This window comes from Crinia signifera, chromosome 2 (assembly GCF_055691185.1).
Source record: "Crinia signifera chromosome 2, ASM5569118v1, whole genome shotgun sequence".
NCBI lineage: Eukaryota > Metazoa > Chordata > Amphibia > Anura > Myobatrachidae > Crinia > Crinia signifera.
The window spans coordinates 26,267,373-26,326,889 of NC_139218.1; the positions used below are offsets into that span (position 1 = coordinate 26,267,373).

The window sequence follows — 59,517 nt, forward strand, 5'->3', positions numbered from 1 at the left end:
CATTACGCCAAAGAGTACTGCCCCTTACACATTATGCCACATAGTAAAGCCCCCATCGCAGCCTTTTACCATTTCCTGTGTCCGTCAAGCAGCCTCTCGCCTCTCTCTGTTGCCAGCAGCAGCAAATCTGGCTTTGGTGTCTGACCCGAAAGGCATCCATGCAGGACCTGAAAGTGGAAAAGCGCCACCTTCATTTCAAATCTGATGGAGTCTACAAGCCAGTTGGACCAGATGCCAATCAGGAATGGCGGCCGGCTGCTCCTAATTGGTGAAGGTCTGTGAGGTCCAACTTTCTCCATGGATGCTGGCACCAAAATCTCTGATGGGAAGCCCGAAGTGCCAATAGCTCTTCCAGCGGGCGACGGAGAGGGGTTTAATGCTCAAAGTGCCAGTATGTCATACAGTTGTATACTGGCACAATTCAATATACATACAACTAGGTACATGAGAGCTCATTCACCAATTTTTTTTACATTTTCACCAATTTATTTGTACATAGCGGCATTGATCAAGAGGTACTCAAGGTTTCGGTCGACTTGGGGACCGTTCTCAGGGCAAGCCAAGTGCCCGGAACGTTACGTTTCTGTATATGTCCATTATATCAGTGATAGTAACAGCCTGACTTCTGGGTAATTCTACCCTCCCTGTGATACTGTATGTTTTTTTTAATCTATCTGCAGGGTGACGAGGACACTTCTGCCACCGTCCCCTTTAAAGAGGCTTTTACCATAAATGGAGGCTAATTTGAAAAATGTACAGAAGATTTCATTATGTTTCAATTTAATAGCAAATTAGTTTAATTAGCATAATAGATCAATCTTTAAAATTGCTTTGCCTAATGGAGTACTTAGGAGATATTGGCATTTCTATGCTTTTAATTGCGCTAGTAAATGATATATATAAATAGTTTGTGGTATATGGGAGACATTAGCTGGAGGCATACTGTATGTACAAAGGAGCGAAGACGCAGGAGAAATTTACTAAGATGGGAATTTTATTTCACATGGGATGTTGCTATGGGCAACCAATCAGATCCTGGCTAGAGACTGCTAAATAAATAAGAAGTAGATTCTGATTGGTTGCCCATAGCAACATCACATGTGAAGTAGAACTCCCATCGGTGGGAGCAGCAGTGTCAAATTTGGTGTTTAAACAATGCTTATGCTGGGTACACACTGGCTGATATATCAGGTGTTCAGTTGTACGGCTGATATATTATGGGCTCATCGGCGGGTGTTTACCAGCAATATATCTGTAAACGACGTCATTCACAGACATATTGCGTTGGCCCTGCTGCACAGCTGATGCCCACTTTATCTGAAGTTATATTGGCGCATCGTGCTGTGTGTATGGGCGTTCTGCCGACCACCCACACACTTGCTGCAATTTATCGTCACTGGCTGACATCACAACGTAGTGGGCACAAATTGTGATGTCAGAAGATATTTAGTTTTAGGTTTCAAGAATTCAAATGAACCAATACCAACAGAGGTCACACTCTTTGTACCAGTGCTAATGGTGGATGTTTAGTCTATGGTGGAAATTACAATTAAGCATGAGTTTCTGCCGGTTTGCGCACATTGTGGGAGGAAAACCTCTAAGTGGTAGAAGCTAAAACGAGTGATTCTTCCCAGACAACCTGTCTTATCTTAGCTTGAGTGGTTCCAAAGGCTAATTGAATCCAGGGCCATCTTGACTGGGGCCCCTACCCACCCATTAACAGGAATTAATGAAAACAAAAAATCATCTTACCCTTCCTGCAGTCCTGCATATCTCTCCACATGCTTCCATACAGTGAATAGCTATCATCACTCTGATTGACTGGTAAATAGCTCTAGCCATCCTGTGACGCCAGTAGAAAATGCTCCCTGGCAGATCTGATTGGGTGTACTGACTACACCTGTGCACAAGCTCAGTGGTCTGGAATATGTGACAGTTAGTAATAACTACACCCTGTTTACCAGCTAGGTTAGTGGGGGTTAAACCTGTCCTCAAGGTCTACTAACAGTTCATGTTTCTCAGGCAACCTGTGGATCTATAGTAGGAATGAATGCAGCATGTTTGAAAATGTGACAGTTAGTAATGACAGCTGTGCACCAGCTAGGTGGTCTGGAAAATGTGGACCGTTGGTAGATCTCGAGGACCGGTTTGGCCACCCCTGAGCTAGGAGGTCTGGAAAACATGAGCTGTTGGTACAAAAGATCTCGAGGACCCGTTTGGCCACCCCTGAGCTATTTGGTCTGGAAAACATGAGCTGTTGGTAGAGTAGATCTCGATGACCCGTTTGGCCACCCTTGAGCTAGGTGGTCTGGAAAACATGAGCTGTTGGTACAATAGATCTCGAGGACCCGTTTGGCCACCCTTGAGCTAGGTGGTCTGGAAAACATGAGCTGTTGGTAGATCTCGAGGACCGGTTTGGCCACCCCTGACCAAGGTGGTCTGGAAAACATGAGCTGTTGGTAGATCTCGAGGACCTGTTTGGCCGCCCCTGAGCTAAGTGGTCTGGAAACATGAGCTGTTGGTAGATCTGGAGGGCTAGTTTAGCCACCCTTGGTTGAGATGGTTCCTGTTGACTCTCTCTTGGACCTCCTGTGGTGTGCCCGGCACTTCTTGCTGGCTTTTTCATATCTCCGATGAAACAACACATTGAATTATATTTGCCATAAAGAGTTCATTCATGCCCCAGTTTGCCAGTAGCCAATACAACAGATAGCACAAAAATAAACATAACAGGATGGAAAAATATAGGTCAAAATGGCAACATCAATAAAACGCCTGCTTTTATTTTTCTGACATGTAAAGCCTAAGATTAGTTTGATCCTATCTTGTGATTATAATAAGCTGAATGGATTTGAATGCTTTCCCTCCCACTTATCGCTGGGGAATTGCCGGTGTAATAAAATGGCTCTTTTTTCCCCCGAGATATTAAATTCTCTTCTTTTTTGCCATTCCTTTTACGCTAGCAGGAAATTGTAAATGTGATATTTTGTTGCAAGATAATCAAGTTCTCTTTTAGAAGGCGGAAGGTTGAATAGTAGCCGCGGCGATGGAGCGGGGCTTCAGAGGCCCGTGATTAAAGGACAATCTGTGACCCTTTCTGTACATTTATAATAGTCTATTTAAAATAAGCAACACACTATGTCAAGTGTTTTTAAAAACTCATTGGGGTGCCTGTTGTTACATGAAATATAATAGGTGGTTCTACGATAATCAGGTAGGAGTCTGACATGGAATCATTCATTTAGCAATATCATGCTGAAGCCACATCAATGGGCTCGAAGTAAAAGAACCATTGTCAACAGGAGGGACTAAAGGCCTTGTATCAGGAGGGACCAAAGGCTCACTTACACTTGAACAATTTTGGACGATTCGGGCCGATTTCGACCATTCGGGACGATATATCATCTGAAAAGTGCCTCATCGTTTGTGTTTTCCATCTGATCCGATGCGCGGTCCCATGATAGTCGGATAGGAGCCTGTAGGTTGGTCGGACTGCACCTGTGATATATCGGAAACGGATGGAATCAGATGGAAAATGGAGTGCTTTTTGCGCATGCGATATATCGTATGCAATATAACGCAGAAGGTTTGACTGACATTTCCAGTCCCTCTAACCCATCCCATCAGATATATCTTCTGGTACAACTGTATACCATAAGATATATCTCATGCGATTTATCAATCGCATGAGATATATATTATGCAAAAAAATGACACTGAAGTACAAAATTAGAGGCAATCACTCCCGGGAAGGACCAGGGGGAGTTCAAGGGAAATTGCATCCACTTTCAGCATCAGATATATCGTTGTAGTGTTCCGGCGGCCTTAAAGGTTATATCTCCTTTTGGAGTGGTCTTGGATTGTGTTGGGGAATTAGTGTCCAATGGACAACAGCTAGCAAATCATTAAACCACATACAATTTAGGCTAAACCATGTGGCAAATTTATGTTAAACATCTGGTTTTATCCCTCACAGCCCATAACAGTCCAGTTTCAAGAAAACACACACACATATATCTCTTATATATTTGGCTACATGTGTCAATCATCCTGAGAGTGTGTGTATAACGCTGGACAGGGTCACACATGAAACTCCACCCCCACCCAGCCTTATACACACACACCACACATAATACACACACACACGTAGCCCAGGGTTGCCGACTTTTAAATGCTCCTCTCCGGGAGACTTTCTTTACCCGATGGGGGGGGGGGCTTGACTGTGACGTCATTAAGCCCCACCCCCATTACGGGAAATAGGAGAAATGACTGATCTCCATGGAGGGGGCGGGGCTGAAATGACATGATTGTGCCATTTCAGCTCCGCCCCCTCCTCTGAGACCCGCGGATTGCGGCATTTAAATGCCGCGATTCCGGGGGCTCAGGGGGGTTTTCGGGAGACTCCCGGGAATTCCGGGAGGGTCGGCAACCCTGATGTAGCCTAATATATGAGATAATACACACATATTGGCCCCTGCCTGCCTGCCTGCACTACACCCCCCGCAATACCACACACCTATAATACTCACAGACACATGTAGCTCAGCCAGCGTCGATGGGGGCGGAAGGGAGTGCAGTGAATAAATTAAGTCTGCGCAGCTGCAGATCTGTGGTGCTGACATAGCAGCCTCTGGCAGCCAGGGGGAGCAGCTCTGCCTCCTCTCAGGCTGACCTCGAGTCGCAGACAGAGTCACATGGTCACAACCTGAGAGGAGAGAAGCATGATGCAGCTGTGACTCGGCAGAGCTGCCTCCTCCTTTATAGTAAAGCTCTGGGCTGGCTGTAGCTCCTCTCAGGCATTTCCAATCTGCCGCTGGCTGGGTGAAGCAAGACTGCCCTGTGAGTGTCAGGCGCCACAGGTATGTCACATGTGGGAGGGGATTGCCAGCAAGTCTGGGGAAGGAGGGGGAGAGGAGGAGGTTGTCTATAATAACTTAGGGGGGGGGGGTGCACAAGGCAGCAGCAACCCGCTCCCCCCCCCCCTAGCCTGCACACCCCACTGTCCTGCACACCCCCCCTGGCACACACACACACCACCCCCCCCTCTGCCTGTACACAGCAGCAACCCGCTCCCCCCCCCCCCCGGCCTGCACACCCACCCCTGGCACACACACACCCCCGCCTGCGCACAGCAGCAAGGTCACCGGGCAGACACACACAGTTGTACTCATTACTCACTGACACACTTCGCAGGTCACCAGGCAAACACACAGGTGTACTCATTACTCACTGTCACTTCCCAGGTCACCGTGCAGACACACAGGTGTACTCATTACTCACTGACACACTTCCCAGGTCAACACGCAGACACACAGGTGTACTCATTACTCACTGACACACTTCTCAGGTCAATACGCAGACACACCACCAAGATCCCTAAGCCAACACACCCCTTCCCGCCAACACCATCCGCCCCACCCAAAATTAAACACATTCATCCACAAATAACAAACATAATTCACATTAAAATATATTTATAATTTTAATGGGGAGTAGCCCCTTACGACGGTGTGAAGAGCGCCCGTAGGGCGCGATGAAACACCTAGAGTATATATATATATATATATATATATATAGTGTACACTATTGAGTGCCACCGTCAGCTACTCTACTGTACATAGGATCTTCCATGCAGGCAGTTACCAGGAAGGCACCAGTTTGCAGAAAGGCGGTGGATGACAGCTCAGGATCGATGTGCTGCTACCAGGGCCGCCGTCAGGGGGGTGCCCTGGGTACAGCTGTCCCGTTCCCCGGCCTCTGTAAGGGCCTGGGCAGCTGCCCACAGTCCCCCCCACACCCGCACAGTCTCCCCCCATGCCGGCACCGGCACGAGGCATGCACAATACACAGTGCAGCCTGCAGAGCGCCAAGCCTAGAACACAGAGCGGTTCGGCACTCTGCAGACTGCAGTGTGCGCTCCGGACCGTGGAGGCTGAAGGATCCGGAGGACGTTGCTGCGGATGATGGTAAGTAATCATAATGGGGACGGGGTAGGGGGACGCAGGGTGCGGGCAGGCGGAGCATGCGCACGGGGGGGGGGGGGGGGGCAGTGAAGATATGGCGCTGTGCTGCTGGGGGCCCGGACTGTAGGTCAGCACCAGGCCACAACATTTCTAGTGGCGGCCCTGGCTGCTACCACCATATCACTATATATAATCCGGCCCTGGGGAGAGCCACATATCCCAAATACAAACTCAATGGGACAAAGAAAGTTATTGCAATACACTTAGTACAACTTCCCGTATGTCACTAAGTGAAACTTATTTGAACATGAACATTTTCTATATAAATATTTAGTGCATTTCTGAAGATACACATTCACCGGCAGTCTCAGTAAGCCAACCGTGCCTATGGCTATCCATTGTAGCGGAGAGACAAAAAAAAATCGGCTTTATTTATTAGTTTTGTTTAAAGTATTGGAAATCTTCCTCGGGGATATTTTCAGATTAGGATTTAAAACGTCTTCCTCCCTCCATATCTCTTCTGGCAGGGTACAGATGCTTCTAAGAGCTTTACAACTGTGCGCTATTACAATGGAGGTAACTTGTGCATGGATGCCTGTAAGACCCCTTTGTGCTGAATTCTCATCCGCGCTCCTTGTACTGTTCTAGAAATCCCTCTCTCTGCTCCTTTACTTTTCCCTTACATAGAGAATAAAGCCCGACTAAAGCACAGCTGCAGAATCAGGTCACGGAGCCCCAATCATCCGCACATACCCCACGGAGCATAATAAAGTACAGAACCCAGCGTTTCTGCTGCCGAGACCGGGCTCATGCGCTTAGTGCCAAGAACGGATAACAGCAACAAATTAGAGCAATGTGCGGCAAATTGGCATATTGTGTATGGTTTCTGCAAGGAACATTGGACCTTATTCTGGTTGACTCGCAAAGCTGCGAATTTTGTAGCTTTGCGATTCCACCAAACGCCGGCCCGCACGGCCGCCCGCCCCCCCCGCGCATGCCGAGTTTCCCTGCACGCATCAAATGATTTCTACAGCAGGAGGGTGGGGCTTACTGGAGCAGACACCGGCCTGGAGCAGGGCCCCCTGCAGCTCAACTCAACATCAGTGTCTCCTGGCTTTGCCCCAAGCAAATGCAGCGCCACTTACAGCGCACAACAGTTCTGGGTGTTATGCTCCCCTGGAGCGTGGCAGTGAAGGAAAAGGGGGTGGGCTAAACTGTGAAGGCAAGTGCAACTCACACACGATAACTGCAAGCGTGAGTGGCAGATATTGGGGTGTACCTGTGCACATCAGGCACACCTTGTGCGCACACCTATTGTCAAAACATATGCGAAGCACCTCGTTTTTGCTCTGTGGTTGATTACGGCATTCATTATTATAATTATGCTGATTAGCAGTGCTTGGTTTTCACGTGGAACTACAAGTCTCAGCATGAGAACACCTCTGGTTATATTTGTAATTAAGGTGTCCAGTCTATGGCCCCCCCCCTGTACTTTCTACTTATCACTCTAAGGTTTGCTACCTCTCTCCCTTGGTACTTTTAGATGTGAGTTGACCTTTATCCTGTATAGTCTCAGTATATAGCAGTACAGCCGGCGTGTTACCTATGTCGTATAGCCCAACTTAATAAGGTAACAGCAAAGCACGTTCCTCTCAGCTCCAAGCAGATTGCACAGTTCAGCAAGGACGGGTTCCGGAGCTGCTTCACTTGCTCAATCATCATCTTCTGATTCCCTGCGACATTTTAGGAATTGCCCATAATGCTAATTGCGTCGCTGTCTGTGACATTTCGCGAAAATGTTAACCGCCTATTTATAGCACTTTAACTTGCAAGGTTAAAGACATTTAGCATATGGATTGTTCTGTACACAAACCCATTTCCCTCTATTGGGACTAGATAATATCAAGTTTCAAAAAGTGATAAAGTGGAGAGTAATAAACTACCAGCCAATGAGCTCCTGCCTGTCATTTTTCAAACCCAGCCTGTAACAAGACAGGTAGGAGCTGATTGGCTGGCTGTTTATCACTCTTCACTTTATCACTTTTTGAAGCTCGATACATCTGGCCCTTGGTGTGGTTGTCTCCTGTATACAAAAGGCGGCAGCCATTGTGATTTTTGGGCCGATTCAGACCTTCTTGCTGGGCTGCGTGTGTTCGGGGCCCAGGTTATTTATCATCGGAGGATTTCTCCTCCTCTGCGCGGTGATTGCAGCTGCTGTGTGACCCAGGAGTCAGTCGGCGGCTGCTTGTATTGCCGCAAAATCCGGGCGGGCTCCGATGCCATGCGCCCGCTCTGAGAAAGCAGGGTGATGCCTGCATTCCGAAGGGCCCTCCCTGCATTTCTATGGAGATCTGAGCAAGTGCAGTAGACTGTCACAGTGCCTGCGAAAAACAGGAAGGAAGCAGCGGACACTGCAGACAGGCCCCGCCTCTCTTAAACCGCCCCACCAGGTTGTCAACAACAGTATTTAGCATAGAGCAGCAGTGACAGAGACTCTGGGCACTAGGTGATGCACAGGTCTCCAGGAAAATGGCGTGGTGGCCATTTTACCTACTGTAACTGCTTAAAATACCAGAAAAATGTCTGCTACGCCATTTTCCAAGATACCGGCGTACCACTTAGTGCTCAGAGTCACTGCCGCTGCTTGGGGACTGCAGAGGGGGTATTGACAAAATAACAGTCTGGGCAGAGTCCTGATCTTGTCTCCCCATATTGTAATACTGTAAAAAGCCGTACTGGCTTGTTTAAGTGAGTGTGGTCCATTTGGTCCACAGTATTTAGGTCGACGGTCAAAAGGTTGACCACTATTAGTCAACAGTCAATAGATTGACACATGAAAATGGTTGACATTGTCAAAAAGGTCGATACAAGCAAGTGTATATGTGTATGGCCGACACAGGAAAGGGTCAACATGAATTTTTTGTCCATGACTTTTTGGTGTCTATGTTGGCATTGGTCATGAGTTTTTCATGATTTTTTGGTGCCTATGTTGACATACTGTATGTCGACATAGACAACGTCTAAGTGTACCGCGCCCTGCATGATTATATCCTTCCTCTATGCTCAATGGGACGGTTTAAAAAAAAAATCATGAAAAACTCATGCCGACATTTTCGATGTAGACCTTTTTTGTGTTGACATATTGGCTGTCGACCAATAGTAGTTGACCTAGACACTGTCAACCTAATGACTGCATACTGTTTAAGTCATGAACTGATTACCTGAGAAAACGATGGATATTCTGCAGTTGCGGAGCTGTTGCCTGACTCGCCTCATATTTAGCGAGGGGTAGTGAAGCCACAAAAACGTGATCTTTGTTACGGGCCCACTAATAATTTAAATCTGCCAAGCTCTTCTCTGGAGAGACTTGGCGTCATTGGAGCGCAAAGATTTTCCCTTAATTTCCCAAAGGGTTCAGATTTGATTTGTGTTGGTGAAAACTCCGCTTGAACATCCTATTAAGCGACGCGGTGCATTGCAAATTACCATTAACATTCTTTCCTATAATATCACATCATTTAATATCCTCCTATAGTTGGCAAATTTGGTGCATTACTTTCAGAACATTTATGCAAAACATATCAACTCCCATCTCCCATGTTTCGCTGCGAATATGTAATGATCCAAAACACACATTTGCATGCACAATTTGCCTAGTTAACTAAATTGCTCTGCAAAAAATAACTTGTACTGCTCTGCACCGAAGGACGGGGTATCAACAAAACGATTATATAACCCATTTACAGGGAAATGACGGTGCGGAATCGAAATTGAACTGCAGACAAATAAAGTTGTTTTTTTTTTTTTTTTAAATGTTGTTTCAGGATTAATAATTTATGTTAGTTGGTGGCTGTAACACAGACTGGCTTAATCATCATCATCAACAAAAAACAACAGCAATAATTCTACTGCTAGACTGAAAAATCTACTACTGATAATTAAAAAAAGGTTTTGTAGTAAAAAATGTTTACACAACTTTGGAGAAATTTAGTTGAAGTCGACTTTGGCCAATTTGCTTTAAAAAAAAAAAAAAACACGAATTTTGAATTTACTAAATATTCACACTGACGTTGTGTTTCAAGTGTGACTTCGTTCTCCAAATCACAACAAATCACTATCGGTACAAACATTGCTCAAATAACACTGGTTATCAGTGGAAAAAACCGCATATTTATAAAGAGTTGTCTTTTCACAATCGGACCGGCTCACAACAAAATCGCCCGTCAATGCACAAAATCTATGCACTGTTTTTTATGAACGTGTTGAAATGTGTGAAGCATTTTTTGCCTACAACTCATCCAAAGCCGCACCGAAATCGCGTAAAGGGCCTAATTCGGCATGGATCACTAATCAGCAAATTCGCAAATCAAGTGATGATTGAATGACTATATTAATTTAATAAAAATGACCTACATGCTGATTGCCAGGTGTTTTATGCTCATTACCAGGGGTTACATACTGGCTTGTTGTCAGATGTTTCATGCTTGTTGCTAGGGACTTACTTGCTCGTTGCCAGGGAGTTACATGCTCGTGGCCACGGGTTTCTTGCTCATTGCCAGGGGGTTACATGCTCGTTGCCAGGGTTTAGGTGCTTACCGCGCGCCAGTTCTCCCTGAATCCGGCACTTCCAGGTTAGCTATGCACCCGCTGCACTCCCCTGACAGACGCTAATGGTTCAGAAGAAGGGTGGTGTCACCGAGTGGGTGACACCAAAGTTCCGGCTCCTTCACAGTAACAGGAGCCAATTGCTGCACTGTAACATTACGTGCAGCACCTGGCTTCTGTCACTGTGTAGGAGCCGGCACTTATAGCCAAAGCACACCCCAGGGGGTAGCCAGCACCACCCGGACTGCCATAGTGACTAAAAATATTCTCAGTGCCACAATGGGTGTCATACAGGCAAGTGACGCCTGTATATACGTCAGTATATATGAGAAATAAAAAATTATTCTCATTTACTTGTTGCAAAATGTAAATTGTGACGAGTGGCGTAACTATATTGTATGCGCTCCCCCGTTAATATTTTAGCAGCGCCCCCCATGTCCCATGGCCACCAATGTACGTCCCCCATGCCAATGTGCCCCCCCCCCCCGTGCCTTACCTCTCCAGGGACCCGCAGAACTTTTCATCTGTGCAGTCCCGGCTTCCCTCCGCTCCTGGCTTCTGTAATGAAAAACGGACCATCACAAAATGTCCGCTCCCATACAGCAGACAGTTTCAGTGAACCGTCTGCTATATGGGGGCAGACATTTTATGGTGGTCCGTCTCCATATCATTAGAACAAGCAGGAGGGGAGCCGGGACCACAGCGGGTCTGTGGCGGCGTTACAATAGCACCGAAGCCATCCAGTGTCCGCACTCACACAGTTCCTCCCCGCTACCGCGGGGGCTGTGAAGCTATTGTAAACCCACTGATTGTGACATAGTAAATAGAAGCTCAGTTTATACTGGCCACAGGGTGGCGATGTAATACATACCGTGATGGACATTCTACAGCAGCCAGTTGAGGATATTCTATAGCACTGCCTATGGTGCGAGATGTTGCGATGAGCACATGTACAATGCAATCCTTATGGACATCTTCATTACCTATCTCCCGGGATGTCCGCTGGAAACCTATAACATCACCGACACAAACATCGGCATAGTCCAACTTTATTCTCCATTAGTGATAATTAGCCGGCAAACCCTTTATGTCTGTAGCGAAATGAGAACATAGGGGTAAATTTACTAAGATGGGAGGTCTATCAAAGATGGGATGTTGCCAATAGCAACCAATTCGATTATAGTATCTATTAGAAGGTGCAAAATAAATAAGAGGTAGAATCTGGTTGGTTGCTAGGGGCAACATCCCATTTTCAATAGAACTCACATCTTAGTAAATGTTACCCATAGAGAGAGGGCAATATAGTCAGATAGAAGATACAGGGGGAGATTCTCTAAGAATCTCCGCCCCCTTCGCCGCCCATCGCATATTTAATTATCGCATATGCTCTAACATATGCGATAATTAAGGCAAAGGACAGCTCTTGCGTTAAGAGCTGTCCTTTGCGGTGGGAGTCGCCGGGTCCCAGCAGGTCCCGGCGCCCCCCCCCTCCCTCACACACCCGGCGCTGCTGCTGCTGTGCCGGGCTCTCCTCCTCCCTGCACCCGGAAGAGGATCAGTGCAGGGAGGAGGTCACAGGTCCGGGCAGCACAGCGCTGTGCTGTCCGGACACAGGTGAGGGGGGAGGGGCGATGCGGGGCGGCGGGGGGTTGGCGCGGGGCGGCGGAGGGATGCGGAAGAAGCCCATTGGCATCGCGGTAACCCGGCGGGGGATGCTTACAGCATCCCAAAATGCGGTAAAAACCCCGATAACGGGGTTTTTACTGCATTTCTTGTTTAGAGAATCTCCCCCTCAGTATATTCATTTATAATAATGGTATAATGATGACACAAACCTATTGGATGCTGCATCCAGGTCTGGAATCAGGATCGGAAGGTGGCATTACCGGAGGTATACCAAGATACATTTCGATGTAAGTCAACACGGACACCGTATCAGTGTACCACTTCCCCTAGTATGGCTCACTGCGTTCAGCACACTATCATACTCTCCCTTCCTCTGTTTGTTTTTGGACGTAGTATATATCGGAATATATATATATATATATATTATAACTGAGATCAGTTTATGTGTCCTAAGTTCAGACACACATAACTGATCACATCATATTACTTTTTTGTAAATGTAGTTAGTATTGGAATTATAAGTATGGGAAATGCGATCTGGTTACTTAAAACATGTGAATGAATGGGTTTGGAGCAGTATTTCACAAAGAGCAGCTAGTGTCAGGGTAAACTCCCAACTGCACATGTTACATCTGCTCCACCTGCAGTGCACATGGTTTTGTCCATTAGAGAGAGAATTTGCTTTTGCGAGTGAACCAGAATCAGGCCCCAAATGTGCTTTACAAACCAACCTGAATCACCCCGCTGGTGAGACCTCTGGTATCTGTAACATTGGCCTCTATACTCTACCTCTACATGGACTCTACTTTCTGTCCCCCGCTGATGGTGACAGAGCCTAGCAGTCATATCTTAGCAAAATTCAAAAAGGCAGAAGAATGCTTGACATAAACCCTCACCTCCCATCCCCCCCAGGATCCTCCACTAGGTCCAGAAAAAGATCAGTCCCCATGGTAATCTTCAAACGAAAATGCAATCATTTTGCCCACACATTTAAAAGCGGACAGTGTTCTTTAGTACAAACCCTTTAATTGTGAACCCAAAGCACAGACAAACTCCTGGAAAAAACCAATATGTCGTGTTTTATTTAGAAAGCACACACATCATTTGTACATGGGAGTGATGCGTCGCTGCAGGTAATGCGTCATATCTGTTCTCACTGTTATATGTTTTTCCGATTTATTATCATCAGTGAGGCGATCGGCAGCTCGTCGGTGGTTCCCACATTCTCCACGTAATGAAGATCCTAGATGTTGTTATAAAAATCATGTAAAGAATTTAAAAAAGGAGACACAGCTTTAAAAAACCCATTGATACAGTTGCAGCCGGTAGTGTCATCTCTTCTAGTGACATCCCGCTTCTATGCCATTGTCTCTTTCCTGATTATCCGCCTCTGGTGGCAGGTCAGCATACTGGTGAACGACGACCGCCCCTTCACCTTCGACTTCTTCTTTAGTCTTTTCGGGTGTTTTAGCGATATCCCAAGTTCTTCCATTATGGCATTAAAAGAAAGACACTGTGAGGGGAGAGAAATACTGTCAGAAATATGGCATGGTGTCTCAGTTATAGCTTGCATCCTATTGGATAGAACTTAAAAAAAGCAACACAGACATCCATGTACAATAGGAAGAGAATTTTCAGGTAGACTTAAAAAAATTGAAATTGTCTTTTGCTCAAGAGAGTATATACAGTAGGTGACCGAAAGTGGCGCTACATATCTACAGTATAGAAGGGCTTAGGACTCTGTAATTAGGGCTGTGTGAGAGGGGGAGGTGCATAGGGAACAGATCTGAAAGTGGGTGCAGGGAATTAATATTGTAGGGTAACTTGTTGTAGGTACAACAGCGGGCATCAAATTTTTTTTGTCAAAGGGGGGTATTTATAAAAGCTTGGAGAGCCTCTGGTTATTGCGGGTTCTTTGCGATACTATCGCCAACCGCCAGGACAGAAGGGGAGCAAGAGACGATCGCGTGCCCTATTCTGTCTGAGCCCACCGCCACCCTCCGTCGCCTCCCCGTAGCCCCCCATACCCGTCTCCCTGAAGTAGATTCCGCTCCCCGCACATGCAGGGTCGCACCGGGACTGAACCGTTTCAAAATCCCTGTGCGATCCTGTCTGAAAGCGGTATAAATGTTCTTATTACCACTGGTCCTGTCCCTGAGCTATAAACCATATTAGACCACTTATGGTGTGTACACACGGTGCTAGTACCGTGCAATGCAATCCCGATGCAATCTGATCGCATTGGGATTGCATCGCACACCATTGCACGGCATACCTGCGATCTGCATACTACTTTGACTATATAGTCAAGGCAGCCAATCTATTAACTATTTATCTATTAACCACCATAAGTGGTTAATAGATAAATGCTCTAATAAGTATTATAATAATATCATCAATCAAAATAAAAGAAACAAAACACGTCTATTATTTGATGTTTTTGTCTCTGTGTCAGCGTCTGTGCTGATTATTCCAGCAGAAGTTGCCACCATGTAGCGGCTGTGGCTCTCGCTGCCTATTTATCTGCCTGTCTGTACAGCACATTGTGTATTTTATTTGCTGAAATGATTGAGTAAAGGCAGATGTCCAACATGAGCGGTAATCACGTAGCTCCAGACTCATTACTAATAATGATGGGAAACACAATCTGCTTCCTGTACAGAGAATAGAAATGACCATAGACTTGTACATGAGATTGTATGTATACAGCTTTACTCTACTAATTTAACCCATTTATTGCCAAGTATATTTGTAAAAATAGGTGAGAAAATTGCCAAGCAAACATTTGTATTCATCGTAATGACCGGTATTGTTATCTTTTATAGGAAATATCATTTTTTTTTTTTAACATAACATTTTTTATTTGAATTTATATAACAAATGTGAGCGACGCTGTTATATTTTAGCTGATATTTTGAACATCTCTCACAGAGATGTTGGCACTGAAACGGTTAAGCATACTATTTTCTTAGTGCATATATTCCATTAATTGCTATACAGGTTGAGTATCCCTTATCCAAAATGCTCGGGACCACAAGCATTTTAGATATGGGACATTTACGGTGTTCGGATTTTTTATTTTTTAAACATACTTACTTGGTCCCCCCTGGCGTCCACGGCGGCCTTCAGGATCTTGTTCAGTGGTCCCAGGGGTGTATTTCGCAAATTTGCAGGCATGCCAGTGACTCCAATGCACTCCTGGGACAGCTGAACACGATCCCGAAGGCCGCCTTGCTAAGTATGAAAAAAAGAGGCGGGAAAATCCGAAATATTCTAAAAAGACAAAACACGGCTTTTGGAATATTTCGGATACCACATCTCGGGGTACGGGAGACTCTACCTGTATAAGTAGATCACATAACCACTGATTTATTCATCATGCCGGCTGGGTGTTTGGTAAAGAACTTCAGTATTATTGTTATATGTTAATATATTTGCAAATTAACCCTTTGAGTGTCAAGGGAATTTGTCGAAAGAGGCGTGAAAATTGACAAGCAATCCTTTTTATTAACCCTTTGAGTGCCAGCGATGCTGGGAGAGATCTTCTAAAACAAGCATGTCCAATCTACGGCCCTCCAGCTGTTGTGAAACTACACATCCCAGCATGCCTTGCATTAATTTTAGCATTCCCAAACAGCAAAACCGTGGCAAGGCATGATGGGACTTGTAGTTTCACCCACAGCTGGAGGGCCATAGTTTGGACATGCCTGTTCCAAAATATCCGTTAAAAATGCCAGCGCCGTTCGCAGCAACCGTGAGGGTGCAATTTTTAACTAAACTTCAAACGATTGACTTGGCTGTATTTGTATTTATTTAAACTAAAAGAACGGTCACGGTGAGCGACGCTGGCATTTTTAGCGGATACTTTGAGGATTGCTTGTAGTAACAATGGCACTCGAAGGGTTAAGGCACAATTCTATCTACAGTGGGGCAGATGTATTAAGCCTGGTGAAGTGATAAAGTACTGTAGCTGGTGGTAACGCCGCAGCCAATCCGCTCCTGTCAAGTTACAGACTGGGTTATCACCTTTCACTTTATCACTTCTCCAGGCTTCTCTCTCGCAATCACCCCATTGGGTGATTCTGGATGTAGAAAGGTGGACTTGATACAAATAGTTTCATATGTCAGACAAGTAGAAGGTGTGTTAGGGTTCTGCGCCCCAATGGCGTACTGCTCCCCCCCTTACCAGCCACATAACTCCCAACATTGGTGGCTGATGGAGACTAGCGGAACTGCAAAGGGGGAGGGACCTCAGGGAAAGGAGGCAGTGCTTCACAGCATACCTGTCACTGTCGGGGTGTGCCCAGCACTTTTCCAGATGATGGGCCTCCCCCTGGCTCTCCCCTACTGTGAAAAGGTTCTGTGCGCATGCTAAGTTCAGAAGACACACCTGAATTTGGTGGCCATAATGCATGCACACAACTCTTGTGTGCTTACATCGCTGCTGCCCAGGTGCCACCCACAAACCACCCATTTACTGTCTTCAGAAAGCAGTTAAGTATGAATGGTCACAAAGATGTGTCTGCAGCTTGCTACTGTAAGCCCTCGCTTCCTGCTGAAGTGAAAGATGCTGGGATAGCCACACTAATACAGTACAACGTCAGTTTGCATTTAGGCAGCGATTAATGTCCCTGTTCCGGAAATAAGGGCTTATTGTGACAATTGCATAAGCCATGCAAAATAAGTAGGAATCGCATTTCCAAATGTTTAAGACCCATTACTGCAAGACGGCCACTGCTTATACATGGTGCCCCCAAGCCATATCTGGCATGCTCTCTTCCGTCCACTCCCACGGTCGTGGCAAATAGGTAAGTCCAGTGGGGTTGGGATCATTTGGTCTACATCATGATGGTCGACACCCTTAGGTCAACATGGTGAAAGGTCGACATGGGTCTAGGTCGACATAGGAAATAGGTTGAAAGGTCATTAGTTCGACAGGTCGTTAGTTCGACAGGTCATTATTTCGACCATGTCTAGGTCGACAGTCAAAAGGTCGACATGGGGTTTTTCACAGGTTTTTTTTACCTGAATGTCAACACAGCCGACATGGACACAGTTTAAAGTGCACCGCATCCGCCCGCTATACGTTGGGCACACTATTTTATCATTTTTCCAATTGTGATAACAGATTAACAATAGTAGTAAATACTTATTGTGGGAAGATTTTTTTTTTTTTTTTTTTGTTGAAGGAAGGTTTTACAGTTTGTTTTTAGATTCACTTATTTTTTTCAAAAACTTTTATATAACTTTTTATTCCATATTTTACACAAATGTGGTCTTTTGGTTTCCACTGTGGATCCCCGAGCTGGCGCATGGCCATACCTTTGAGGTGGCCCGGTTAAGCCAGTGCTCTACTGATCACTGCTACCGGCCAAAGGGCCTAATTCAGACCAGATCGCTCATCTGCAAATTTGCAGACGACCGCGAGTAGATTTCCCTCGGATAAGATACAAAGAGGCTTCTTTACTAAGATGGAAGTTCTTTTGAGCATCTGATGTTGCTATGGGCAACCAATCAGATTAGGGGACTAATTCAGACCTGTCCGATAGGCTGCGCCTAGAGATCTAGAGAACATGTAAATGCTACCTGCCGGGCGAGTGAACATCCTCCCCCCCTCCACCGAACGAATGGCCACATTTGCATTCGAATGGATGTCTGCGCTTACTTATCCATTCGCATTCGGCCGTACGGGCGAAAAATGCTTTGATGGTCGCTGCCTACTAACAAATTATTTTTAGCCAGTCAAGGCTGACTTTTATTTCCGAAGGACATGGCCAAATTCGGGGTGGGTGCTGACGTCACATACGATTTGGGCACTTTACATTCAATTTCCCATGCCGATCCGTCGGAATCTGGTGAAAAGGGCCCATATCATATCAATGTATGGGCGCCTGAAAGACCTATCATACTGTAATATGTATTTATTAAATGGTAAACAGATCCGATAATACTTGGATAAATCAATGTTTAGTGGCCTCTCTCACTTCTACGTTTAGTTTTTGCATTGTTCCTTTCTATTATTCAGTAATTAATTCAGGATATAACAACTCCAAGCTGATGGTCTTCACAGTCATCAATTATTCACTTATTTATTTCGTCAGAACAACCCTCTTGTTCTAACGCAAAATAATTGAGTGAAGTTTTCCCTGAGAATCCTCATTTGTTCCTGTAATCACAGCAGGGTTATTGATGAGGATGTTGTTTAATTTATCTCCAATTATCTGGTCTCCAGAAGGTGTTACAATGTTCTCCGTTACATATTTCTTATATCAGTCCTCAAACAGTAAATAAATTCAAGTGAAAGGCCGAGGGATCTACTCACAAAGCCCGGAAGGGCCCGCAACACTGGATTTATGGATTCATGTACAGTATCCTAGCTCCAGCCAATTAGATTCTCTGTTATGTTATTTTAACCCTGTCGTATTACAGCCAGGGCTGCCACTAGGAATTTTCCATTCCGGGGCTGATTTCCAGTCCGCCACCCTCCCATCCCCTTCACCTATGGCCTGGCTCCAGCTCCCTCATCCCCTGCAGGTCAGCACAGGCAGCTGCTCTGAATGGCTAACAGTACACAAGCTCTGATTGGCTCAAAAGCCGGTGCAGCATTTTAATTGGCCACCGGCGTCCTGCAGTGAAGAAGCCTGTGCTTCGTTCAGTGCACAGAGTGCAGTGCAGGCAGCACAGAGGAGGCAGGTGGTGGGGGGGGGGGGTTTGCGGTGGGCAAAATGAGCTGCCTGGGCACCACAGAGGAAATTACCCCAAACCACTGGACATCATGTTGCAGCAGTGGCCTATTTACAATAGGTCCAATGTGCGCAGTACACACAGGCCCGAGTCCCAGGGGAGCCCACACCACACGCGCTGCTCACTTTTTTTAATACTTATCCCTCCAGAGTCCCACGAGGAATCGCTGATAAAAATGTCAGACGCGCAAATTTTCGGAGTTCTGCGCATGTGCAGTAGCGTCTGAGCGTTCTAGTGCTCCGATTCTGTTATGTGGAGCAGCGGGGCGCTGCGGCCAGCAGAGAGTAGAGGAGGAGGCTGCACACAGGCCTCCTTCTCTCTTAAAGTGCTCCTGTGTTGCAGGCTATGTTTGAAAAACATCAGTTAGCATTTGATTGGTCGGTACTTTCTCTCTCTCAAAGTATTAATAAATATCCTCCAGCCTGTAACATGGCAGTTAGAGATAAAATGCCAATCAAAGTTTTGGGAGACATTTTCTAAATTTGGTAAAAAACATTTACTTATCGGGCATGTGCTGCGCAGGGTTGGGTACAGTCTCAACCTTTTGCAGTCCAAATAGTTTTTGCAATTCAAACCAGTCTGGTTTACATTTTTAAATTTACTGTAATTTTTTTTTCAAATTCAAAAATGGTCTACATCGAATGTTGAACGAAGTTAACACTGGATCTGCTACTAGCGCTAGGGCTGTTGAGCTTGACTAGGCGTTGGACTTGAAAGGGTTAATACTGACAGTCTGGATGACAGTTTTCCTTACCCTCAATTAACTCTAATTGAGGGTAAGAGTTAACTCTAGCCCCTCCTATAGCCACACCCTAACCCTCCGCTTGGTGCCTAACCCTAAACTCCCTGCCTACATCCTAACCCTAAGTGTCGGTATTCAGGCGCCAGGCTTCTGACCATGGGCATTTTGACTTTTTCGAAAGCCAACTACATTCCCTGGCCATGGCAGAGTATGGTATATTATACTCCTCCTATCACTCTGTGCCTCCACAATGCTGCCATGTATGTGCTGTCTGTTGACTACACGTGTGATGTGATGGGTTATGGTATATTAGACTCCTCCCATCACTCTGTGCCTCCATAATGCTGCCATGTACAGTATGTGCTGTCTGTTGACTACACATGTGATGTGATGGGTTATGGTATATTAGACTCCTCAAATCACTCTGTGCCTCCACAATGCTGCCATGTATGTGCTGTCTGCTGACTACACATGTGATGTGATGGGTTATGGTATATAAGACTCCTCAAATCACTCTGTGCCTCCACAATGCTGCCATGTATGTGCTGTCTGCTGACTACACATGTGATGTGATGACCTTCTGAAGTAACTTGCTGGGGTCCTGCAATTACTTTTATTGTCTGATGGGGTCCCGGAGCAAAATAGTCTGAGGACCCCAGGTCTATTATATACAGCGCTCTCTCACTGTTTGGGGAACCCTGCTATTTATATGCTATAACTTCCTCGCAGTAGCGCGGTAATTGATACCTCTGGCTCGCCTGTTTGGCCGCAGTGGTCCTCACTGTGCAACAAAATCCGAATTAACAGCTCTCCTATTAGGTGCTGGGAAAGTGTGTACAGACCTCTATCTCACTTAGAATAACTGTACTTTTGAGGGGCGTATTTATCAAAGTAGTGCAAACGTCCTCCAGATAAATTTTAATTGCTTCCATAGCGCATTACTCCATGCTGTCATTTATCAGGCGCGGAGATAGTGTAAGACAGCACGTACACCGGTCTGCAGTGTAATTAGAGAAAGCAGAGAACAGTGGAAGCGCACGGAATCCAATGGAGATTTAGTGATATTCCGTTTCGGTTCTAGCTTAATGTAACAGGTAAATGGCTTTCGTAATGAGACATTGGACCTGGCTAAAGATTCCCATTCCTGGCTTATACCTCGGCTGGAATGTTTTTCCACCTCCCTGATTGAGGCCTGTGTGATTTTGGCAGCTAGCTCTTGATTGGGCGTAATACAGAGCCAAGAGGTCACATTTGTTTTTGGGCCAGGGAAGTCGCAGTAGCTGATTAATAAGCATCTCTGCTAGAAAACACGTACAGGGTCAATGAGAAGGCTGCGGGGATGTAGGTATAGTGTGGACGCGGTTACTAACGTTCTACTGACTGTTTTGCAAGATTGCAGCAATTTGCTAAGTACATGGATTGACACATTAACGGTCGGATTCTGAGATGAGTGCAAAGCATGCTGGTCTAGCCTCCTGTAAACTGCAGGAGAATCCAGTCCTGATTTCTCAGGTAGTCCCCCTTCCCCACACAGGTTACACTCTGCTGCTCCTCAAACCCCCCCCCCTCCCCATCCACAGCATCATTTTCTACCCCTCCCCACACAGGTTCTTGGCATAACATGTAACGGGGACTCTGCCTGGCGTAACGTGCATAAGGGGACTCTGACTGGTGAAATGTGTATGGGGGGTCTTTGTCTGGCGTAATGTGTAAGGGGCAATAAAGAAGAAGAAAATAAACACATCATTATATTTCCCACTTTAGAGAAGATGCGGATGTTCCGAGCACAATAGCTCCTGATTAATCGGTATGGTTATGATGTTGTGAGCGTATTCCTGGAGCTTACTTATTAAATGTTACACAAAACAAAATCATCTTCCTATTAGCTTCCATGTTATTTGGAACGCATCTCTCGTTAAAAGACTGCCCTGCTTGACCTCTTACAGCCTGTTCTATTTAGGGGCTCATCCAGTACCTCGGATGATCACCCTGCTCTGAGCACTGATGCAGGCTCATTAGAGACATGTTTCAGTTTCATTTATTATTTCTGCAAGCAGGGTAAATACTGACTGCTTTTGCATGTAGCCCACCCTGAATGCCGGACAGCTTTATTTCTACACTGCAATTTTGATTTAATACCTCAGGCTGGAAATATGCAACAACGTTTTGCTATAAAGCTACAGTACTTTTTTGCTTGGTTTCCGCCTCAAAAGTGGCTACTGTAATTCTCTGTTCATCTTTGGATGTACTTGCCTATCTTTTTTTAATTCTTCTCTGGGACTGAACTTGCATTAGGCCCCGCCCCAACTTTGCAAAAATCCATCATTCATAGGTCTGCGCTGAGGGGGGCGGAGATAAAATGAAGAGATTCACATTTTAGCTCCGCCCCTCCCTGTTTATATCTCCATGTTCACTGGATGCATGAGAGCCGTGTGTTTCCTAAGTGGCCATTGGGTCATCCAGTGAGATGACACGACCACCCAATCTCAGACTAAACTGCTGTGTGGACTGCACTAACTCTAGTGCAGGGTGTTCAACATGTGTCCCTTCAGCTTCAATGGAACTACACATCCCAGCATGCCCTGTCATAGTTTTGCTATTGGGCATGCTAAAACTGTGGCAGTGCATGCCGGGATGTGTAGTTCCACAGCGGCTTTAGGCATGCTGAATAACTCTGTTCTAGAGTCTCTAGCAAATGGTCAAGGAAAAGAAATGTTGTGCAGAGGGACCCCGTGTCCCTGCTCTGAGGGCCACATCTTTTGTACTGTGGCTTGAGAACCATTAAATGGGTGACGGTATATTAGGTAGTGCACCAGTTACTTTAGTATATCTGAATACACATGATGAGGGCTTATAGCTCAGAATGGCCGGGAGGGTCCCGAAAATCGGGTCCCCCTCCCGGCCACTCAGAAAGGTGGGAAACCCTCCTGGATACCGGCAGCACCCCCCAAATCTCCCTGCCCACAGCGGTAAAAAACGCAGCTTTTCAGGGGGAGGGGCTAAAGATGCAAATCGTGCCATTTGTCCTTGCCCCCTCCCCCCGAAGACCCACAAATTGCGGGATTTGCCGTATTGGGGGAGGGGCTTGATGACGTCTACATCAGGCCCCGCCTCCTTAAGTGCTGCTGACAGTCTCCTCTCCGGGCTCCTCCTGGAGAGGTAGGCAACCTTGTTATAGCTATATAACCTAGGGGCCGATTCTGGTTCAGTCAGAGTGAACCAAATTCGATCCCTGCCCCGATGGTCGGAGTTTGTGTCTGCGGATTTCTGCGCAGACAAAAACCCCGACTGCGATTGGCCGCAGTGATTTACGCCCTCGAGCCGTCCGCACCGAGCAGTAGCGGCAGCAGTAGCGGCAGCCTCAGGTGTCGCCCATGCAAATGCCGAGCATTCCATGGGCGTCACCATGAAAACGCTGTGCATTCCCATGGGATTGCAGGCGGGACGAGGTGTGCCGGGGCAGGCGGCTGTCTCCACTGCTTTATATTTGCGAAGGCAGGGGAAATCTAATTGATACATATCATGCCCATAAGTAGATAGGTTAGAAACAACTTTAACATATGCTTAAATTAGGACCAAAGAAATATATATATATATATATATATATATATATATATATAAAAAAAGAAACAACCAACAACAACTGGAAATTTGGTAATCAATTTAAAAAAAATTAGAATTTCACTTTTAAGAATTGAACGACACTCTTTTATCCAAAATAAATACTCTTTATTGCCGTAGCCTTCACCTTACCTACTAACAATGTCTGTTTAAATGCTTTCTGCATTAGGTGAGATTACTGCCGAGAGAGAACCTTTCTGTGTTCGCTGCGTTGGCACGGTTCAGTGAAGGTGGAGGCCAGTTCTATCTATTCAGGGGCTTATGGGTAAGAGAACATTTCATCCTTTAATTCCACCGAAAAATGTAGCTGGGGTCATGCAGTATGACAGGGGTTAGACTAGAAAGCAACGATAGTTATTAAAGAGATGGGAAAGGAGAAATAAAATGTGAAAGGTGACTGGGAAGGCGCGGGATGCTGGATGTGGGGATCGCTGCTGTGCTTGTGAATATTGCATTGTCCTAACACAACACCTTCTGAAATATTATACTGAGCAGGGTGGGTGTGTTCCGCGTCTCGCAGAGGTCGCACATGGATTTTGTTACTGTTGCAAGAGAACAAACTTTGTTATAACACATAAAACCTGCCCGCGTGGTCATGCCTGAGATGGGCAAGTGCCGCCCCTCCCCAAGTGTACCCACACCGGTGACAAGGCCCTGAAGAGACTGATTCTAAAAAATGTACAGGGTGTGGTATGACTGCCCGACAATCGGGATCCTGACAGTCAGTATACAGATATCGGAATCACAACTTCCGGTGCTCAGACGGGGGGGGGGGGGGGGGCGAGCACAAAGAAGCCCCTTGCGGGCTTGCTGCAGGCTCAGTAGCTCACTTCGCTCGTCACAGGTTCTATTTTCCCTCTATGTGGGTTGTTTACCCCCACAAAGAAGAATAGCCCCTGTCTCTCTGTATACCCCCTGTTTGAGCACCAGCAGTCGGGATTCCGATGTCGGTATGCTGACTGTTGGGATCCCGATTGTTGGCCAGTCATCCGGTACCCTCGCAATTTTTACAAAAAATTTTAGGGAAAATCAGATTTGCTACAGAAATCAGTGCATTTTATGTTCTGCCCTGCAGTGCAATAGCAAAACCCTGCACTGGTTTTTAAATTCCCCACCCTCAATTGAATTCCACTCCTAATGCCTAACCTCCTCTCCCATAGACTAACCTCCAATCCTGAAGCCCAACCCTCCCCTCCTGTAGCCCAACCTCCCCTCCTGTAGCCCAACCTCCCCTCCTGTAGCCTAACCCAAACCTCCCCTCCTGTAGCCCAACCTCCCCTCCTGTAGCCCAACCTCCCCTCCTGTAGCCTAACCCAAACCTCCCCTCCTGCAGCCTAACCCAAACCTCCCCTCCTGCAGCCTGACCCTAACTGTCCTCTGCCGTACCCTAACCCCCCTAACCATTTCAATCACAACTGCAAACACTGCGGTGTTGACGATTGTCGGTATAATGGCAGTATAATGTCATTATAATGTCTGCCTTCCTACCAAGCTATGTATGCTGTGTGTAATGCTAATTTAATATACAATTTGGTTTATTTGGGCCAATCTCCCATAAATTAAATATTGCTTTTCTCTATACGTTGCGTTCACATAATTTGCGCATCGAATATTTGGCCTTCGGGTAATCTGCTTTGTACTTCCTATCGTCTGTTCATAGAGGCTCTCTGCCAAATAACATCTGCTTGTTATTATTAGAACGTCTTTGTGTTCGCTCTATAAAACCGTCTCAGTAATACAAAAACAAAAAAGAAAACACATAACTGAGAATTCTGCCACCTGAGACACGCGTCTCATCTTGCCTCGTTCCGTGAGGCGAGCCCCGGCAGGGACTATTTATATACAGTAAGCTTTTAAACCCACGGACATGATAAATGTTCAGTAGGTCTCTTATACCGTAGGACTGCGGCACTCAGAACTGAAGCGTGCACTCGCAGACCTTTCCACGGTATGCAGCAATTACATGTGACCTTTCACAGATCAACAAAGCCGCCACATTTGGTTTTAAAAATTGATCCACATTAAGGTTTTTATATTGAGCTGAGAAATGATATACAGTAAGAGACGTATGAACTGTGCTCTTTCATTGGTCCCTTACTGGAGGAACAAGATGAGAAGCGTTGGATTAATGGAGGCCATACACTGTATCCTGAAGAGACGGCTCTCTGATGTATTAAGTGTGTTTCCAATTTTAAAAGGTGGAAAACAGTGTTTCAATTTCGCCGGGTGGATAGAGAGGTGATATATTAATTTCTCTATCGGATAGAGGGGTAGATTCATTAAGCCTGTGATAAAGTGACCAGTGGTATCGCAGCAGCCAAATCAGCTCGTTACTGCCACGTTCTAGCCTGGGTTTGTAAAAATGACAGTTAGGAGCCGGCAGGTGCATTAGAACAGGCCACTTTATCACTTCACCAGGCTTTAAAAAATCTGCCCCAGTGTTCCATTAGTAGTATGGGCATTTTAACGGAGGAGTGGGCCCGTGTGCAGCTCTCTGGGTGGGCCCCCCTCCCAGCCCCCTCCCGTAGTGCCGTACATTCTGGCATTATGCCAGAGTCTACAGCACATGTGCAGGTCTCTGGAAAGATGGCTCCTTCCATGTGCCGGAGACTAATTATACTACTGCGCATGCATGGTGGCCATTTTGGAAGCGCCTAATGTGAAACTTCGGAAAGGCGACTATTAAAACATGTTTGTGTGGTGTGGGGCCCCCTTGGCTCAGGGGCCCATGTGCACTGCACATATAGCACCGGCTATAGAAACGCCGATGATTCATAGTCCCTCCACCACTTATCACAGTGTTTTTCAACCACTGTGCCGTGGTACACTCGTGTGCCTTGAGCTGTTCTTAAGTCTCCCGCTAGAGATGTCCGCACCAGTTTACAGCCACCACCAGTTCAACTGTTATTCACTGGTCTCTTGTTTTCATGGGCCAATGCATTTTATTTTTGTTACCTGTGGGGACCAGTGTTATTGTTTTTTCATATGGGGGGGGATATGTATTTTTCGCTGTGGGGGATGGTGTACGTTGGCAATTTTAAAATCTTGTTCATTGTGCCACGAGTTGAAAAAGGTTAAAAATCACTGACTTAGACTAAATCATTTGAAAGTCTGCAAATTGTAAGACCGTAAACTACAAGGGGCTATGTTACAAAAGTAATCTGAGTATATGAATGGCTACCTACTTCTCGCCTCTATAAGGTGAAGTACCACCACTGACCACTAGAGGCCACTCGATGGCCCAAATTACTTTGTGTGCTAACAAATGTCATAACAGAAAGTGAACGCAATTTTTGCAGGGACACTGATCGGTTTCAACCTTGCTGGATATGGAGAGAGGGAGCTGTGAATACAGAGATTGGGGGTAGGAGCAAATAGGGACTGGGGGTGGGGGCAGAGAGATTGTGGGCTAAAAACTGTCACGGCTCAAAGTGAAAATAAAAACTGTCACAGCTCAAAGTGAAAGTACATTGTAGAAGCTGTCATTTTGATGGGCTTTTAACTAGTGGAAACATATTTATGTTTATTTTCAGTTACACTGTATTTAGTTCATAGATCCTGACTTTCAAGACTTACCGCTCCCCCAGGCTTCTAAGCATGAGATCAGCCGTTGTCATGAGTAACAGCATTGAGACCTACATAGTCCAAAAGGAGTAAGCATCCCTCTCGCATTCCACCCACTGCCTAGCAAAGTGGACAGACTTGGAAAATAATATCCGTAACCTGCAATTAGGGCCGAGGGGACGCGGCCTAATAATGCAATTCTATTGTTATCACTCTCATTTGCCATCTAGTCAAATATGCAAAATTCATAGCATTTTACCACTAATGTAGGGTACGCACCAGAACGGCCATGATCGTATGACGAGCGCAAAACGATTTCCTGAAACCGTAGGATGGTCGCACGATTGCATTGGAGTACGCAATCTGCACACATTCGGTAGCCAATCCAATGTAGATGACGAGTCTTTAGTGCAGCAGGTAAAATCTCCACAGCAACCAAACGACCGGCGGGGACGCGCATCGGATCAGAGTCGCATTGAAAACATGCAAAATTCTGCTCTATTTACATACAATCGGTCGTTAGACCAGTGGCGTAAATAAGGCTCCGCAACCCCCGCGGTGGCGGGGGGGAGCCGGTGCCACAGGGGCGCAGGTGCCCCGCTGATACTTGCAATGCATTGCACACTGCCTGCTGCAGCCCACAGCGCACAGCTTGGTCTGATAGATGGGAGGGGACTCAGGGGAGTAGAGGGGAGGCATCTTACAGTACTTCCTGTTTTATTAACCCCGGCAGGCATCCTGTCAGCCTGAGCCGGGGCCGGGCTCCCTCGCACACAAGCGCCGCTGATCAGCAGTCCGGCGTGCTAATGCATGTCCTGGCTGCACCCCCACAACTATAAACACGGCCACCGCAGTGTCATGAGTGCTGGCTCTCATGTATGCTGCTGCTCACCCGCCCGGTGGATTCATCCCCCCCCCCCCCCCCCCGGTCACGCCGGTGGGAATGGAGTCTGCACAGCAAGCTCTATATGCGGGGGTGCGTGCGTTGTTACCAAGCTCTGCCTTATTGTGCCCATTTGCCTACCCGTGCTTGCTCTCTTTCCTCGGGCCGTGACCTGTACTGGGCTGCCTGGGCTGTTGGAGGAAGAGAAAGGGCTGCAGCTGAAGAGAAAATGCCTCTCCACAGCCCCAACATGTAAGTTGAATTTAAAGTAACTATTAGTAGCAGGCAGGCACAGCACTATAGGTTTGGCTGCCTGACTAAATTGACTTTTGTGTGTGTGTGCATGTGTGTTTTTGGACAGTGCAGTCACAAGCTGACATTGGTTGTGTGACATGTATAGGCCATGTTAGATGCCTATCTTTAACTATATACCTCCCAGCCTAAACTTAATTGTACACCCCCTGTAGCCTGCCTACCCCTACCTATACATCCCCAACACCACAGCCTAGCCCTATCTATACACCCGCCACCTAATTTAAGGTGCCCATACACGCTGTGATAGCAGCACGCGTTGCGATGCGTTATGGGCTGGATCGCAGCGCATGCATTTTGCATGTGATTTGCGTGCGATGTGATCCGCGGGTAGTACAAAAAGTATGTGCAGCACATACTTTTTGTACTATGCGATGCCGCGGAAGCATGCATCTCATATCACGCTGCTATAGTAGCGTGTATGGGCACCTTAACTATACACCCCCCACACCCTCAGCCTAACTCTGACTATGCACCCCCCTGTAGCCCAACCTTAACTATACACCCCACACCCCCACATTCTAACTAACTATACACCCCCCACAGCCTAACTCTGACTACATCCCCCTGAAGCCCAACCTTAACTATATATGTATAGTATAATAATATATTAGTAGGGGGGGGGGGGGGCGCCAGAAAATATTTTGGCTGGGGGGAGCAAAAATTATAGTTACGCCACTGCGTTAGACGCATCGAAATTGGGTGAATTGAGCCCAAATCGTTCTGGTGTGTACCCAGCATAAGGGTTGGAGTCTAATGACACAAATAGTATGACCCTGTATACTCAGCCCGCGGCGTATACACAACATCGGAATCAACTCCTAATATATTAATTTGAGCATAATGTAAATATTCTAGAAATGAATGGAAAAAAAATGAAGCTAGATTATACATCGGCTGACCTCGCGCCAGTCACCAAGAAAACGAATCCGCACCGATAGTCTTAGCGTAAAGGACACACCTTTTACTTATATTATACGGTGTGAATAGAGGGCTGTGTCCGGATTCCTCTCTCCTCCCGCAGTAATTTGCCGCAGTCTAATTCGGTTGATAGCGTGGTCCCAGATGTGGAGTTAGACGGATGGGTTGGCGGTTTACATTGCAGCCCGTAAAAGTAACAAAAGGCCTTTGCATGCAAAAGGAACGGGGAAATAAAATATAAGACATGCATAAGCAAATAATAACAGGACAATGATGCAATACATCACAGCACAAAGAATTGGTCATAATGTTAAAGCAAATACAACAGAAACGATGGGAAAAAAACATAAGATCAGAAATGTAAATGCAAAATAAATGCAGCGCATGCTAAATGTGGTTATACTGCACATGCACAGGTCAAAGGTCCTGACGGTGGAATTGAGCGATGTATTCTGCGCAGGAAGGTCAGCTGACACTGTGGAAACGAATGCACTGGTCTGCGTAGAAATTGCTCCTCACTTCAGGTTGGACAGCGCTGGTTATGAAGCAACCTTGCTGTAGATGGCACTGTGTATGGGAGGTGGCAGAACAGTGTTCCCAGAGTGCACTTTAACTTCTGCTCAGGGCAAACCAGAGGTGGAACTACCGTCTCTGGTTATCAATAACGGTGCTCACTCCCGTGGACCGTTAACAATATGCCCAGTCATTGGAACATGCAGTCCAATCTGCCGATATCGTGCTATATGATGCACCACCAATATCATGGGTGCCGTGAAAACCGATGAATTATGGGTAAACCCTAAACGATATCATTAAAAATATAATTCAATGCCATCACTGGGACCCCAGCAGAACATGCAGTGACTCCTGATATTATCAGATTGGACATATGGTTAATGATCCGCTGGAGTGAGCATAGTTAATGATATACTGGGTACACAGTGAATGGTATGCTCGATGATATCGTTATCGTGCATATCATTCCATAAGATTATATAGGGGTGATTCAGGTTGGCCTGTAAAGAGCCGAATTCGGACCGGGGACCAATGTATGGAATCTGAGCATGGGTATCAGTGAAAACACACTTGCGCAGACCCATAGTGCTCGTGGAATGGGGGCGTACATTTACTCACCCGGTGGGCAGATTCTAACCACTCGGTATGCAGCAAATGTAGGCTACTTGCTGAGCCAACATGAATCATCCCTATAGTGTCCCTTCAGGACTGCTTTTAGAAAACACTGGGGTAGATGTATGAGCAGTGATAAGGTAGAAGTGATAAAGTGGTACTTTATCACCAGCCAATCATCTCCTAACTGTCCCTTTTTAAACCCAGCCTGTAACTTAACAGTCAGAAGCTGATTGGCCAGTGATAAAGTACCAGGCACTTTATCACTTCTCCCTTATCACTGCTTCATACATCTACCCCACTGTTCTAGAGAATTTCCTCCACCTGCCCCGCTTATTGCAGGAACGTCCCGGTTTCTTGGGACGTTCCCACATCCCTCCCAGGGCCGGCAGTGTCCTGCGGTGGGGGGGTGCAGTTGGGAGTCCCCCCCCGTCACCATGAATAAACGCTGTGCGCATGCACATAGCATCTATTCATGCAGCCGGAAGGGCTGGGGACATAGCCAGCAGCTCACGGAGCTCACGAAAACAGGGCAGGGCCGCGCGTATTGGCCATGCCCCTTTCCCACTAGGCCACGCCCCCAGCACTGTCCCTATCAACAGAACACTAACTAGACCACATTGGCAAGTCCATGCCAGCAATTCAGACAATGTAACATGAACACTTCAGGTCTACTTGGAGGCCATAGAGAAAATAGTTAGCGCATTTATCCTACAATATTTTAGCAGCACCTGTCTGTAATTTAAGAACATTAGTTAGTAAACAATGACAGGGGACAGTTAGCACAATGCTTCCATCTGTGCAGAGCTGCATCCAGTTATAAACGCCAATTAGCAGAACCGCTTCAGCCCGTGCTAACTTAGGTGTTCAGAAGCAATACCACCCCCCGTAGGAGTCTCTGTGTTTGTTTGGGCTGATCTCAAGAACCTGTAGCTGAGTTTTGACGCAGTTTTCACAATTCTATCGAGCATTTGCAGAGGAAGGTTTAGGCAAATGAATCATTTGGGAATCAAAGGGAGCCGAGCAGTGCTGATTTTAGGGAGGCAAAAAACAACAACAACCCAGCAGTCCCTGCACTTTCTCGGCTAAACCGTTGAATTTATATCACAACTAGATCCCAGTTAATCATAACAGCCACTCACTATTGCACCAATGCATAGCATAACGCCATTCTCACCTGTTCTATATCGCTGTTTTTCCTGGATTTATAGATAAATTCTCCGATGGCTACGAAGACTGATAGAACGAGTCCTGCAGCGAGCACTATGAATATACCACCAATGTTCTCCACTCCCAAGGCGCTGGCCTCCTTGCTGTCCTCTTCTGGGCACCCGTTGCCCCGCCACCACTTCTCCTTCATCATGTGTAGCTTCCCTTCCTCTTGTAGCTGGAGAATAGCGATGGTGATTTTATCTCTGTACGGAGAACCTGCGGGAAGGGACGGTGGGACAGTCAGAGAATTTACTCTTAGGGAATATAGGAGGTTATTCTGATCGGAGCGGCCAAACGTGTGTACGTTCACTATTAACGTACGCTCTCCGTACGCGGCCGTTGGGGTTAAGTCCACCCACAACTCAGCCGCATACGTACGGCCAGAAACAACGTCGAAGGGGAGTGGCGTACAATTGAGCGTACGCCAACGTACACGGACGGACCAGCCCTTACACTCCGACAACTGGCGTACAACAGAGCGTACGCCACCGTTTACGGACGTCTCTCGTCCGTCTTCCCACCGACTTCTTGCGGCTATCTGAGCGTACGCCAGCTTGCACGGACGGGTCCCTATTGTTTTCAATAGAAAACAGCTTATGTCACCGCTCGTGAGAGTGAGCGTACGTCCGTGCACGCTGGCATACCCTTCACATATATGGACCTGCAAATCTTGCCTTTCAACTATAATTATGAAAATTAATTAATTGATTGAATTAATTAATGTGCAAAATAGTGGGCATGGGCTTAAAACATTGCTGAAACATCCTTTGTAGGTGTTAGATGTGGTTTATGTTATTGTATCATAAATACAAAACCTATGTTTGTATTAGAGTGAACACGTTGACACATGTCGACTTGTGTAGATTGAGTGTGCTACTGTGTAAAGTCTATGAAAGCACGTAGTGAATGTGTATAACTGTTTAACAAATACCTACCTTAGCATATATAAGCAGGTCTTAAAAAGTTTCTTACCTTAAATTAAACAAACCTTTAAATGTAGAGAAGTATAGAAAGATAAGCTTCCAATGTGTTTGAGTGCTGTGTGTGGCTTGCAGGTAGTGAAATCATGGTTTGGACTTAATAGACTGCAGCATTGCTTATTACATTCAGGTGTATGTGGTTGAGTAGTAATCAGCGTAAATTAGCAAACCCAGGCGCACGCTGGCATGCGGTATCTGTAGGGGTGGTCTGAGGTGGCGGTTGGCGGCCGCCTGTTTTGTGTCCGAAATGAACGGTGCTTTAGGCGATCGTGCGGTAGTAGCACCGTTCATTTTTGGTGCACACCCCCGTGTACTCCCATATTTACGCCCATTTTCCCTCATTATTTCGGCCGCTCCCCTTAACACGCCCCTATGCCGCCCCCAATGCCCGTACTCTCGCGTACAGGTTTTTTCGCACGGAGAGACCCGTCCGTAAGCGTTGTGGAGTGTTCGCGCCTGCGCATTGGCGATTGTACGCATGCGCAGATCATGAAAAACCCCGGAACGTACGCGTACGGCCCGGCCGCACCAACCAGAATAAGGCCCATAATGACAAACACAAGGCAAACAAAGAAAACAGCTTTAGTTTGTTTTACGACGATGCTTATGTATTTTGCTTGGGCTGTCACACTGACAGCAGCGAACAGCAGTATATTACCGGTCTATAAAATATGCTATATCCCTTTATTTTATCTCATAGCATAAGCAAATGCAGGTGTTTGGGTGTGGTTTATTATTTTTGTTGGCAGTAATGCCATGCCTGCTGCCCCCTGCTACTGGTCACACCTCAAAATTGTTCTGTTGGCAGATGGTTAGCACACAGGGTTTTGATTAAGAGAAGTGAAAGGTTCTGTGGTCATTATGACTGACAGGTTGGATAATCTGTGGTCAATCTGACTGACAGGTTGGATTAGCTCTGTGGTCAATCTGACTGACAGGTTGGATTAGCTCTGTGGTCAATCTGACAGACAGGAAGTGTAGGCTCTGTGGTCACTATGACTGACAGGAAGGGTAGGCTCTGTGGTCACTATGACTGACAGGAAGGGTAGGCTCTGTGGTCACTATGACTGACAGGAAGGGTAGGCTCTGTAGTCACTATGACTGACAGGAAGGGTAGGCTCTGTGGTCACTATGACTGACAGGAAGGGTAGGCTCTGTGGTCACTATGACTGACAGGAAGGGTAGGCTCTGTGGTCACTATGACTGACAGGAAGGGTAGGCTCTGTGGTCACTATGACTGACAGGAAAGGTAGGCTCTGTGGTTACTATGACTGACAGAAAAGGTAGGCTCTTTGGGCACTATGACTGACAGGAAGGGTAGGCTCTGTGGTCACTATGACTGACAGGAGGAATAGACTGATACTATCAGTCTGATACTGCTTTCTGACTGATATGAGGAAAAAACTCTGTGCATTTTGACTGACAGGAGGGATATGTTCTGTGGGCATTCATGGGTATTTAAAGGTGCTCTCATCAACATCGGACATTTATCAATATATTGTGTACAGTATACCACAAATCAATTTAATGTGTTTCAGATACTGCATAATAGATTTGCATACTGGAATTTTGACATACCAATGGTTCTCAAACTCGGTCCTCGGGACCCCACACAGTTCACGTTTTTCAGGTCACCCGACAGGTGCACTCACTACTGACTGACACATCCACAGGTGGAGCTAATCACTTCACTTGCTTCTGTGAGGAGACCTGCAAAACTTTGAGAACCACTGTGTGGGGTCCTGAGGACCTACTTTGAGAACCTGTGCTGTAGACCGATAAGGCATTATACCGTGTTTCCCCGATAATTAGACCTACCCCGATAATAAGCCCTACCCCAGATTTGGACCATTGTCCAAAATAAGCCCTCCCCCGAAATTAAGACCTATGAAATTTCCCATGTTTTTTTTGCATTTGTCAAAGTGTAGCCCTGCTCACCCCCGCTCAGCCCCACTCACCCCCGCTCACCCCCGCTCTACTCCGCTCACCTCCGCTCACCTCGCCTGTTCAGTAATACCGCGGCTCCCGTTCCCAGGGATGCATTGCGGTAGGCGCGGCGTGACGTCACGCCGCGCACATCACGCGGCTGCTGATCAGTGCACACAGCGCCGGCGGGGCTGATATCCGGTACACAAACAGGTGGGGCAGGTGGGGGCATGTGGAAGATTGGTTGACTGGGATGGGAATTGTGGACTGGGGCGTTTTTTTAAAGGAGCAGTGGGGCATATTTTTAAAGGAGCAGTGGGGCTGTCAAGGTCTATTAAAATAAGCCCTCCCCCGAAAATAAGACCTATGGTCTTTATTGAGCGAAAAAAAATAATAAGACAGTGTCTTATTATCGGGGAAACACGGTATGTACCCCTGCCCTCTAGTGGTGACTTCTATTAATACCCACTAAAGTTTTGTCCTACCCCAAAACTGATACTCCATGATCGCAACTACTCACCAATGGGAGTGCCGACGCCATAACCTTTGGAGTCTATGAGCCCCCCGATTTGGGTGAGGTTGCAGTTGCGCTGCGTTACAAATTCTATACTGGTGGACTCCATCAGCAGGGCATAGTCCGTGGTCAGTACCCGCTGGATGCCTTCGTCGTTGTTTTTCACTAGGGCCGTCGACTGCCTACTGCTCATAAACGCCCACATCTTCTCATAGGTGGAGATTTTGGATTTCTGTGAATAGAGATGAAGCCATTGTGAGTGCAGGAGACGCCCGCTGCCTTCGCCAAGTCTTACGGATGGGAAATTCAGCCATTGCTACGCTCGGTGACCACGGTATATCACATTCATGTCTTTGCTATTCTGTACAAACTGTAAGAAGATCCTTTTTCAAGGACTGATAATAAATACCACAGAACGGGGCCGTACTGTTCTCTGATTTAGCCCCTTTGACAACAGTCGGCCCATCTGTTTTAGTGTACCATAAAATATCAGTATTAAACCCTACATCATGACTGCTTGGCAAAGACGCCACAACACAAACACGCTGCACCGTCACCGGCGGCTGCGGACATACTGTATAGCTGCAGCCTCGCCAGGGAAAGGCAGCACCGTCTTCGTAAATTTACACCCCTGGACAGTGTCACATGCACCAGGGCCGAGGTGTGTTGGCAATGGGTTCCCTGAGCCCTGCTATGGTGTTGGCTCTCTCTCACCTTCCGTTCCTGCTGCACATTCTCTATAGAATATAATGAAGTCGGCCCATTTGCAGGTAACACCAATATTTTTTAAAAAGCATTGATTTAATTGAAGCTTTCCCTCATCCCCTCTAAGGCCATTGTCAAGATGCAGGTGGTTAATGTGTTATACAAACAATAGAGAATAAACGTCATTAATAACTCTCTGCATTAGCATCTATCGTCGAAGCATCGAGTAGCGCCCCCTGCAGGGCAATCTTTCCTGAGTCATGGGGAACCCCAGCCCCATTCACCAAAGATCATTCACTTGTTGGAGTGCAGTATGTCCCAGCTGGCGCTGACTGGAAGGAGCAAGCGCCGGCCGCTTCACATGTCAGAAATAGCTGTCCGCTTCTCCCGCATATCAGCCCTGTATGGCACATCATTGGTGGCACTAAACCAGTGATTGTTTACCTTTTTCAGCTTATGGCACACCAAAAAAGATATATAAAATTGCCAAAGCACACCCTCAGACTCCCACAGGAAAAAACAAAACAAACAAAAACTAAACGCTACACTAAACTATCACTCATCCAGTCATGCAGGCATCGACTTACCATTGGCACCCCACACTGCCACCTAGGGTCACCTATTGGTATTGCTGGCCCTGGATTTTGGCGGGGTTGATCAGAAAATTACTATTTCTATCTGGAACTCTTCTTACATAGAATTATTATTATCAGTATTATCCTAATACTGCTGTTCTCTAGGATACAAAAATAGGAATAAATGTATCTCATTTAAAGCATTGGTTCTTAGTCTGTGGCAATGCTGGGTGCACACTGGACAACATTTAAAGTGTTTTTGACGATTCCGACAAAATGTAATTGCCATCCAGTGTGTACACACAATGTCCTTGCCGATGCCCACTTCGGCATCTTTAATTTCTGATTTATAATCATTGGTTCTAGAACACAACAATGAATACATCTGCCAATCAGACTGAGGAAAGTGTTAATGAATTACCAGTAAAACAGGCTACCAAACTAAAAACATTTCCCTACAAACAGAAATATGATATTGTGCAACCTCCGTTGAGCAGAACCAATCACGGGTTCCACACTAGCGATGCACCTGTGCTCCTCTAAAATACTGCACTGTACCATTAATTATCTAGCCCGTATTTCTTTAATAAGCGGTAATTGAAAACAAACAAAAGTTCACTGGTTGCCTGGAAACCAAATGTAACGAACAACGACATTTTTTTAACCTGAATATTTGCAGATACACTATAACTAATTTGTTTTTTCAAGAGGTTTTTCAAGAGGAAACGTTTTATGTACTAAGCCCTGTTTACTCTCGTTATGTATATCTAGCAGACTGTATGATCTGTATTGTTTATTTACTGATATACTGTACAGATTGAGTATGGTGTATCCGTAGATCCCGTATCCAAATTATTCCAAAACCGTGGTTTTTTTAGAACAATATTAATTTTTTGTTTGTTTTGTTTCCCCCCCCCCCAACCCGTTTTTTATACTTACCAAGTCCCCCGGCATCCATGGCAGGCCTTCAGCATCCTCTCAGTCATCTAGGGTTACCACCTAGTCCCTTTAATTACGGACACATGTTAATTACACAGGTTCTGTGGCAGTTTAAAATCAGGTGAAGTGGAGTCTTGAAGTCAGCCAGCCACAGAACCTGTGTAACTAATATGTGTCCGGAATTAAAGGGACTAGGTGGTAACCCTACAGTCATCTCCAGCGATCCCAGGAGTGCTTTGCGCGAGTGCGCACGCGCGCCAGTGACGTCACCGGCGCGCCTGGGAACTTGCGCAAAGCACTCCTGGGACCGCTGGAGACTCCGGAGATGGTGCTGAAGGCCTGCTGTGGACTCCGGGGGATAACGTGGATGCAGAGGGACCACCGGGCACCAACAGGGGACAGGTAAGTATGCCTAAAAAAAATGTATTCCAAAAACCGGAAAATTCCCTTATCCAGAATGCTCGTGGTCCCGAGCATTTCTTATAAGGGATACTCAACCTGTACATATAAAGTAAAAAATTTAAAATTGCATGAAAATAATGCGATATCTTCCGGAGGAACAATGACCTTGGCAGACGAGGACGTTGGACATTACTCATCCACTTCAAATAAATGAGCAGTTTAAGACATTTTTCTTCATTCTAATGCAGTCTTAATGTAGATAAATGTGGGGTCATGCACCCATGCCGCACTAATAGCGGTGCTATTTATACATTAATAGAATACAACAATTTACCGCATATCTATGTTTTTTTTTTTGTTGATGCGCATTGTAAAATATACCCATTACTGATAATGGCTACACATTAGCAGACTGTAAGCTCAGCGCGTCACTCTGCGGCCCATGTTCTACCGCGCATCTCTGCGAAGTCTTTGCCTCTTATCAGTGTAGCTACAGTAATACACATTATTCCATTCATGAGCGCGACGCACATACTGTATTTATAAACCTGGAATGCGGGCTGAGATTGCTGCACAAAAGAAAGGGCTGCTACATACAAGATGAGTGAGGAACGGCAGCTGTCATAATAAAAGGAATTCAAATTTAAAAAAAAAAGAGAACGACGAAGATTATATATATATACACATACATTAAAAAAATTGTACTTTCATTGTGTAAGTCACATTGAATGCGGGGATGCAACATCACTAATTATCAGGGCCACATGGTCCTGGGGCTACAAATGTTTTATGCGCCTAAAATGTGAACGGGAGGAATTATGCCCAGTGGTATACTGGGTATGATTACTAGAGCTGCCTCCACATCATAGAAGGTAAGGGATAGTGCGGAGATGCTGCACATGCCCAGTGGTAGCAGCATCTTCTACCAAGTTTGCTATGTGTGTGTATCTGAGTCATCAGTTAGTGCACTGGACCAGAGAGCAGCTGTCAGAAAGAGGAGACCGGAGTCTTGCCATCAGGGCTTAAAGTGGTCCTGAAGAGGAGGAAGGACTTTTCTCCTAACACATGTCAAAGACTGTGTTTGAAAAATGTCAGGCTGGAGCTGATTGGTTGGTTGTTTATCAGTCTCCAAGTTATCACTTTTGAAGCTTTGTGCATCTGGCCCTTAGTCTAAAAATGTGCACCCTATTACATGTGTGATTTGTGGCAAAGAAGCAAAACCGAATAGAAATCTGCTTTTTAAATGCTTTTATTAGCATTCGATGGAGACTCGATCCCGATGCACGCTCCCATGTAGTGGAAATCCAATAGAAAAACAATCTTGGCAGGCGAGACTATCTACTGGAAATCTAATGTACATAGTGCAAATCTAATGTGTTCACTGCAGCATTCGATTTAATCCAGATTCGATTTCAATCTCCTGCCTGAAGGACCAGGAACACTGTGAGATCGAATAGAAATCAAATAGCAAATTGAATAGCGCAAATCAAATGCACATCGAATAGTAAATCGAAGGGAAAATAGTGAAAATCGAAAAGGAGTAGTAAAAATTTCAGAACACGTTGAATAGGCCAAATCTAATCGACATCGAAATGGAACCAGGTGTATGCACTATTAGATATGGGTGGAGTGTGTTCAAACTGAAATCTAAATTGCAGTGAGAAAAAAACAGCCAGTATTTACCCTGCACAGAAACAAACTATCTCCCCCAAATCTACCTCAGGGTTGCCGAATTTAATGATCTCCTCTCCGGGAGAAGCCCGGAGAGGAGAGATTCAGCAGCCACTCAGGGGGCGGGGCTTGCGAGTGACATCACTAAGCCCCGCCCCCATGCTGTTAAAGCAGCTAATTCATGGATCTCCGTGGAGGGGGCGGGGCTAAAATGACGCGATTGTGCCGTTTTAGCTCCGCCCCCTCCTGAGACCCGAGGATTGCGGCATTTTAATGCCGCGATCCGGGGGTCAGCGGGGGTCCCCCCTGAATCCGGGAGGGTTGCCCACCCTTCCGGGGGGCCGGGAGGGGGACCCGATTTTCGGGAGACTCCCGGAAATTCCGGGAGGGTCGGCAACCCTGATCTACCTCCCTCTGCGCCAGTTACATCTGCCTCACCTGCAGCGCAGCATGGTTATCCATCTGCAGCCTTGTTGAGGATCAGGCCCCATGTTCTAAATCCCTCATCAGGATTTTGATTTGACAGGGGTATCGGCGTGTGATTAGGAAACGAGCTTCAGTATTTTCATATTTTATATAATGACAACAATAATAATAATATATAATTACACTTCTATCCTTACCTTAAAAAAGGTCATCGTTGAACCATCCCTGACAGCACCATATTCTATCTTTGTCTGTTTGGCCAGGTCATCAGCAGAATCAATAGGCGACTCCATCCGTTCCACCGTTAGAAAGGCGGCCAGGTTAGCCGTGTAGGAGGAGATGATGATCAAAGTGAAAAACCACCATATACCGCCCACTATTCTGGTAGAGAGGGCTTTGGGCATTAGCTCAGATCCTGTTACAAGATACAGCAGTGTTAGAAGACAGAATGATCTGGAGCATAGTCCCCCAGGCAGTGTGTATGCCGTGCACTCCTCATACAGGTGGTAATTGCCTCATACTATCGTTACCGACACCCTGATCATTCTACCCCACTGAACGCCTACACGAATACGGGATTCTTTTTTTTATTTATCTAAGGCACTGTTTCCAAACCCCGTTCCTCATGGCACCTGAACAGTGTTTTAAGGATATCCCTACACAAGTACTTCATTAGTGGCTCATTTATTGTGATTTAATCATCTATGTTCAAGCATGGATATCCTTGAAACTTGCACTGTTGTACTGCTTTCAGATCGCAAATGCAGGGTCGCACCGGGACTTTCATGCGGTTCGGTCCCGGTGAGAGACTTCATGTGTGGTCTCTTCACATGGCATCAGCGACGTCATCCGGGGATGCGGAGGAGCGTCATCGGAGGCGGGGGAGGAGGCAGCCCTTAGAGCTGGCGCTGCTCCCTGGACTGCCTCATCCATAGTGTGAACGGGAAACGGGTCGCTTAACCTGATTAACCCGTTCACACCGCAAAGCAACACGGCAACGAACCGGTAAGAACCCTTCTTTGTATGCCGTGTTGCTACCGGATTGCTGTAACTGGTAACCCCTTTCACGTCGCACCGATTACCGGTTCGAAACAGCAAGAACGCGGCATGAACTCGGTAATCAGGGGTATTAGTGTGCCTCGAGGACCGAAGTTTGGAAATATTGATCTAAGGCACAGGATCTCAAAGTCAGTCCTCAGGACCTAACACAGTGCATGTTTTGCAGGTCAAGTGGAAAAAATTTAGCTCCACCTGTGGATCTTTTAAAATGTCAGTCAGTCAGTAACGAGTGTACCTGTCGGGGGACCTGGAAAACGTGAACTGTGTGGGGTCCTGAGGACCGAGTTTGAGAACCACTGGTCTAAGGCATGAAAATAAATAGAGTGTGGCAGTGAGAGGGGCAAAAAGTCTGGCAATGAGGCATGATGAGAGGTGAAAAGGAAAGGTGGGTGAGGGGATTGATATTTAGGGGTAAATTTACTAAGATGGGACGTTGCTATGGGGTGCAACCAATCTGATTCTACTTCTTATTTATTTAGAACCTTCTAGAAGATAATAGAATTAGAAGCCCACTTTTCGAATCCATGCCCCTAACAAGGGCTGATATCATGGGAACATTTGGATTACATGGAGTTTTCACCGCTTGATATTACTAAGCGGTGATTAACTAATTAACTGCAGAATATATCCCTGGAGAAAACGTGTATGTCTGTCATGGCATAGTCAAATTGATTGAGGTACTAATTAAGTCACCTGTGCCTAAGAATGCATAGACTTAAAACCTGGACTGTTAGGCTTGAGGACCATGTTGGAGAACCCTGGTCCTCAAGATCTACCAACAGTCCACGTTTACCTGATCACCTTGCTTATGCCGTTACCAACTGTCACATTTTCAAACATGCTATATTCATTCCTAACTGACACATTCTACAGAACCACAGGTGGCCTGGAAAACATGAACTGTTGGTAGATCTGGAGGACCGGTTTGGCCACCCCCCGATTTAAATTATCTGTCTTGTTTGACAATGCCTTCAGGCCAGTGCTCGATGGTCAAGTTGTATTGAAGTTTTCCTTTCTTGCCATTAGCTGGAAGGCACTAAGTGCCACTATCTGGGCTAATAACCATCACAGGACTTAACACTATTAATGGAAAGCATGGAGGCTATTAGATACAAGGGCGTGTGCTGATTCACCAAGTTGTGCGACAGAGGCGAGTGGAAAAAAGAAAAGAAAAGATGGTTGAGACACTGAAAATGGAGATGCCTCAGTGATATCTCCTGCTGGGAAGTGTGGTGGCCATTTACTGACCGGCTTCTTAATGCAGTGGCAAATGCAGGATTTGTAGATGGGGGGTTCCAAATGCTTGATTTTAGAGCAAGCGTGTACAGCAACATGAAGGGGTCATACTTATTACTTCATAAAGTACAGTGTATGTAATATTCCAGGTTTATTCAGGAAAGGGGAGGTTTCTGGGCAACTGGAAGCCCCCTCCCTGTGTTTACCAATGGAATGACCATAAGAAAGTGGTCAATGAGTTATTTTGGAATTCACCGCTTGCCCTAGCGAATGGGCCCTTTATTGCTTCCAATTTCCATACGAGACCACCACACTAGTAGCAGTACAATAATGGCTGTGGCACCTAAGCTTTTCAGTTATTGTGGGGCAGATTTATTAAGCTCGGTGAAGGGATAAAGTGTCTGGTTTTTATCACCGGCCAATCGGACAGGGTGTGAATGAGCCCCTTTATCTCCATTCAAAGCTTAGTAAATAGACCACTTGGTTCTGTATTAGCCAACCGTTTTCTGATTTTTTCAATCCTTTGTATTATGTTTAAATGAGAGGAGGAGAGGAAGATGCATTAATCGCTGTGTCTGTGGAACTGTCACTTACTGATGGGAAAATGATGATGATGAAATGACAGGTTGTTTTTATTAACAATAATTAAGCAAATAAAAACAAAGTGAGAGAAGTTATTTATTTTTTCATCGCCAATTGCGTCTCAGGTATTGTTTCATTCCCATTGAACTACCACCCACTCTAATAATGATCACCCCAGCATCTACAATAAAGGAAATGACACTTCATGTAAGTCCCTGTCACTTTTCAGCCTGTGTATATTTATTTTCTATTAATGTCATCTTTGCTATTTGTATGCATGCTTCGTAATGTAATATTAATTCATCTACCATTTCACTATCTGCCTGTGTTTTACATGCATAATATTTGTTTAGAACTCTGCTTCCCTGTCAGCCTTGCATTCATTTGTTATGTGAATTTCACGTCCTAGAGTACCATGTGGAGAAATAGGACTACAATAAATTTATATTATAATCTACTGTAGGCGGAATTGCCATCTGTATGCCGTTTTAGAGAATAGCTGCCAATATATCGTACAGTTTGCGGCAAAATATTTCAACAACGCAAAATTGATATAAAAAAAGAGAGAATTCAAGTCAGCGCGATGGTCGCGAAGCAGCCAGTAACATCGCTAGTTCCCTCACACCCCGTAGCGGGTACATAGGACAACTTGTGAAGTTGGCTACCATATTAAGCGGTTATGTGCGCAGCCGAAAATCACGTAGCATATTGCACTGAATTGAAATCCTCCCATATTGTTCAAGTCTGCGCAATTCTCTTGAAATTATAGCACAATATTTCATGGAGAACCATTGAGCAAAATTATACATTTTAATTATGATCTTCATTTATCTATATTTAGAGTTGCTGGTTAATTTTTTTTTTACAATAAAACTTTAACACTCATTTTATCTAATATCTATGCAAGTTATCTCAAAATCTCATTTATGGTTGTAAAATATAATAACCACATTAAAATATAATATTTTGCTATTTGGTCCTTTCCGTGAAAGTTCTCCTGTAAGATTAAACCTTGGGCTGGCACACTAGTGACATGCTTGGTAAGCATAGCCCATAAATGAAGGGACATAAATCCTCTGACTCTTTGGGGGTGGTGCATATACAACTCCCAGCATGCTTTGCTACACCTGTCCCCTAAGGAACCAGAGGGATCTTCCACCAGAGTGTTCTTCCACCTGGCTTAGAAATTTAGTTAATTGTAAGCCACGTGAGAGGGTATAAATTTAATAAACATGAACATGCAAATGCGTCTATCTGGAATCTGGGTCAGAGACAATACTTGCTGAAGTCTCTTTATTGCCTTTTTATGGCAGACATGACAGCCAATCCTGATCCAGACTTTGCTCACGCTCTGTAGAAAAGAGAAAGTCTGATCATCAAGAATTTAAACAACACTGGCTTCCCGTCAAGCACAACACCAAAGTTTCTACAATGAAGAAAAAGAGCATGACGCTAAATGCAGAGGGTACACGCTGATCATTGCTTTCTAGGCCAAGCCCCTTCACCTATGGAAGAAACAGCCATTTTGTCGAAGTCCTTGTTCTTCCAGTGGTGAAGGGGCTTTCGGTGACTCGCTTGCCAGCACAAGAACTACACAGTCTGTGCACGGAAACACTCGCAGTTGTTAATTTCTAATTGTGTTTTTTTTCCTTGACAGACAAGCAGAGTCTGGTTGGGGCTGACTGTCATGTACCCAAGGTAATGGTAACTAGCGGACACTGCATCCCACAGTTTGTGGCGGATGCTGGTAAACTCCAGAGGCGGTGTGGGTGATGTACACAAAAGGACTGGGGTTTCTAAGACACACAGCCAAATACACAGGCCCATTACTGTAAAACCTTATGCTGCTTACACTTACTTCAAATGGAATTAGGAGTAAAGGTTAATATACAGTAATTAATTATGTTGTGCATAATGTCAAATAGACCTCATTGGTTTTGTTATAAAAAAAAAAAAAAGTTTCAAAATAAGGGGGGTATTCAATCCCGCCGGGTCACGACTGTTGGGATGTCCCATTCTCGGCCAACTGGCCTGTTTATCAGCATGCGGGATTCAATGTCCTGCCTGCTGATAGCTGGAAAGGGGGCGTGGCCATGTAAATGGCCGTACATTGGTCGAGATACGGCCATAATCTCGACAATCCACGGCCGTTCTTGGCAAAACGGGCCCGATAGTTTTAAAGCCCTTTCTCTCGATGTGCCTCTTCAATGCTGTTGGAAAAGACAGCATTGAATAGGCGCCCGCCGCTATTTTCCCCGTCGGAAATAGCGACGGGGATTGAATACCCCCCTAGATGTTTTAAGCCTTCAAGAGAAATAATCCAACCAATCGGCTTCAACCGATCATTTATTTAAAATGACAAAAGCTGACTGGTTGCTATGAACAACTTCCCCACATTATCTCTCACATTGCTATGGGAAACAGTCCCAAACCAGAAGCCAAAAAGGGGTGGAGCTAAACTAAGAGAAGTTATGCCCGCATTTGGTTGTTTTGGAGATGATCTGTGCCGGGATTGGACAGAGCGGTATCTTGATAGTAGCCCTTTAATTGCCGTTCACCTTTTTATATAAAAAATGAATGTATATATGTATATAAAATGATATGGTAACAGTATACAGTGTTATGACAAAACTAGACAGATTCATACAAAATGACACAATATGGTTGTAAAACGTAGACTTTCCCCTCTAGCAAATGTTTGGAAATATTTGCTATGCCTCGTTAATGATGAAACATAATTTAAAGGAATTAATTCTTCACCACGGGCATATCCATTCATAAGAGTAATGTGTTTCACTAGGGGATGTCTGGTAATTGGACGCGTGGCTGCTTCCCTATAAAACAGATGCAAGAATATTTGACAGAGGATGAAACACCAACAAAAACGTTATCTTCCAGACTTTCTCGCCCCCCCTCCCCCCCCCCCCCCCCCCCCCGGTTATCACCGCAAATAACTATGGCCTGCGCACGTGACAGTAAATTGCTGTTTCCAACGGCAAAAAAAAAATCCTTGTTGTTTGAAGGTGGGATTTCCCTGCAATATGTTATATACAGTACGGACGGTGTAATGGTTAGCATTACCGCCTCACAGCACTGAGGTCATGGGTTTGATTCCCACCATGGCCCTAACTGTGCAGAGTTTGTATATTCTCCCCGTGCTTGCGTGGGTTTCCTCCGGGTACTCCGGTTTCCTCCCACAATCCAAAAATATACTGGTAGGCTGATTGGCTCCCAACAAATATTAACCCTAGAATGTCTGTGTTTGTGTATATGTGGTAGGAAATATAGATTGTAAACTCTACTGGGGCAGGGACTGATGTGAATTTTCAAATATTCTCTGTAAAGCACTGCGGAATATGTATGCGCTATATAAGAAACTGGTAATAAATAAATAAATAAATATTCAGATATAGGGAACTTTAAATGGCAACGCAGGCAATAAAATGATTGTCGTGATATTTGCAATGTAATTGTAATATTTGGTCACCTGTATTTATCAATAATACGGTATAACTATGCGCCATAGGCATTCTATGATGTAGACAATTAGTACACAGACACAACTGATGAAGAGAAGCTCTGTACACCCCAACACTAAGAAATGACTTGTTTTTATTAAGATAAAATAGCAAAAAGCTTTAAGACCATGACTGATTCTTCATGTGAGGAATGGATGTTTCAGTTACGGCAGGTACCAGACTGGTGTGATTGATGAATGATTAGGTTATTCTTTGTTCTGTTCTGTTACCGGGATTAGACTATTTATAATGTATGTCACAGACACTGATCACTCGTGCACCAATTAAAATCAGGAAGTCGTGCACACTGGATGATTACTATTAGTACCATACGGAGTGAGCGTACAGAAGGGCTTGGACAGACTTTGCAGAATATTTTAGACATACTGTACTGTTTTTTTCTTACAGTAGATAACCCTTCTTTCCCGTCAGTAATTAATCAACCCCACCTTCGCCTCACTATGAATGGGTATGTGGCTGTTCTTGAAAATACAGACAGGCCAAGGGCGTAACAACCATAGGTGCAAGGGGTGCAGCTGCTATGGGGCCCAGAGCTGAAGGGGGCCCATCTTTGCTGTCTAAGTAATATGTTTTACATATATTTATCACTATTAGTTGCTAAATAGGGAGCCCTTACAAACTTTTGCTATGGGGCCCGCGAATATCTAGGTACACCTCTGAGATAGGCTCATATATGTACATCGTGTGGATATATATGTGTGGCATATATGTACAACTGTGGCTACACAGAAGTACACTTAAGGACCATGGATAGTCAAATCCGCACAACGGAGACATTGCCTTATACATTACTTTCTCCTTACAACATGAGATGGAATGAGTCAATGACCAACAGGTAGAATTAATGGAGAGTCCTAATGTAAAAGTACAGTAGGCGGTCATTCCTAACAACCCTGCAAGTCACGAACCACAAAGCAAAATGCTAATGTAAAAGTACAGTAGGTGTCATTCCTAACAACCCTGCAAGTCACGAACCACAAAGCAAAATGCTAATGTAAAAGTACAGTAGGTGGTCATTCCTAACAACCCTGCAAGTCACGAACCACAAAGCAAAATGCGTGGGGTACTAGAGAAGAGGAAAAGTATTACATGGAGCAAGCAGGGATATTGGAGACTTCTGATGCAAGTAAACCTGATACTTTTATGATTAAAAGTAGAAATTAACAATAATGGAAAATAATTAGAATAGTAATCAGATAACATCCGGGAATGGTGAATTGTGTCCATAGAGAAGGTGTTGTGGATCAAACGAAAACACGTCAGGAACAGTCGCTGCTCTAGAGACCCCCATGCATCTAGCACTATATTAAACTGGACCCATTGTCTACAAAGGGAGCTGCTTTTTAGTGAGATAAGTACCAGGGTTGCCAGTTCATCCCTTTAATAAGCGCACCTATGAATTACACAGGCACATCGGACGTAATGACAGTTGGTATGACCTCTGACACCTCCCAACCATAGTGTTCACCCTAGGTTAGTTTTACAGGGAGCCGCACCCTGCCCTTTTTTCCCCTTCTAAAGCCGCCATGCCCTTTAAACTGGTTTTACTGAGCGCCCTTACGCACAGTGAAACCAGGATGCAGCTGGAAGAGCTGACAGACGTTCTCAGCAGAGGAGGTGAGCATCCTGTCAGCGCAGCGGGGGACTGGATGCGGCTGGAATAGCTGACACGCTGCTCAACTCATAGTAGCTTGGCAGCTATTCCAGCCACATTCCGTCCCTGCCTTGCTCATGTCCTCTGCTGAGAGCAGCGGTCACCTCTTCCAGACCACTGGGCAACGAGCATGTAGATAAGCGGCACTTATGTGGCATAATATGTAATGGGCATTACGGCACGTGGCATAATGTTTAATCGGCATTACAGTGTGTGGCATAATGTTTAATGGGCATTAGGGTGTGTGGCATAATGTTTAATGGGCATTACGGTGTGGCATAATGTGTAATGGGCATTACGGTGTGTGGCATGATGTGTAATGGGCATTATGGTGTGTGGCATGATGTGTAATGGGCATTACGGTGTGTGGCATGATGTGTAATGGGCATAATCCTGGCACAGTGTGAAATTTTTATATATATATATATATATATATATATATATATATATATGATTTATTTTTGTTTCTAAATATCATATACAGAGACTGTGTGAATACACTGTGCGTACTCTCTGACATCACCAATCAATCATGGACTGACAGAATATAGAGACTGTGTATCAGGTCAGTCCATTATTGGTTGGTGATGTCAGAGAGTTAGCACAGGGAATTCACACAGTCTGTGTGAATGCCTTGTGCTAAGTTTCTGACATCACCAACCAAACATGGACTGACCACACAGACTGTGTGAATGCCCTGTGCTAACTCTCTGACATCACCTACTAATCATGGACTGACCTCACACATAGCCTGTATGAATGCACTGCACTAACTCTCTGGGATAAATAACCAATCACGAACTGACCTGAGGCACAGGCTTAGAATGAATATAATGAGCCAGTAGGTATGAATGATACATATCCATCTTTTGACATCACTGGCACTGGAAATCCAAAGTGCCAGATAGGCAAAGAACCCAAAAATATTTGCTAGCACCTACTGCTGTCAACTTTTTGAGAGTGCTTCTACTGAAGTCAATAGAGGCCTCACGATTCCATTGGCTTCTATATTTAACTGGATGACTTCTGAAGTTTCTATGGTCTTGTCCGTCCCCTGTTTTAGGTAAAAACGTTGCCTTTTAGAATGCCTGCAAACTAATATTTATGAGATAGTTACTGTATTATGGGTGTAGGTTACCATAAAGTGCACAAATCGGCACCAATATAAGTTCTTCCTCCTCATGTGTAAGACGGGATATCCCAGAAAGCTAACATAAGGGTTTACAGCTTATGATGGGGGTACGGGGGTGGAGTTTACCAGCACAGAAGACCCCAGGCAGACTGTGGGATGTGTCTGACAAGAACATTGTGACCTTAGTACCTTGTTGCATGAGAGCTCCAACTCCAAACCAGAAACTATTAAGCAAAGTAAAATTGTTTTCCACGACATCTGAGTCAGGGTTGCACGGGTGTGGGTTATACCACTCGTAAGGGGTGAACCTGTGGTTTTTAACAGAGAAAGTTTGTAAACATCAGATAAACAAGCAATTCTGCTTAAACAATGTGGAGAAAAGAGACATAAGCTTTAAAAAAGACATGCATTGACAAGTCATTGTAAGAAAGCGTTATTAATGAGAGGCACTGGGCCTCATTCGGAGTTGGAAGTGAAGCAAATAAGAGCAAGTAACTGGGTCCCTTTGTGAAACCATGCTGCACTGCAGGGGGGCAGATGCACCATGTGCAGAAAGTTGCTGTAGGTGTGGGAGGGGCGATGCCCGGCTCAGTTCTAAGCTAGAGTAAAAATAAAGCTGTGTAGCATGTGTGGGTTGCATGCAACAGCAGCCAGTATTTACCCTGAATACAAAAAAAAAAAAAAAAAGATCTGCACTTCTTGCATCGCATCATGGTTTGCACCAAGTACAGGGGTGATTCAGACCAGGGGGTGTTTACCTGCAGATAATTGCTGCCCGCCGTTCCGCCGAACAACTGCTGCCCCACAGTTACTTGCTATTTTACCATCTGCTCCCAACTCAGAAGCAGCCCTACAGGACTTTATATATTTGTACAATGATCAGTATACGAGGAAGATTTTCTTGGTAAACATAGTGCAATATTCTATTAGACTTATCTGGTTGTTTGTGTTTCTCAGTATACAGTAGTAGAATGTTAGCTTTAGGTTTCCCAGCTGGATGTATAAAGAGACGCGTCATCAATGATGAATAATGGCCTGATTCCTAGTTCGCACACTGTGTCGCTGTCGGCACGAATGCCTAGAAGGGTGGTAGAGGTGGCAACTGATTTCCTGTTCAAAGGGTCCAGGCCAGTTACTTTTCACACGCATGGAGAATAGCATTGAAAATGTATTCGGTGTTCCTAACGGTGTTCCTGGCGTAACAATAGCCCAGCAGACCCCGCGGCTGCAGGGAGGTGCTGAGTAAGTGTGGGCATCGGAGTCTGCGGGGCTATCGATACATTGCACTGCTGCTGGGACCAACCTGCCTTACCCCTCTGCTTGATGCTGCCACTGGGACCCGGTGCTGTGGCCTCCTCTAGTGTCCTCAACAACGGTTTGCTATTAGGGGCTGGGCCGGCGCCACCACTAGGCAGCCTCAGGCATTTGCCTAGGGCGCCGGCCACTGGAGGGTGGTAGTGAGCAGCGGCAAAGCTCCGGCTGAGAAGAGCAGCAGGAAGGAGCTGGGAGCAGGTAGGAGACTGCGTATGTTCGCAGGCTGGGGAACAGGTAAACCCCCCCCCCCCCCCCTGCTGCACGTATACCCGCTTTTGCATGCGAGTGGATGTGTAGAGGGGCGGATTGGCCATAGACCTTACAGAGAAGATTCCCGGTAGGTCAACGCACCCATGAGGCCACTTATCAGCCAGTGGGTGTAAATTGAAGAGGATACCAAATGGCATCCACCAATTTACTTACCTGGCGCTCCAAATAAAAAATAAAAAGTAGAAATATATATGTGTACACTGATGATTATAAGGGTGCTAGATAATCTGCACCTATTAAACAATTACCCAGCTGCTGCACGTGTTGGATGAGCTAGCCAAGCTCATAAGGTAGACAGAATATTTGGGGGGGTTTCAACACAATTGCGCTGCTGGGTACATATGATATAATAAGAACTCCAAGTCTAGTTAGGGTATGGCCAGAAAGAAATGATACTGGACACGCTTGTAAATAATATTATTTTATAAATGTAAAAAAGATATAAGCACATATACATACATAATAACACTAAGACATGAATATAAAAACATATGGGGTTAAATCCTGAGTAGTAAAGGGTGTCTCCAAGGAAAAATATGGAAGGATCCCAGTAATTGGGTTTTGCTCAGTTCAGAGAATGAATTTAACGGGGTATCCTGCAGTCATGAATTAATATTGCCAATTTAGCATGTAGGCAAACATGCACTAGATGGTAAGGCAGTTCATATGGTTAAAGTAGGGTAAATTAAGGATTTCTCTCACCCAGATGAATTGACGGTAGCGGGGAGCCAAATAGATGTATGTTTAGCTCGACCCTCACGTAGGTGTCCCTCCAAGAGGCAGGGACAGATAGCCGAATAAAACTGTAGAAATGACAGCAGTGATGTGGGCGCTCAACAGCGCTAGCAGCCGGTGTCCCCAATATGTTGATCCGGGGGACTAGTCGGGTGGCAGCGTGTGCTCGTCAGAGCTGGTAATGCGACAGCTGAAGCGGGAGTTAGCCGGTGGCCGCGTGGAAAACCAATGTCGGGTTTGCGGCAGACAATGAAGGTTAGCTGTGCGGCTGGAGACTGAGGCTGAAGGCGGGACCTTGGAGACACGTCTGGAGGTGTAGGTATTGCGTCAACGCGTTTCGTACCCTCTAAGGATGGGATCTTTTTCAAGACAAGTCTTGAAAAAGTTCCCGTCCTTAGAGGGTACGAAACGCGTTGACGCAATACCTACACCTCCAGACGTGTCTCCAAGGTCCCGCCTTCAGCCTCAGTCTCCAGCCGCACAGCTAACCTTCATTGTCTGCCGCAAACCCGACATTGGTTTTCCACGCGGCCACCGGCTAACTCCCGCTTCAGCTGTCGCATTACCAGCTCTGACGAGCGCACGCTGCCACCCGACTAGTCCCCCGGATCAACATATTGGGGACACCGGCTGCTAGCGCTGTTGAGCGCCCACATCACTGCTGTCATTTCTACAGTTTTATTCGGCTATCTGTCCCTGCCTCTTGGAGGGACACCTACGTGAGGGTCGAGCTAAACATACATCTATTTGGCTCCCCGCTACCGTCAATTCATCTGGGTGAGAGAAATCCTTAATTTACCCTACTTTAACCATATGAACTGCCTTACCATCTAGTGCATGTTTGCCTACATGCTAAATTGGCAATATTAATTCATGACTGCAGGATACCCCGTTAAATTCATTCTCTGAACTGAGCAAAACCCAATTACTGGGATCCTTCCATATTTTTCCTTGGAGACACCCTTTACTACTCAGGATTTAACCCCATATGTTTTTATATTCATGTCTTAGTGTTATTATGTATGTATATGTGCTTATATCTTTTTTACATTTATAAAATAATATTATTTACAAGCGTGTCCAGTATCATTTCTTTCTGGCCATACCCTAACTAGACTTGGAGTTCTTATTATATCATATGTACCCAGCAGCGCAATTGTGTTGAAACCCCCCCACTTATCAGCCAGTCACTTATTTTTGACTCTCTGGCCCTGCCCAGAGTTGTGGCCTTATCTGTTATTATGTGAACTGTGGAGGTTTGAGGTTTGTCACAGCAGCTTAGCAGTCTGGGGTCACTAGACGGCCAAGCACATTGAGAACGGCTTCCACCCAGGTGTAGTGATGTATAAACCGCGCCTATTTTAGTGTTAGCTCCGCCTACATTTGATTTGGTGCCGCCTACGTGAGGCCGCTTCTGGAAACTTTTTCAAGGCCTCTTTTAGTTCCCAATCCGCCCCTGACCAAGTCTATACATTGATAGCAGTGGAACAACATGTAGGGAGAAATTTACTAAGATGGGAGATCTATTTCACATAGGATGTTGCTACGGGCAACCAATCAGAATCTAGGACTTATTTATTTAGCATCTTCTAGAAGATAATAGATAGCATCTGATTGGTTGCCCATAGTAAGATCCGATGTGAAATAGAACTCCCGTCTTAGTGAATTTAGAGAGCAGTTTCCCTGCCTGCATGTTATGGTCACATGTATAGTAGGGTGACCAACTCGTCCCTTTAATCCGGGACACATATTAATTACACAGGTTCTGTGGCAGTTTAAATCCAGGTGAAATGGAGTCTTGAGGTGTGGCAGTTTAAAATCAGGTGAAAGCCAGCCACAGAACCTGTGTAATTAATATGTGTCCCGGATTAAAGGGATGAGTTGGTCACTCTAGTGTATAGATGTCTTTAAAACAAATACAACAGGCTTGCCTACCCTCCCCTCCCGGAATGGCCGGGAGCCTCCCGGAAACCGGGTCCTTCTCCCGGCCCCCCGGGAAGGTGGGCAAGTCTCCCGCATTCTGCTAATTGCCCCCGCTCTCCCTTGCCTGCTGGTGTAATTACCTGAAATCGCAAGTCTGCGGAGAGAGGGCGGGGCAAAAATGATGCGATCACATCATTTTGTGTCATTTAAGCCCCACCCCTCTCCGCGGCCTGCGAATCACAGAGTTTTCCGGCATGGGGGGGTGGGAGCCAAGTGGTATCAGACTTGCTCCCGCCCCCCTGACGTGTTGCCGCTCTGGGCTTCTCCCAGAGACTGAGGTGAAATTAAAAGTAGGCAAGTATGAAATACAATAGACTGACATTTGTAGATTAGAAAGTGAGTAATGTCTGTAGCCTGTGGTACATGGAGACAGGGATGTGCTCTTCTCTGAAGGACACCTGCAACTTATTTTCATCTGGGACCAACAATTCTCTGAATGCTGAAAGGATTTTCGAGACATCTCCACGAATCATACATAATCATCTCCCGCAGTAGGGTAATGACATAAAATCCTCTATCCTCCTACCCAGAAGCCACCGCTCACTCAGGAAGCAAACTGGATGGTAGCAGTACTTAGGCAGTAATCAGTATCTTATACCTGCTCTCAGCGGAGGGAATGGCTCCTCCAAGATTGCCCTGCACATGTATTATGAAACGGGACGGCGATGTAATATGCACTTAGAAAGAGCAGGTCATTTTCAGGGTGCGTAACGGCAGGAGAAGAAAACAAGCAGGTGCAGCTCTAGAATTACAATGACGTATGTACATGATGTAGCAATGCATTGTCAGCCATTACTAATGATTGAACCGTGCAACCAAGTCATCTAGAACAGTGGTTCTCAAGCTTGGTCCTCAGGAACCCACACAGGTCACATTTCCCGGGTCACCCGGCAGGGGCGCTGTGTATCTCCAACTGTCATATTTCTCAAATCCACAGGCTGGAAAACGTGAACTGTGTGGGGCCTGGATGATCGAGTTTGAGAACCTATGTTCTAGAATATAGGGCCCAATTCAGAGATGTACGTAAAGTAAACTCAATGCTGCCGGCATTTCTAGATGATTACTAATTCTGGAGGGCACCCGGGATGCTGATCTTTGTGAACAGTGCCGAATACAAACTCTGCACTTGGCAGTTACATGCTATCTGCATGACCTAGCATAGAAACAGCATCATCTAAAGGTTCCATATGTGTAAGCCAAAAAGTTGGACATTATGCTACTCATGTGAGCATTGTGTGTGTAAGTGGCACTACTTCTGGGGCATTGGGTGAGTAAGTGGCGCTACTCTGGTGGGCATTGTTTGCATAAGCACTGCTACTCATGTCTGACGTGTACATAAGCAGCACAACTTCTGTTGGCATTATGTGCATAAGGGGTGCTACTCTTGTGGGCATTATGGGGGACATTTACCAAAATGAATTCGTAGAAAAAAGGTGTATTCGTAGGCAGAAATACACTTTTTTTTACGAATTTGTATTTTCGGGATTTACAATCCCGAAAATACAACAATTCGTATTCCTAAAGATGGAACATTCGTATTTGTATTTACAAATACGAATGTCTACACCATCGATAGGATATGACAGAAATCACCATTCAAAAGAATGGTGGTTCCTGATGTACTAAGCAGCCGTACTGATAATACGGCTGCTAAGTGGTGTAAAACACCCACGCAAATACGACAGGAAAATACACCTTGCTTTCCCTGTCGTATTTGCTTTAAGCCTGCACGGATCAGTCAGATCCGTGCAGGCTGCAGTGTGTAAAAAAAAAATAGAAAAATTAAATAAATTTAAAAAAAAAAAAACGGCGTGGGGTCCCCCCCACAGCTATAACCAGCACCAGGCTGAAGGAGCCGGGGCCGATAATTAAAAATCAGGGAACCCGACAAATAGGGGTTCCCCGATTTTTAACAACCAGCCCCAGGCTCCAGGTCCGGGGCTGGTTCCCAAAATACGGGGGACAAAATGACTAGGGGTCCCCCGTATTTTAAGAACCAGCCCCAGGCACAACCAGCCAGCAGGATAATGTCACAGACGGGGGACACTTATTATATAAGGTCCCGCGGCCAAAACATTAACCCCCTGACCGGTCAGCCTGGCCAGGGGTCCTGGGGGAGTGGGGACCCCCCCAATGAAGGGGTCCCCCCCCTCCAGGACTTACCTGACCAGGCTGAAGCCTGGTGCTGTCCCCGATGCCCCTGGGCGGTGGGCATCGGGCTGATAGCGGTGTAAAAAAAAGATTAAACTATTGTCTAATACTGGGGCACTATGAGTCCCAGCAAGCCTCCCCCGCAAGCTGGGACTTGGAGAACCACAAGTCCCAGCCTGCGGGGCATTAATGGACCCGCTGGGTCTTGTAGTGCCACAGTATTAAAAATAGTACAATAAAACACACTGACACACACTTAAAATAAAACTTTAATACATACAAAGCCCATACATACTAATACTTACCTATCTTCTTTCCGTAGGTAGCCCTGGCCCTGTGTCGTCTTCTGGTCCTGTGTCGGCGGTCTTCTGGATCCATGTCGACGTCCTTCTTCAAGTCGACGTCGCTGTCTGCGATGGCGTCCGGAGTCCGACGAAATCCATGTGGAAGCTGTGGAAGGAAACCATACTCACCTGTCCCGGGGCGACGTAGTCCAGGTAAGGGTCTTGGCAAAAAAACAAACCGACACCCGAAACCAGACCGGACAGATGAGCCGCACGGTGTTTGTGTACATTGTGCGGCTCCGCCTCCCGAATGCCGCTATTGGCCGCCTTGCGGCCTAGCGCCACCTGATTGGCCGCTAGGCCGCAAGGCGGCCAATAGCGGCATTCGGGAGGCGGAGCCGCACAATGTACACAAACACCGTGCGGCTACTGCTGTCCGGCTGCTTTCGGGTGTCGGTTTGTTTTTTTGCCAAGACCCTTACCTGGACTACGTCACCCCGGGACAGGTGAGTATGGTTTCCTTCCACAGCTTCCACATGGATTTTGTCGGACTCCGGACGCCATCGCCGACAGCGACGTTGACTTGAAGAAGGACGTCGACGTGGATCCAGAAGACCGCCGACACAGGACCAGAAGACGACACAGGACCAGGGCTACCTACGGAAAGAAGATAGGTAAGTATTAGTATGTATGGGCTTTGTATGTATTAAAGTTTTATTTTAAGTGTGTGTCAGTGTGTTTTATTGTACTATTTTTAATACTGTGGCACTACAAGACCCAGCGGGCCCTTTAATGCCCCGTAGGCTGGAACTTGTGGTTCTCCAAGTCCCAGCTTGCGGGGGGAGGCTTGCTGGGACTCATAGTGCCCCAGTATTAGACAATAGTTTAATCTTTTTTTTACACCGCTATCAGCCCGATGCCCACCGCCCAGGGGCATCGGGGACAGCACCAGGCTTCAGCCTGGTCAGGTAAGTCCTGGAGGGGGGGGACCCCTTCATTGGGGGGGTCCCCACTCCCCCAGGACCCCTGGCCAGGCTGACCGGTCAGGGGGTTAATGTTTTGGCCGCGGGACCTTATATAATAAGTGTTTAGCCTGGGGCTGGTTCTTAAAATACGGGGGACCCCTAGTCAATTTGTCCCCCGTATTTTGGGAACCAGCCCGGACCTGGAGCCTGGGGCTGGTTGTTAAAAATCGGGGAACCCCTATTTGTCGGGTTCCCTGATTTTTAATTACCGGCCCCGGCTCCTTCAGCCTGGTGCTGGTTATATAGCTGTGGGGGGGACCCCACGCCGTTTTTTTTTAATTTATTTAATTTTTCTATTTTTTTACACACTGCAGCCTGCACGGATCTGATTGATCCGTGCAGACTGCCTGTACGAATTTGTATTAGCGGCCGTATATATGGCCAGCTAATACGAATCATTACACCATCGGAGGGTTACAAAGCAGTCGTATCTGACTGCTTTGTAATTTCCCCTCCGGAACACGACTTTGCATACGACTAAAACAGTCGTATGCAGCCGTAGGGGAAATACCAATATGAAAAACTAGGTTTTTCATATTGGTAAATTTCCCCCTAAGTGTCCACAAGGGGACTTGGCTCAGTGTATCTACCTATACCTGGCACAGTGTGTCTATGGGGCTCTACCTGGTACAATGTGTCCAAATGGCATTGTGTGGTATAATGTGAATAACAGACTCTACCGTTTGGTGTAATGTGAATTGGTACTATAATGTGACCATGCTCCTTCCTCATAAAGCCACACCCCTACATTTTTGGTGCACGCATTTGCTGGGCACCAATTCCCTCTCTGGCAAAATGCCTAGTAACAGCACTGCATATAGGACTGGTGGATGGAAAAAAAAGAATTCCCTTACCTATGCTGCTTACTGTACACCTACTGTACCCAGAAAATGTGGGAGACTTACAAGTTCCAGCAAGAGTGTGCATTTCTCCCACACCGTGTCCACTTCCTAATGAAGACGGCAGGATGAAGAGAACAATGACAGGAATCACAGTCCATTGGGAGCCGATGGAGCCAATATGGAGTATTTTTATTATGACTGCATCATTTGGCCTTGTCCCCTCATCATATAATGTTCCTCAGGGGTGGGGCCTAATGATGCAAGTAGTTGTCCCCCCAGCACCGGCCACTAGCCTCTCCTCTCTGGAATTCACAATAAAACTATCTTATTGTGGGACATATTCCATTGTGGTGTTTGAGCCTGAAACGCATCCCGTTAATATGTAAAAAAATGCAATTACAGTCATTAAAATAAAGCTAACCGCAATGGGATTTCACCATTATGAACTGGACGGTAATGAATAGCTAAAATTATCCATGGACCACTTTACTTCTCATTATTATAATTAGCAGAGTTAGACGAGGAGCAGCTGTAGGCAGCAAATGAGAGAGACTCTAGGAAGACTTCTTAAAAGTAGTATTAAATTAAATTTCTTCCTTGGGGAACTAGATAACGTGCCTTCCAGCCATACTTAAAGGAATTGTCAAAAGGTAATTTTAAGGTAACATATTCATTCATTAAATCAATTACAAAAGTAAAAAGTTTCTCTCGATAAACTGCTAAAAACTGAATCCACTGAGCTTCGGTGATAATTGGCGAGCCAGCCAGGTTCCCTGCTCCTCCCCGCAGTACGATCACACACCGTATAAGGCATTTATAATTGCAAAACTCCTTTTAATTGCCAATGTCATACCAAATACATTTTAATTACTGTTTGAACACTATGATTAATTTGTGAATTTATTAACTCTTATAACTCAGGGGGCTTAGTTTTGCTGCAGTAATGGAACCAGATTGTAATAAACCCACTAATTAACAGGTAAATATTCAAAGATGACTTTGAACACACTAAGCAAATGGAAACAGATTTTAGCATTTTTTTTAAATACAAAGGAATGTGTCAGGTTTGTTCTCCAAGCAGGCCTCATCTGCATATCAAATGAGAACTTATAGTGCTATTTATCAAAGTGTTTGCCAAAAGGCTGCTGTATTCAGGATAATGATTTACACAAAAAAAGTTAAAAAGTACAAGCACTTTCTCTGGGGAAAAAAAAAAAAACTTTTTAGACTAAATTGGATGTGCCAATATGGAACCAGTTTTGGAATGACACTAAATGGTCCTCATATCAAGTTTGGAATCCTAACATCTTTATGGTGTGTTTGACTGATTTTTCTTTTGTGCTCCTATGTTCCAAGTTGGAAGTGGGTGTGACTAGATAAACCTTTAGCCAATCAGATAATCAGCATTTAGGGGAGGTAACAGGGACTTTGGAGATGTTTTCTGTGACAGTCAGCTATTGCAAATTCGCACTCAGCGGCCACGCCAACCCCCATTTTTCGGGCACGCAGCTTTGACTGCCACATTGGGAGTCCAAAGAGGTAGGGATGTTAATGTGTCCCGCCACAACTTTGCGGCATAAAGCAGTTTGCTGTAGCGGGGTCACGATATGAAGGTTTTGTGGCATGTTGCAAACGTATGCATTGCTGTCCGGTTCCACTATAATGGGCTGTTACTGAAGACTATACATACGGGGAGGGGTACCTACAGTGTACGGTGCACCAAGTGTGCCGCAGCAACACAGTAAACATACAATATTAAAATTGAATGTTATAGGGCCTACACAAGGGGAGATGAGGGGAGATGAGCTAGAACGCTCAGCACACAACAATGTGACACTATGCAATCTGCCCAGGCCAGTGTTCTCCGCTGAGAACACTGGCCCTGACATCGGTGGTTATAGATTTATCCAGCCTGCTTGATATTAATCGCTGGGGCGATAGCTATCGCTATCCCCCTACACACATAGCGATGGAGGGGCATTTTATAAGCGACCTAGTGAGATAATTTAGAACATTTCCAGGGGTCGCCACGTGTGTAGGCCCCAATAGATACCATTAGTGGGCGTCTTTATACGCAAGAGTCACAGGGTAGGAACAAAGGACACCCTGAGGCACTAATGTCACTTGTGCATGATATGCTTATTAGATTTGAGATTAGAAAATAAAAATTGCACTGCATTTACCAAGTCAATTCTGTGCCACATATACCAGTGTACCGTATATTGAAAATCAATTTATATTATCTACATTTA

The 59,517-nt window shown here is 45.7% G+C and overlaps 1 protein-coding gene across 2 annotated transcripts; it reads right to left on the reverse strand.

Annotated features, from left to right (window-relative positions):
- Positions 1-13,254: 13,254 nt before the first annotated feature.
- On the reverse strand, positions 13,255-50,190 carry LOC146059527 (glutamate receptor ionotropic, kainate 1-like). Of its 2 annotated transcripts, XM_083171838.1 has the most exons (6): positions 48,851-50,190; positions 39,657-39,874; positions 34,748-34,973; positions 31,287-31,537; positions 29,022-29,186; positions 13,571-13,707 (listed from the first exon to the last, which is right to left on the reverse strand). In XM_083171838.1, the coding sequence occupies exons 1-5, from the start codon at positions 48,858-48,860 to the stop codon at positions 29,034-29,036; spliced, it is 858 nt and encodes a 285-aa protein (XP_083027964.1). In that variant the 5' UTR covers positions 48,861-50,190; the 3' UTR covers positions 13,571-13,707; positions 29,022-29,033. The 2 variants fall into 2 exon arrangements, with proteins under 2 accessions (XP_083027963.1, XP_083027964.1); XM_083171837.1 differs by lacking the exon at positions 29,022-29,186 and having other exon boundaries at positions 13,255-13,707; positions 48,851-50,179.
- Between the last annotated feature and the right edge of the window lie 9,327 nt (positions 50,191-59,517).

What these genes read in the sequence shown, in the direction of transcription:
- LOC146059527 (XM_083171837.1), bottom strand. An exon ending in CAACGATGACCTTTTTTAAG is followed by an intron (nt 34,974 to 39,656) that starts GTAAGGATAGAA and finishes CTCTATTCACAG; the next exon opens with AAATCCAAAATCTCCACCTA. An exon ending in TGGCGTCGGCACTCCCATTG is followed by an intron (nt 31,538 to 34,747) that starts GTGAGTAGTTGC and finishes CCCTTCCCGCAG; the next exon opens with GTTCTCCGTACAGAGATAAA.